Source organism: Lepidochelys kempii, chromosome 2 (genome assembly GCF_965140285.1).
Source record: "Lepidochelys kempii isolate rLepKem1 chromosome 2, rLepKem1.hap1, whole genome shotgun sequence".
NCBI classification, from domain to species: Eukaryota; Metazoa; Chordata; order Testudines; family Cheloniidae; genus Lepidochelys; species Lepidochelys kempii.
Genome location: NC_136381.1, coordinates 270793712 through 270864509, shown reverse-complemented (window position 1 = coordinate 270864509; position 70798 = coordinate 270793712). Strand labels below are relative to the sequence as shown.

The 70798-nt window shown below is 50.9% G+C and overlaps 2 protein-coding genes across 2 annotated transcripts; both read left to right on the top strand.

Annotated features, from left to right (window-relative positions):
* Window positions 1–23225: 23225 nt before the first annotated feature.
* On the top strand, window positions 23226–25252 carry LOC140907952 (uncharacterized). The gene has a single exon (XM_073335040.2). It carries the CDS (start codon window positions 23226–23228, stop codon window positions 24525–24527), a length of 1302 nt encoding a protein of 433 aa, XP_073191141.2. The 3' UTR covers window positions 24528–25252.
* Window positions 25253–37154: 11902 nt separating this feature from the next.
* LOC144930180 (stonustoxin subunit alpha-like) lies at window positions 37155–56905 on the top strand. Its single transcript, XM_078851349.1, has 4 exons — window positions 37155–37242; window positions 43111–43242; window positions 51760–53814; window positions 55807–56905. Exons 2-4 carry the CDS (start codon window positions 43146–43148, stop codon window positions 56334–56336), a joined length of 2682 nt encoding a protein of 893 aa, XP_078707475.1. The 5' UTR covers window positions 37155–37242; window positions 43111–43145; the 3' UTR covers window positions 56337–56905.
* The last annotated feature ends 13893 nt before the right edge of the window (window positions 56906–70798 follow it).

Here is a 70798-nt window from a genome sequence, read left to right as displayed (position 1 = left end):
TACCAGATAATATCAGCAAGGTTTATTGCTAGAAGTCAATAATAGAACACATGCTTCCCAGAGGAGACCCATGGGCCCCTCCCCAGGTCACAGGGGGAGGGCAAGGGCCCAGCATAGCACCCAGGGGTGAGTGTGGATGGAATGAGATGAGTATCTGTGCTGCTAACCACTCCCACCCTGGGAGTTTGTTTAGACACAGCGGGAAGCAGGGTGATTAAGATAACAGAAGGCTTGTCATTAAATTAAATTAAGGATCCTTAGATGATCCTGAAAGCATTGCCAGGCACTCCAGTTAAAAGATAGGAAACAAAGGGGAGGAATAAACGGCCAGTTTTCACAATGGAGAAAGGTAAATGTTGGTGTCCCTTAGGGGGTCTGCACTGGGACAACTGCTTGTTCAACATATTCATAAAAGATCTGGAAAAAGAGGTAATCAGTGAGGTGGCAAAATGTGCAGACGATACAAAATTACTCAGGATAGTTAAGTCCAAAGCAGACTGCGAAGAGCTACAAAAGGATCTCTCAAAACGTGCAGGACTTGGCAACAAAATGGCAGATGAAATTCAATGTTAAATGCAAAGTAATGCACGTGGAAAAATATAATCCCAACTATCCATACAAAATGATGGTGCCTAAATTCAGTGGTAGCCATGCTAGTCTGTATCAGCAAAATAAAACGAGGAGTCTTTGTGGCACCTTAGAGACTAACAAATTTATTTGGGCATAAGCTTTCGTGGGCTAAAACCCACTTCATCAGATGTATGAAGTAAAAAAAACAGGAGCAGATATAAATACATGAAAGGATGGGGGTTGCTTTACCAAGTGTGAGGTCAGTCTAACAAGATAAATCAATTAACAGCAGGACAGCAAGGGAGGAAAAATAACTTCTGAAGTGGTATGAGAGTGGCCCATTATAGACAGTTGACAAGAAGGTGTGAGTAACAGTAGGGAGAAATAAGTATTGGGGTGTGAAGAAGTGGGACTGTTCTTGATGTTTCCTCTGGGTAGTGTGGGGGTGCCTCAGTTTCCCCTAGGCAGTTCTTGGGTATCTAGGTGGTGGGGTAAGGGTGTACGATCGTTGCAGAGCCCTAGAGGGCATGTGTGTGCAGGGGTCTGGACACAGAGAATGGCCAACACCCTGTTTCCTGGCCACTAATGGCCTGGCCCTTCCTCCCTGCAAGGTGAGAGCTGAAGGGTTGGAGAACAAAGGAATCAGGTGACCTACTGGCCCGGGAAAGGGACAAAGCCCAGAGGAGGGGGGGCTGGAGAGAGTTTCAGTTTGGGGCTGGCTGGAGACATGGAGTGAAGTACAGACGGGGTTGTCTGGCTCACTGCCCCCCAGAATGGGCCCGGCTGAGGGGTCCTGTTCTCTGCACCTACAAGCTCTGTGTTAGACCATGTTCCTGTCGTCTAATAAACCTTCTGTTTTACTGGCTGGCTGAGAGTCCCGTCTGATGCGGAGTTGGGGGGCAGGACCCTCTGGCTTCCCCAGGACCCCGCCTGGGCAGACTCGCTGTTGGAAGCGCACGGAGGGGCAGAGGATGCTGAATGCTCCGAGGTCAGACCCAGGAAGGTGGAAGCTGGGTGAGCTGTGTGTCCTGCAGACAGGCTGCTCGCAGAAAGGAGACTTCCCCAGAGTCCCGACTGGCTTCGTAGGGAGCAGTTCCAGAGCATTGCCCGGGGACTCCGTGACATGGGGAAGTTAAATTTAGGTTTTGTAATGACCCAACCACTCCCAGTCTCAATTCAGGCCTAATCTGATGGTATCTAGTTTGCAAATTAATTCCAGTTCTGCAGCTTCATGTTGGAGTCTGTTTTTGAAGTTTTTTTGTACCCATCAAGAAAGAGATCTTGGAATCATTTGCATAAGAATCCTTCTCACTGTGTCTGGATCATCCCGAACTCACTCTCCAGCTTCAGAAGACCTAAAACTTATCTCCAGTCATCAATGGAGAAGACCCAACTGTGACGAAGTGGGACTGTTCTTAATGTTTCCTCTGAATAGTGTGGGGGTGCCTTACTTTCCCCTAGGCAGTTCTTAAGTATCTAGGTGGTGGGGTAAGGGTGTATGATCATTGCAGAGCCCTAGAGGGCATGTGTGTGCAGGAGTGTGGACATAGAGAATGCCCGACACCCTGTTTCCTGGCAACTGTTGGCCTGGGCCCTTCCCCGCTGCAAGGTGAGAGCTAAAGGGTTGGAGAACAAAGGAATCAGGTGACCTCCTGGCCCGGGGAAAGGGACAAAGCCCAGAGGAGGAGGGGCTGGAGGGAGTTTCAGGTTGGGTCTGGCTGGGACATGGAGTGAAGGGCAGATGTGGTTGTCTGGCTCACTGCCCCCCAAAATGGACCCAGCTGAGGGGTCCTGTTCTCTGCACCTGCAAGCTCTGTGTTAGACCATGTTCCTGTCGTCTAATAAACCTTCTGTTTTACTGGCCGGCTGAGAGTCCCGTCTGACTGCGGAGTTGGGGGGCAGGACCCTCTGGCTTCCCCAGGACCCCGCCTGGGTGGACTCGCTGTGGGAAGCACACGGAGGGGCAGAGGAGGCTGAAGGCTCCGAGGTCAGACCCAGGAAGGTGGGAGCCGGGTGAGCTGTGTGTCCTGCAGACAGGCTGCTCCCAGAGAGGAGACTTCCCCAGAGTCCTGACTGGCTTCATGGGGAGCAGTTCCAGAGCATCGACCAGGGACTCCGTGACACCAACTGAATAGTGTAGCTGTCCTTAACATGCAGGCCACGCGGGTCACATGCCCTGCCCCCCATTTAGCTGGTGCCCGCCTTCGTGTCCCTCCCAATAGTTGCCCGTCGCTTCTCCTTGGGCAGGCTAGCTCTCCCTCCCGCCTCTTCCACCCATGGTCTCGCCCACACTCCACCCCAGGCCCTGCCCTCTGAGCCCAATTCACCATGTCCCTCCTCCCTCTCTGCTCATGCTCCCCCATCCCTCCTCCCACCAGAGCTCCACAATTCTCCCCCTGCTCCTCGATTCCCCTGTATTGCCCCATCCCCCTGGCAGGGCACTCATTGTCCCCACTCCTCCATCTCATCCTGCCCCCTGCATCTCCCTTCCCCTTCCCCTTCCCCTTCCCCTGCCTTAACACACCCAATTCCCCTTGAATCCCCTCTCGCCCACACCCCCGACCAGCTGATGTGCGGATTGTCCCTGCAAGAGGCGCACGGGGCTGCCCTGCTCCAGAGGACACAGGCTCCAGAATACCACTTTCCAAAGCAGTAGCAACTTTCCCTTTAGATTCAGAGCAAGGGGGTTTGGTAGAAGAAATTAAAGGCTCGTCAGCAAAACTCTGATACCTCGGAAGTAATCTCTTCCGTAGAGTCTCTTTCACCTAAGCCAATAAAGCCAGTCTCTTAACATACAAAGGGGAGCAGTAAAACTGTGTTTGAAAGGAACATTCTCGGTTTCTTGTTTTAAATGACACACGAAGGGTAACTGTGCGCAAATGTTGCACTTTGCTGTCCAAGCTGTTAGTGCGTCTGATCAAGCCAATATTGGCTTGTTATAAGCAGAGTTGGCTTATAGTTTCTGAGGGTTGCTTGTTGGCTTGTTTTGGGTTTCTCTGTCTTGTCTGGGTTACAGATTGTTGTAATAAGCCATAAATCCAGTGTCTTTGTTCAGTCCATGATTTCTACTTTCTAGCAAAGTTCACTAGCGGATTTGGATAATTTTTGGTTGTGCCCAGAACGGGTCCAAGTTCCACACACACCCACACACACACACCCACACACACACACCTGCCTAAGGCTCTGGGAAGGAGTTTGGGTGCAGGAGGGGGTTCGGGGTCTGGGAGGAAGATTGGGTACAGAAAGGGGTTTGGGGTCTGGGATGGGGCAGGGGGTTAGAGTGCAGGAGGGGGGCCAGGGCTTGGCCAGTGCTGGCTCCCAGAAGTGACCCACATACCCCTCCGGCAGCAGCTTGGCTCTCGGGGCAGGGGCAGCACGCAGAGACACACGCACACACCCAGGGGCCGCAGCGACGTGCCAGCCACTTCCAGGAGCGTTGCAGAGTAGGCGGCAGGAAGCCACCTTAGCCCTGCCCTGCTGCCGGTGGCCCCTGGGCCCTTTTAAATTGCTCAGGGGTGGCGGGGGGGGGGGCGGAGACACTCTGGGGAAGGCACAAGTGGCTGGGAGAGAGGCCTGGCCCTGAACATTGATAGAGCTGGGCCCCTGGGCCCTAAATGTTCCTGGAGCAGGGGCACCATGGGCCCATATAACTCGCCAGCCTGGCAAAGTTATGAATTTAAGCTCCCGGGCTTGTCTTGTGAAGGTGTTGTGCAGGTTTCCTTTGAGGATGAGGGCAGAGAAGTCAGATACAGAGGGATCATTTTGTGAAAAGTGTCCTCCCACAGGTGATGTTGTTTTTTCTCTATTATCATTTTCCTGTGTGAGTTCATTCGAGAGGGTAGAGATTGTCTGGTTTCACCCACATCCTGACAGAAGTCTTTCCTCAGCCCCCTCTTCTGGCCTTCTAACAACCCCCCCAACCTCTCCAAGCTCGCCATCAGAAGCCAGCTCCCCACAGACCAGGATTCACCCACTCGAAGCAGCACCAGACCCTGCCAGAGCAACAGAGGGAAAGTCCGATATTTTGATTTCAGTTTTCATCCTGAATCAGGACAAAGTCAAAATATCAAAAATTTTCACAGAATCTAAAGTTCCAAAAGATTTTGACTTAGAACATTCCCAGCTCAAAACGTTCCTTTTAGGTTTGTTGGACCAAATTGTAACATTTTGTTTCAGCTCAGCTCAACACTGAACGGCGACCGCCCTCATTACTGTGGTGTCTCGTGTCCCCATTCTCCCCTACGGCCGGGCTTCCCAGCAAACTACATCTCCCTTGGTGCACCGTGGCTATTCAGCCAGAGGGGAGATCACAGTGTATCATGGGAGATGTAGTCCAGCCAGGGAGTTGAGCCCATAGGGTTACTGGGGGCAGGAAGCACCAAAACAACAACTTCCCTGAGGCACTGGAGTAGCTCAGGTGGACCCAGACTAATGTCAAATTGACGCAAAACAAAATGTTTTGTTTGGGTCCCACAGCCTGAAATGTTTCAATTCAGGACGAGCAAAGCCAAAAAATAAATATTTTTGTTTCATTTTCCTGATGGAAAAATAATAAAAATTCAGCAAAATCAGTTTTTCTCACAGGAAGTTTCAGTTTTGCAGAAACCACATTTTCTATCTGGGGTGGGGTGTCCACCCCACACAAGGCCTGAAAGGAGTAAATTAGGCCAATTAAACTTAGGTTGTGCCTGGAGAAAACCTTGGGAGTGCTAAGGCCTAACTGCAGGTGAAGTCCAGCTGGGAGAGGAGCTGAGCGGGATCTATAAAGGGAGGAAGTTGGCCGGCTGGGAGAGAAGGAGGAGGCCAGAGGTTGCACGCGCTGATACAAGAGAGAAGAGCAGGAAGCTGTACCGTGACACAAGGAAGCCGTCCAGGGAAGGAGCAGCGAGGGGTGGGAAAGAAGAAGCCCAGAGCTGCTGACTTGAGGGTCTCTGGACAGGAATCTGGTGCAGAGGGCAAGTCCAGGTTACCCCACCAGCCACTGAGGGAGTGGCGCAGACCAAGCAGTGGGGAGCAGACTGCCAGGGACAGTTTTCCTTAAAGGATTTGGAATACCCTGGAATTTTAATGTGACTTGGCCGGAGGGCTAAGCCTGGACGAGGAAAGGGCTGCTGCTCCCGGTGCCAGGGAGGCCATGCTGTCACTGAGGGGAACAACGGCCTGAGTAGCCGCAGGAAGGGGCGTCAGCCCAGGTGGCAGAGCTCATTCCTCAGAAGAGCCCCGAGGAGGCTCCACTGAGCCGTGAGCGGACCAACCCTGTCACACTGTCCAAGAACAAAACATTCAGACAGAAGGTTCCTGGCCAGCTCTAGAAATAGCTAGGAGCAGGACCAGCTGACACAGTGTTGAAAACACGTCTCCTTTTCTACACTAGTTTAAAAACGTAGTAACCACAACTGATCAAAACTTCCAGTTGAATGGTTTTCCAATAGAAAATGCTGATTGCAAGGATCAGCATCTTCCACGGGAACGTGTCAGTTCAGGGGAACGTTCTTCCTCCTCCTGCCGGGCTGCTGCGGGTATCTAGGGAATACATTGTGTTTCAGGGACACCAAAACAGCAGCCCGGGTAGCTGGAACATTTAGGTATTTCCAAAATAAAATGTATCAGACTTTTAGTCCCAGTAAAAATTTCCAGTTTTTGGCTTTCGGTCCTGACTGAGGATGAAACATTTTTCAAAAACTCAAAGTTTTTTATAGGATGGAAATTCTGTTTCCTGGCCAAATAACAAAACCATCCCAGCTTCCCCCGTGCTATTCACCTACTGGATACGGTGATCATTCTCTGTAGTGAGGGCAGGACTACAGGATTCATTGTGCGAAATGCACAGGCACAGAATTAAATGTATTAACAATATGACAAATCGTCACTAGTGATTTAAAAGCTCAGGGTCCAAATCACTCTTGTCCTGCACCCTGTGTAGTCACTTATACCAGTGCAAGGTGGGTGTGAAACACGACCATTCTGACCGGCAGCATTTCACACCCACTCTCAGCTCACTTCGCTCTGGTGTCTCCATAGCGTGCAGAGCTGCAGTGAATCAAGTCCCTTGTCCTCACCCTCCAGGCCCTGCTTGTTCTCTTCCCTGCCTACATCTCTCCTCACACTGTCTCCTAGTCCCCTCTTCTTACCGCTTCCTTCGTTCCTAACGGCTTAGATCCTGAGTCTCCCCTGCCTGGTGCCTGCGTCATTTTTGACACCTAGTGGGTTTAAAATGCTACTAGATCAGAGTGGAAGCGTTTCATACTCACTTTGTAGGGGCGTCAATGATAGCTGTAAAGCAGTGGAGAATCAGGCCATGGTCTCCTACCCCAGTCTGCCTTATGCTGTCCAACCATCTCCTTCTCTCCCCCTTCAACTTTCTCCTTTAAACCCACTTCTTCCAGCAATCCTGCCCTAGCTGATCTCACCAACGAGCTTTCCACATTCACATTTCCCTTCACTGTTGCCCAGTGCTCTGTGTTTACACTAGACAGTGAGATCACTGAAGTCCCCCAGTCATGTCAGTAGCATCAAAATGATGCACAGAAGAGCAAAACTAGCCCTTTTGCCAGGTTTCTACAAGGACTAGTTACTGTTGGGAATCAGTTTCAGGGGCCTCAGTATGATGCACCTGAGTGTGTGTCAGGAAATGACACAGAACCATGCTCACAAACTCACACTTCCAGTGTGATGAACCAAACTCACCTGGTCGGAGAGGTGTGAAGTCCGCAGCCAAGGAGAAGCGTTTGACTCTGCGCCCTGGAGGATTTCAGTGTAACGCGAGTTATTTCTTGCAGGTGAGACACAGAGGAAAGGGTTTGGACGTTAAACCATGGCCATGTCAGCTGAGACCATTGAGATGCCGGCTCTGGGCCGCCCTTTCCAGCTGGGGATGCTGTACGACTGCCGCAAAGATGCCCTTATCCCAGGTAATTCCCCAGCTGTAGCCCTGAACTCAGGAGTGAAAGGAGGAAAGGGTCACCGTCCGAACCCCTTCATACCTGAGAATGAGCCAAGTGTGCTTTGAGTGGCCCTGCTTATGGGTATTATGGAAAAGGCCCAGCACATTCCCCCAGGGTCAGGGTCTGAAGTAACTGGAGGTACGTGCCTTGGGCTGGTGACCTGCTGCCATTTGTTCTAGATCATGTAGAACTAAAACATCTTGTGTGCCTGATTAAATGAAACTACCCACTGCCCTCTTGGGAAGGTTTATTTTCTCCTGATCTTTTCTCAGGGTAACTGCCCGCTCATATACCCACCCACCAACCAAGAGACTCTAAATATCCCCTCACCCTCATAAGAACAGTCACACTGGGTCAGACCAAAGGTCCACCTAGACCAGTATCGTGTCTTCCAACAAAGGCTGATGCCAGGTGCCCCAGAGAGAATGAACAGAACAGGGCAATCATTGAGTGATCCATCCCCTGTTGTCCAGTCCCAGCTTTTGGCAGTCAGAGGTGTAGGGACACCCAGAGAATAGGGTTGGATCCCTGACCATCTTGCCTAATAGCCATTGATGGACCTGTCCTCCATGAACTTTTTAAATGCTTTTTTGAACCCAGTTATAGCCTGTCTTGGGACGGACTCTTAACTGGTCACCCCCTGTCTATCTTGAGGCCACCCCAGTTCCAGCCACCCAACAGCTGCTCTGTGCACAAGGAGGCTAATTTGGGGAGATCACAAGTATCTTGGTGGCTCAGTTGAAGGGAACAAGAGTCTGACTCTTCTCACAGATTCATGGATATTAAGGCCGGAAGGGACCATCAGATCAGCTAGTCTGAACCCCTGAATATCACAGGCCCTTAAATTTCACCCTGTTACCCGGTATTGAGCCCAGGAACTTGTGTTTGACTAAAGTCAGCTTGTGTTTGACTCGGATGCCAGGCAGCCACTTTCTCCCTGACTGTTCTCCAGTGCCCCCGTCCCCTGAGGAGCTCTCCCACCCGACGGTGCACCCTACGGGACCTCCAGCAGGGGCGCTGGCTCTGCCCTATGCATGGCCACGTGCCGGCCTCCTCCCCAGTTCCTCGCAGGCCGAGCCTTTAGCAGAGCTCCCTTTGCCACAACAGGAGTCACTAGTGCGGCTGAACAAAAAACATCCAGCATCCCCGCTCCCACGTGGAACTGCAGTCCCAGTCCCTGGGCGGCTCCCACTCCACGTGGACCCAAGAGTTGAACTTGACACTTAGGACCGTTCCCTAATTACTGAGTTTCAGCCAGTGTAGAGAACCAGCAGGGCAAGAGAGCAAACTCTTCTCTTCGTGCGCACACAGCATGTCCCTGCTGAAATCCATAACCCGCCTGTTGCTGAACTTGCAAGGTATTTGCACTAACAGAGCAGCGATGTAAAGTCCATGCAAAAGGAGGTTTCCCCTTTACCAAGAATTAATTTCTGCTCCTTGTGTCGTTTCTGGCTTTCTGGCTACGGTCCCGTGAAGTGCTGTGGAGAGACAGTCGTGTCAAACTCTGTTTTCTGGTTCATTGGTTTCAATCAGGAATAATTCCAGTGACTTCAGTACACGCTGGGGTGAGCAAGAGCGGAACATGGCCCCGTAGCATAGTCAGGGTGAAGCTAACGTTCCATGACAGGCCTGCTTTCTTACCCCCTCACCCTCACCCTCACCACCAACAGTTCAGCTAGAGAAAACACTGGCCACCTCCCACGGAAACTTGTCCCTGTGGGCTGTGGTCCCTGTGCAGTGGAACTGCATTGGTCCTTCTAACTTTCAGGCCTTGGATTTGGGCTTTAATGTGGTCGATGAAGCCACTGGAAACTCAGCAGAGGCCACAGGTGCGTACAGCACAGCTCCATGCCTTAGCAAGTCAGTAACAGCCTTGTGCGGCAAGCGGGTCTGGGTGAACTAAGGGTGGGCCTGGTAGCCAGGACCCCCGCGTTCTGTCCTACCCCTACTATATCATTTGCCCAGGGCTGGAGCACCCACTGACAGCCAGCTCCCCCCTTCCCGCCAGAACCTCCCGTCCACTGGCGGCTCCACCAATCAACTCATCTCCCTCCCTCCCGGCAGCTCCCGCCTGCTGCAGTCAGCTGTTCCGCAGCATGCTGGAGGTGCTGGGGGGGAGGGAGAGGAGTGAGGATTGGGCACGCTTGGGGGAGGGGACAGAACTGGGTGGGAGGGGGCAGAGCAGGGTCAGGAAGAGGCGGGGCACAGGTGAGGCCTTGGGAGAAGAGGTGGAGGGGGCAGAGCTGGGGCGGTGCGAGAGGGTTGAGCAGCCCCGGGGCCCGGAGGAAGCCGGAGCCTGTGTCATTTAAAAAATACTTTGCAGTATAGAAACATTATTAAGACAGGTCTCAAACAGCCCTGTGAAAGTGTAAATGTCAGCGTCACAGCCGGGCCAAGCGACTTTGAGAGGTTACGTGGTTTGTCCAAGGTCCCACTGAAAATCAGCATCAGAACAGTAATGAGAATGGAGCGGGGAGATGACAGAATGAGCCAGAAGCCAAGCGGGGCAGGCCAGCCAGAGACAGATTGATCCAGGTGGAGACTGAGGGTATGTCTACACTACGAAATTAGGTCGAATTTATAAAAGTCGTTTTTTTAGAAATCGGTTTTATATATTCGAGTGTGTGTGTCCCCACAGAAAATGCTCTAAGTGCATTAAGTGCAGTAACTCGGCGGAGCGCTTCCACAGGACCGAGGCTAGAGTCGACTGCCGGAGCGTTGCACTGTGGGTAGCTATCCCACAGTTCCCGCAGTCTCCGCTGCCCATTGGAATTCTGGGTTGAGATCCCAATGCCTGATGGGGCTAAAACATTGTCGCGGGTGGTTCTGGGTACATATCGTCAGGCCCCCGTTCCCTCCCTCCCTCCGTGAAAGCAAGGACAGACAATCGTTTCGCGCCTTTTTTCCTGAGTTACCTGTGCAGACGCCATACCACGGCAAGCATGGAGCCCGCTCAGGTAACCGTCACCCTATGACTCCTGGGTGCTGGCAGACGCTGTACTGCATTGCTACGCAGCAGCAACCCATTGCCTTGTGGCAGCAGACGGTGCAATTGGACTGGTAGCCGTCATCGTCATGTCCGAGGTGCTCCTGGTCTCCTGTGGGCGCAGGGACTAAATCTGGAGTGACATGGGTGCAGGGACTAAATCTGGAGTGACTTGATCAGGTCATTCTCTTTAGTCCTGCAGTCAGTCCTATTGAACCATCTTATGGTGAGCAGGCAGGCGATACGGATTGCTAGCAGTCGTACTGTACCATCTTCTGCCGGGCAGGCAGGAGATGAGGATGGCTAGCAGTCCTATTGTACCATCTTCTGCCGAGCAGCCATGAGATGTGGATGGCATGCAGTCCTTCTGCACCGTCTGCTGCCAGCCAAAGATGTAAAAGATAGATGGAGTGTATCAAAACAAGAAATAGACCAGACTTGTTTTGTACTCATTTGCAAAGCCCCCTCTGCCCCCCATCTAGGGGACTCATTCCTCTAGGTCACACTGCAGTCACTCACAGAGAAGGTGCAGCGAGGTAAATCTAGCCATGTATCAATCAGAGGCCAGACTAACCTCCTTGTTCCAATAAGAACGATAACTTAGGTGCACCATTTCTTGTTGGAACCCTCCGTGAAGTCCTGCCTGAAATACTCCTTGATGTAAAGCCACCCCCTTTGTTGATTTTAGCTCCCTGAAGCCAACCCTGTAAGCCGTGTCGTCAGTCGCCCCTCCCTGCATCAGAGCAACGGCAAACAATCGTGCATCTGAGTTGAGAGTGCTGTCCAGAGCAGTCACAATGGAGCACTCTGGGGTAGCTCCCGGAGGCCAATACCGTCGAATTGTGTCCACAGTACCCCAAATTCGACCCGGCAAGGCCGATTTAAGCTCTAATCCACTTGTCAGGGGTGGAGTAAGGAAATCGATTTTAAGAGCCCTTTAAGTCGAAATAAAGGGCTTCATCGTGTGGACGGGTGCAGGTTTACATCGATTTAACGCTGCTAAATTAGACCTAAAGTCCTCGTGTAGACCAGGGCTGAGACATGACCCAGAAGGGGAAAGGAAAGGAACCAGGAGCTGCGGGAGGGACACTGTCCCAGGGACAGACTGCAGACAGGGCACAAGACTGGGACCAGGGTAGCAGGGGTCAGCCTTGGTGGGGGGGGAGTGTTATGGCAGATTGCTTCCCACCAGGGCGTGCTACCGTGCGACAATGATGTATAGGAACTTGTTCAGGACGCGCCTGTGGGGAAAGCACAGTCAATACGGAGGAAGGACAATGCCAGAATGGTGCACTGGCTTGGCTCTCTCCCGCTTCGTGTTTGATCACTGGACATACGTGGCTCCTCACAGCTGCCCGGACGCTTGGCTCTCACCATGGCCGGGCTGCGGCTCCGAGGCCCCATCCCCCAGCCAGAGCCAAGTCAGTGTAAGAGCCACGTGGGCAGCTGTGAGAAGCCACGAACCCACCACCTGCCCTGGGTGGGGGGCCACATGGGTTGCGGACACAGGCTGGGGGCTGCTCTTGGCCCCCACACTCCAGGCAGGTGGAGGGTCTGCAGCTCCCGGCCTGCTCCGGCTTCCGGCTTGGCTGGCAGTGGGTCCTCAGGTGGAAGGGGCAGGGATCCCTGCCCCCCTACTTTTGGGGGGAAGACTCCACTGCCCCTGCACAGCAAATTGCTGCAAATCCCACTGGAAGACGTGTCTCTCTTTCCCCTCTAGTAGCTGGTCAGATCTGCAGAAGTGCTGAGTGCTCACGGCAACTCCCATCGACTCCAGGGGCAGCTCTCAAACATGTCAAGTTCTATAAACCTGCTAAAGGCTCTGGAAAAAATCAGGCCCTGGGCTTCTCAAATTGGGCACCCAAATTAGTGGATGTTTTCAACAATTTAGTCCTTACTCTCTTTGCCTCAGTTCCTCATCTGTAAAATAGGGATATTAACATCTCTCTGCCTCACAAGCGTGTTGTGAAGAGAGGTGTCTTAATGTTGTTGAAGGACTTAGATCTTACGGTGATGGGCACCCAGGAGGAAATGAACAATTCCGTATTTAGTGCAGGGTTTGAATGGTACACAGTACATAAGGCCTGGGGCCGCACATTGAATGAGAAGTATAAAAAGAAATATTAAATCAGAACCATTCCAGAGAGAACCATTCCAACTGTGCAGTGAACGAGGAGTTCTGTGGAATAGACACTATTTGATCATGTAATTAAAGACGGGTCAGAATGCATAAACACAAGGCGGCTGAATGAAGGCTGCATGGAAACCTTAATTATGGCATTTTCTAACTTTTGACTGCTTGGCTTTGCAACCTTCATTTTCTTAATGTAAAATGGTTTTGTAATTTAGGTGTATAGATATTGTACTGCAGAAGGAGGTAGTACAATCTTTCAGGTGCTTTGGGATCCACGTGGATGGTAAGTGCATATACACGTAACACTCTCATGATCAGCTGCTGAAACCGCCACAGGCGCAGCAGGCTAACGTAAAAATGTCATTGTAATCGTAGCTTTGCAGAGTTACAGTCTGTGGGTTTATGTTAAACTTTATATAAAGAAGAACAGGAGGCCTTGTGGCACCTTAGAGACTAACACATTTATTTGAGCATGAGCTTTCGTGAGCTACAGCTCACTTCATCGGATGCTCATGCTCAAATAAACTGGTTAGTCGCTAAGGTGCCACAAGGCCTCCTGTTCTTTTTGCGGATACAGACTAACACGGCTGCTACTCTGAAACCTTTTAAATGTATTGTGACAGGGTCGGGCCAGATGGCTATGGGAGAGTAATAGAAGGCAGATATATTAGCCCCAGGCTAAGTAGGTCCCTTTTCCCTGGGTAAGGCAACAGGGAAGGTTCCAGAACAATCAGGAACCTTCTGGAGACAATTAAGACAGGCTGATTAGAACACCTGCAGCCAATCAAGAAGCTGCTAGAATCAATTAAGGCAGGCTAATCGGGGCACATGGGTTTTAAAAGGGAGCTCACTTCAGTTTGTGGGGTGCGTGTGAGGAGCTGGGAGCAAGAGGCACTAGGAGCTGAGAGTGAGAACGTGGACTGTTGGAGGACTGAGGAGTACAAGTGTCATCAGACACCAGGAGGAAGGTCCTGTGGTGAGGATAAAGAAGGTGTTGGGAGGCCATGGGGAAGTAGCCCAGGGAGTTTAGCTGTCACACAGCTGTTCCAGGAGGCACTCTAGACAGCTGCATCCCACAGGGCCCTGGGCTGGAACCCGGAGTAGAGGGCGGGCCCGGGTTCCCCCCAAACCTCCCAACTCCTGGTCAGACACAGGAGGAGTCGACCTGGACTGTGGGTTCAGAAAAACGGCCAAGCTGAGGTCTGCCGTGAAGCTCCAAGGCGAGCAAATCCACCAGTAAGCGCAAGACCCACCAAGGTAGAGCAGGAACTTTGTCACAGTATGTTAATCTATTTTTATTCTCACACACAGACACAGTGAGTGAAGCATGTTATCAGATCAGACACTTTGTTCAGGAACATTCAGCTCTTATTTTTAGAAAATGTCTGGCAGTTACAGAACAGAAAGGTTTCTCACCCTCTCTGCCATTGACCATGTGTCTGTCTGTACTATTCTAGGCATCACTTTATGGGACCTGGAGACACTTCGAAATGATGTAGATGCAAAACCACAATCCAAGACTGATTTTCAGATTATTGCATCTGACACCACTGAAGACAAGGCCTCTGCCCTCAATGTCACAGCATCGCTGAAGGCCAGTTTCCTGCTTGGCCTGGTGAAAGTGGGTGGATCCGCAGAATATTTAAGTGATACCAAGACATCAAAACATCAAGCCCGTGTTTCTCTCCAGTACTCAACTACAACACAGTTCAAGCAGCTGACTATGAGTCATATTGGTCGCCAGAATGTTTCTTACCCTGATGTGTTTGACCAAGGCACGGCCACCCATGTGGTCACGGCTGTGCTGTATGGGGCACAGGCTTTCTTTGTCTTTGATCGGGAAGTTTCCTCATCTGAGAACATACAAGACATACAGGGAAACCTCCAGATTGCAATTAAAAAGATACCCCTGGTTTCCATAGAGGGGGAAGGAGCTCTCCGAATGGATGACAGGGAAAAAGCACAAGCTGAAAAATTTAGTTGTAAGTTTTATGGTGATTTTTCTCTTGAAAACAATCCAGTTACTTACCAAGATGCCATGAAAGTTTATTCCACCCTCCCCAAGCTGCTGGGTGCCCAGGGGGAGAAGGCCGTCCCAGTGAGAGTCTGGCTGTACCCGCTGACCAAGCTGGATTCCAAAGCTGCTCAGCTGGTTCATGAGATCAGCTTAACACTGATCTTTGATATTCAAACCGTCCTGGAGCAGCTGACAGAATTAGACATGCGATGCAATGATGCAGTGAAGAATCCGATCGCCACAACGTTCTCCGAAATCAAGAGGAAAATCCAGCAATTCAAAGATCTGAGTATGCAACACAGACAGACTTTCCAGAAACAGCTAGCAAGAATCCTACCCTCCATCCGTGGAGGTGGAAAAGAGGAAGGGGACCTGGTGGACATTTTAACCTACAAAAACCAATCCCCGTTCAACACCCAGCAACTCAATGAATTTCTGGATAAAAAGGAACGAGAAATGAATTTCATCAATTCCTATCTTTCTGTACTAAAGGATGTGGACGTGGTGTCCTCCCGGAATAAACTGGATGAAATAGTACTTGACCCCAGCAATAACTTTGTCGTCGCCTTTATGTTCACTTCATTACATGAAGAGGAGCCATATTTATCCGATTTAAAACTTTGGCTTCAGACCCAGTTTATGAAGAATACCCAAGATCCTGCATCAGCCAGTTCTGTCAGTGAGAAATCCAAACTGTGGTTTGAGGACAAAGAGAGAAACCAAAAAGCCCGAAAATCTGCGAAATCCATTTCACACTTTGCCCGGGTCAATAAATCTAATGGGAAAACTCGATTCATTGTGGCCTCGGTCCCAGATGAGGACAATCCTGGAGCTTCAATTTACCTCTATGAAAATGGAGACCTGGTCAACACTAACTATGAACTTCCATCGAAACCTCTTTCTCTTGTGACAGATGGAGTCAGACATGACCATGTGCAGCTCACGTTTAAACCAGCAGCCTTTGGGAGAAAGGAGATATCCTGCTATCGGGTGGAGTACAGAATTATAGGGCAGGAGAACTGGATGGCTGTGGATACAAATGATAAACAAGAGACCTTCACAGTAACGGGGCTCCGTCCAAACACCACATACCAGTTCCAATATGCTGCAGTGAGCAAACCAGGGTTCAGTGAGAGCAGTGATGTGAGTGATCCTGTGAAGATGCTTCCTACCAGCCCTCCTGGAAAACCAGAAAAAGCTACTGTAGTATCATCAGCCATAGACCTCACCTGGGAGAGTCCAAGCATCATTGGAGATGGAGTCAGTATAAGGGAGTATAAGGTGGAATACAAAGAGCAAGCTGAAGGTGAAAGACATGAGGGGAAAGACAAATGGCTGGAACGAAGAACAGGAAAGAGAGCAGAGTTCTGTACCATTGATGGATTGAGGCCTCAGACGTCCTACAGATTCCGGGTGTCAGCTGTGTGTGCAGACGGGACTGTGAGTCACCCAGGTGAGGAGGGATCAATTTCCACATCGGGATTAGAATTAAGGACACTAGCACAAGATTTCTTCGAGAAGAGCGCTCTGATAGAAAAAGGGCAGCCCTCAGTTTATGCACTTCCAATAGAGAAGGCGGAGTTTGATTCTAACGCAACACATCCAAAGTTTCGACTGGGAAAAGAGAACCTACAGATCCCTAACAAAGTCATTATGGTGCTGGGAGCAACTGGGTCAGGAAAAACTACACTCATCAATGGGATGATCAACTATGTCCTGGGTGTGCAATGGAAAGATGAATTCAGGTTCAAACTAATCCATGAGACTACAAACAGAAGCCAAGCTGAGAGCCAGACATCTGAAGTGACAGCCTATGAAGTTAATCACAAAAATGGTTTCAAAGTCCCCTACTCCCTGACTATAATAGACACGCCGGGATTTGGCGACACCAGAGGGATCGAGCAAGACAAAGAGATAACAAGGCAGATCCGAGAGTTTTTCTCCACCCAAGGAGCCACTGATCACATAGACGCCGTCTGCGTCGTAGTTCAGGCCTCACTAGCTCGTTTGACACATGCCCAGAAATACGTGTTTGACTCCGTGCTCTCCATTTTTGGGAAGGATATAAAAGACAATATACAAATCCTGATCACCTTCGCCGATGGACAGACGCCCCCTGTTCTAGAGGCTATTAAAACAGCTGACGTCCCTTGTGCTAGAGATGCTAAGGGCCACCCTATTCACTTCAAATTCAATAACTCCGCGCTCTTTGCCTGTCATGCTGGAGCTGACGAGGGCAGTTTTAATTTTGATGAAATGTTCTGGAAAATGGGAGCCATGAGCATGAAGACATTTTTTGAATCCTTAGTTAAAATAGAAACCAGAAGTTTAACATTAACGCAGGAAGTCCTCAGAGAGCGGAAGGAGCTGGAGACGGCCGTGGAAGGGCTGCAGCCGCAAATCAAAGCTGGTCTGGTGAAGCTAGAAGAACTGAGAAAGACACAGGAAGCTCTGGAACAGCATCAGGGGGATATGGAGGCCAATAAAGACTTTGAGTATGAGGTAGAGAAAACAGTGCCAGTGCAGGAGGACATCTCTGGTACAGGTCAGTATATAACAAACTGCCAGCAGTGTCACTATACCTGTCACTACCCCTGTGGAATCCCTAACGATGCTGGTAAGCACAACTGTGCGGCTATAGACGGGAATACAGGACGTTGCACAGTTTGCCCTGGTAAATGTGTCTGGAACGTTCATTTCAATCAAAAGTACAGGTGGGAATATAAACTAGTAAAAGAGAAACAGACCTATGCACAACTGAAAGAAAAGTATGAGAAGGCATCTGGTGAGGTGTTATCGACAAAGAGTGTGGTTGAGAAGCTGTCTCAGGAATACGCTGCAGTGGAAGAGATATTAATGAAGCTTATTGATAAATCATCTCACAGCCTCCAGCGTTTGCAAGCAATTGCTCTGAAACCCAACCCGCTGTCCACTCCGGAATACATTGACCTGCTGATCATGTCGGAACAACAGGAACTAAAGCCTGGGTACCAAGAAAGAATAAAATCACTGAGAGAGGTTAGGGAAGTAGCTGAGATCATAAGAAAGATTGCCAATAAGGAGGCCCTGCTGCCAGGAGAGAAGAATATGTACAAGAAGCTTGAAGAAAAACAGTCTACATTCAAAAAATTTGTGAAAGAAAAAGTGGATATGGTTAAAAGCTGGTTTAGATAAAACCTGACTGCAACTTATCCATGAAAATGAAAGCGCCGTTTAAACAAAGCATGTAGCTGAGCTGTGATTCACGATTGGTGTCTCTCGTTGTTTTATAACATTTACTTTTAAGATTCAAGAACCTGATTCTCCTCTGACTTACCCCACTTTTATTGCACTGACATCAGTTTACACCAGTGTAACTGACAGCAGAATCTGGCCCCTGGAATCTGGGGGGGGAAACCATTTTTCTAAAAACAACAAAAAATGCAGCTGGACTCCTTCAGAGGAAATTGCTTCGGTGTCAGATGTTCACAAGGAAGTGTCTCAGGTCAGGGTTAGAAACCCTTGTTCCGTCTGTACGAGCGCTCTCTGTGTTCCTGCTCAAACCGAAGCTGCACCCGTGTAAGGGCCACAGCGAGACGTTTCCTCCCAAATGCTGCTGCTGACAACGCTTTTCTTTTGTCTCTCCGTGCCGGTGGTTTGTGAGCTGAAAACAAGACAACAAGAAATAAGTAATCGCAGCCAAAAGAAATGTTACGCTCACCCCAAGTCTTCTCTCCCACTCATGTAAACTGGAGTGACTCAGCTGAAGTCAATTTAGTTTTACCCCTAAGCAAAACTATTGCAAGGGGAGAATGCGACCCAGTGTATATGTTAAGCAAAGCCTTAAAGAGGCCGAAGCTGGGACAGATTTGCCAGGTCTCAGAATGGTTAATCAGGGCGTGGGTGGGAGCTGTTCCATCAGCAGCAAGGGACAGTCAGCACCTCCAAGAGCAGCTGCATTTTCTCTCTTCTGTGTTCTTGTCTCTCCCCTTGTGCGTGTGTTTGTCCTGTTTTGTCTTAAAAGAAATAGAATTGGACTTCAGCAAGCACAGCAGCTGCTTCAGAGCATCCGAACAAACTTTATCTCTTTTTCCCCAAAAGGTACAGTTAAGCCCGTCTTTAATACCACCTAAGAGGCTGTCGGGCAAGAGTTTCCCACTCTGTGAGGCTCTCTACGGCGAAAGGGAATCAGGGGTATGGTCAGAATGGAAGTCTTAGGCCATGTCTACACTGGCACTTTCATCATTAAAACTTTTGTTGCTGAGGGGTATGAAAAAAAATACCCCCCCGAACAACAAAAGTTTTACTGATGAAAAGCACAGGTGTGGACAGCACCTCGGCAGCGGGAGCTGCACTCCCAGCGAAAAAGCTGCCGCCCCTCGTTGGGGATGGCTTTATTTTGTCACGGGGAGAGTGCTTGCCCCCCACCCTCAGATTGCTACGGCCGTCAATGGAATTTGGGGAGAGACAACAGAATATAGGATTAACCCTATAAACAAGTTTTCATAAACTTTACAGCACCTCGTGCACTACTGGGGCTATAGAACAAAACACCCCCTTTCCCCCCCATATCTGAGCATTGTCCTTGTAGGGCCGAGTCCCTCCTGGCTGCCTGCACACAAGGTTTGGACACAGCTAACTTGGGAAATCGCTCCCTGGTGGTGATGTGTATAGTTATTTAATCTGCACATTTTCACTGGTCCGGGGCAGAGAAATGGACAGAACTCGTGCCTTCTGTTTGGCACCATGCCCTGCCCTCACTCCAGTTAGTGCTTTGGCTCAAGACCTTTGCAGAAGGAGAATTTTGCCCTACAAGCGGGTAACTGTCTAGCTCTAACTGTCTAGCTCTGAATTAGCCAGGCTGGGGAGCTCAGCTGCTGGAAAGTCCCCACAGTGAGAGTGTTACACTGAGAAACAGGAGCTACAGAATTCAGGATGTGATAGCAAACGGCAGCAGCCCTGGCAACAAAGCTCAGCAGCGACCCCTTGAAGAGAAGGAAAGAGATGACAGCCCTGGAAATCCACCCTGCTCGCAGACCAGGTGTTAGCTCCTCACCTCTGCTGTGGGGTGCAAGACTAGATAAAAGGGGCTCTAAGAGGATGTCTACACTGAAATTTGAGTCTGTCTACACTGTAATTAGACACCTGCAGCTGGCCCGTGCCAGATAATTCAGGCTCATAGGGCTTAGACTAAGGGGCTGTTTAACCGCAGTGTAGACATTAGGGCTCCTGGGCTCTAGGACCCTCCCACCTTGCAGGGTCCTAGAGCCTGGGCTCCTGCCTGAGCCCAAACATCTACAGCACAATTAAACAGCCCCAACTCAGCTGGCACGGGCCAGCTGCAGGTGTCGAATTGCAGTGTACACATAGCCTAAGAGACCACTAGGATGAGGAGCAGCAGCTGGGAGGGGAACAGAAGTGGCTGGAAGGCTAGTAAGACTATTTACTAATGTTTTAACTATAACGAAGCTCGGGTCGGCCCTGAGAGGGGTTTAGAAGCATCCAGCTGCTACAGCTGTATCAGAGACTTTGTGGCAGGTGGAAAGTGCCCAGTCACGCTGGCAGCTGAAATCACCGTTCACGCTGAGGATATTTCACTCACACCTGCTTATTTGCTCGTGCTCATTAGCTGTGCTGGGTGATAAGACCCGTCCCTGCCGGGACTGATTTACCTGGTTCTGTTCAGAACTGCGCTGGAGGAGCTGGTGTGTCTTACGAGCAAATTCTACCTTCCCTCTATTACCTTGTTATTCCAGTATAGCCTATAATCAAGAACCAGTGTGTGTGTTTGTAACAATCTGCATTTAATAACCCGTGTAATTAGACAAGCTTTATTCGATGACGGGTGTATCCACACTCAGTATGTTCTAGTCCATTCCCTGTGTGTTCCTGTATTCCAAGTTTTTATTAAATCATGTAGCGGTAGTTTTATAGTTTAATAAAAACGGATTTGATCTGGATCAGGCATTTGTGTCTGTCTTTTCCAGACCTCATTCTAACACCAAACCACCAGGAAGGATGACCCCAGACCTCAATCAACCCTTCCCCCGTTCTGGAGTTTTTTGATTATTACCGTGTTGATTACCATGATTTCTTAACATCAGAAATGATTTCTTCTGAGGTGACAGAACCGTCAGGGCTGATAAAGGAATGAATCCCACATTGTGCCAAGCCTCTGTCCCAGCTAGCTACAGCTGCCTCTCCCCTCAGGTCACTACCTAAAGATCGGTGTCACATGTTTGAGCCTCAGAGAGACACAGTGGGTGAGGGAATATCGTTTCCTGTACCACCTTCTGGAGAAGGCATCGTGCACTGGCCTGCAGATTCCTCAGGCACAGCTCAGTCCCTTGGTGCATCTGGCTCAGGCCTGTCCCCACACACTCCTGTTTGCAGGCCCCTCCTAAGCAGCCCCCTGCCCTGGCAATCACTGCACCCCTGCCTGCAACAGGCTGTTTCCAGCTAGCAATCCTTCCCTCCCCGCTCCTAAGCCGCCCAGCCTGGCTCCACAGCCGGTTCCCAGACAGCTGCCTCTGGCCTGCAGCTCCTGATCTCACACAGCCTCTGGCCCCCCCGAGCCAGGGCCCTGCTGCCCTCCGGCAGACCTGGCCTCCCTTTGCCGTGGGTTACGGAGCCCCGGGCGGGCTGGAGGTTGTGCTGCTGGTTACCGGCGCCCAGTAAGGAGCCGGCAGGTTTCTAACAGGGGCCTTTCGGGGAAGCCGCTCTGCCCCCATTTGTTTGTGAGCATTTCAGGCCATAAATACAAAATGGAACAGGGGATCGCTTTATCCTCCCCTGAGCTTAGGGAACTGCCTTTCTGTTCCTCTCCATCTGCCCCCATCTCCTGGCCCCACCTGCCCCCCACCGCCATATTTACATCCCTATCCCATATTCCCCTGCACTCTGCTGTCTCCCTCTTGCCCCCATCTCCCACCAAACTCCCCATTTCCTGCCCAGTTTCCAGACATGGAGCACAGGGCCCTGAGGGCAGCCTGGCTTCAGTCCCACTGGGAACACGGGCAGAGAGAGGCCATCTTTATTCGGGCCAGCCTCCCGGGCACCTGCTGTAAAGAACCATCTTGACTGAGTCAGCCTGTGGCTCGCGCCCCGTGGGAATCATGGGAGACAGACATTCTGAGCAAGGCGAGACCTGTGCAAGGTTGATGCCAACGACCACGAGAGCCTTAAAAATCAAATAAACTGTTCAACAGCCGCATAGCAACACTGAGCAGCCATGTTGGAAGGAGAATCCTGAAACCAAGTGAAATTGCAGGGGAGAGGGGTGTGACAAAGTGGGAATTTTGGTAATATTTTTTATGATTCCTTTGTGTGCCTCAGTTTACCTCTGAGCTTTGCATTGCTGTGCATGGAGTGTAAAGTGTTAAATAGCTGCGCTTGAGGCAGAGCAGGGGACATGAGGTGTGTGTGTCACCCCAATGGCGAGCAGCCAAGAGGAAGGAGGTTTTCCCCACCTCTCTGCAAGGAAGCAGAGCCAAGGCCCCTGTCATAAATATAAAGGGAAGGGTAAACACCTTTAAAATCCCTTCTGGCCAGAGGATAAACCCTTTCATCTGTAGAGGCTTAAGAAGCTAGGATAACCTCGCTGGCACCTGACCACAATGACCAATGAGGAGACAAGATACTTTCAAAAGCTACTTTCAAAAGCGGGAGGGAGAAAACAAAGCTCTCTTTGTCTGTGTGATGCTTTTGCCAGGGACAGAACAGGAATGGAGTCTTAGAACTTAGTAAGTAATCTAGCTAGATATGCGTTAGGTTATGATTTCTTTAAATGGCTGAGAAAATAAGCTGTGCTGAATGGAATGGATATTGCTGTCTGTGTGTCTTTTTGTAACTCAAGGTTTTGCCTAGAGGGATTCTCTATGTTTTGAAACTAATTACCCTGTAAGGTATTCACCATCCTGATTTTACAGAGGTGATTCTTTTTTACTGTTTCTTCTATTAAAATTCTTCTTTTCAAGAACTGAATGCTTTTTTCATTGTTCTTAAGATCCAAGGGTTTGGGTCTGTGGTCACCTTTGCAAATTGGTGAGGATTTTTACCAAACCTGCCCCAGGAAGTGGGGTGCAAGGGTTGGGAGGATTTTAGGGGGAAAGACATTTCCAAACAACGCTTTCCTAATAAAATAAACCCGGATAAACATTTGGTGGCAGTGGAAGTCCAAGGGCAAAGGGTAAAATAGTTTTTACCTGGGGGAAGTTTTAACCTAAGCTGGTAAAAGTAAGCTTAGGAGGTTTTCATGTAGGTCCCCACATCTGTACCCTAGAGCTCAGAGTGGGGAAGGAACCTTGACAGCCCCAGATGGAGAACAAAGGGGAGATGGGTTCATAGCTGACCTTTGGGGAGATACATGCATACGTGGGACTAGGGACACAGGGGCAGAGACAGGGAAAGAGCCAAGATGGCTTCGACGGCAGCATGACTCAGGAGAGCTCTGGCCAGTCTGAATCCATCTTAACCCCTGTCTCTCTGCTACCTAAGAATTCCAGAATGGGTGGGGACAGTGACCAATAAATTCTTACCGTGTTTGAAAAGGCTGGGGAAGAGCCAGAGGATGTGAAATCGAACAGGGCTTTGCTGATGAGAGGCTTAGAGGCTGCTTCCCCAGGCTTGCTCAGGACAGAACCCAGCATTAATCACTGGAAAGTGAAACACGCCCAGGGAAACATCACAGCGCTCCAGAGACCCACAGTGACTGTGGAGGGGCCGCAGACAACCCCTGAGCCCAAGGGAAAGGTGCCAACGGCCCCGACAAGCAACCCCAGCCAGAAATCCCTTTCGGCCTCTGACCGCAGGGGGGCTGTGGCCGCCAGCACCGAGCCGGTGAAACGCCCGCGAGCCCACGCTGCCGAGCGGCTGTTCACGTGCACCGAGTGCGGAAAGAGCTTCCAGCACCGGGGAAACCTCATCACTCACCTGCGGGTGCACACGGGCGAGAAGCCCTTCACCTGCACCGAGTGCGGCAAGAGCTTCAGCCAGAAGGGCGACCTGATGCGGCACCAGCGCATCCACACGGGCGAGAAGCCCTTCGAATGCAACGTGTGTGGGAAGAGCTTCTGCTCCAAGCAGACCTTCATCCTGCACCAGCGCATCCACACCGGGGAGAAGCCCTTCTCCTGCACCGAGTGCGGCAAGTGCTTCAACCGCAAGGCCAACTTCATCACCCACCAGAAGATCCACCGCGGGGAGCGCCCCTTCGTCTGCGCCGAGTGCGGCAAGGGCTTCTGCGCCAAGAAGACCTTCATCCTGCACCAGAAGATCCACATCGGGGACCGGCCCTTTGGCTGCTCCGAGTGCGGCAAGAGCTTCAGCCGCAACGGGGATCTGACCCGGCACCAGCGCATCCACACCGGGGAGCGGCCCTTCGCCTGCGCCGACTGCGGCAAGTGCTTCAGCCACAACGGGGAGCTGATCAAGCACCAGCGCATCCACACCGGGGAGAAGCCCTTCACCTGCACCGAGTGCGGCAAGAGCTTCAACCGCAAGGGCACCCTTATCACCCACCAGCGCATCCACACCGGGGAGCGCCCCTTCGTCTGCGCCGAGTGCGGCAAGACCTTCAACCTGAAGACCACGCTGATGAAGCACAAGCGGATCCACACGGGGGAGCGGCCCTTCACCTGCGTGGAGTGTGGCAAGAGCTTCAAGTACAAGGGCAACCTGCGGACCCACCACCTCACCCACACGGTGGAGCGGGTCTACCCCTGCACCGAGTGCGGGAAGATCTTCAGCCACAAGAAGGAGCTGACGGTGCACCAGGCCGTCCACACGGAGGAGAGACTCTTGTCCTGCTACGGAGACGGGGAGTCGTTCAACCCCTTCCTCCAGATGCACCCGCTTCTGCTGTCTGTGCCCCAAGCCAAATGCCTCTGGAAGCCTTAACGCAGTGTACATAAGGAGGGAGTTAGAGACATGCTACGTCCCCTGAGCAGGAGCAGAGGAGGAGCAATGCTGTAATTTAGGATTTGGACATGCCGTGGTGCTGATGAAATAACAGGCTCCCTGGCACAAGGAGCTCCCAGGCTGAAGGCCTGCGCTGACGAACCAACCGTGCATCCCTAAGGAAAACACAACTGCACATTCCCTGCACAACGCAGCTCGAATTCCAATGAAAACAAGGGCCCGAGTCTTGCCCTGAAGGATGCCAACACTGTAGTACTAATCCCATTTGCTGGGTTGGACGTAACCCCCAGAGGTGCTAGAGAACGTCTGGCAGGAGGGACGGGAGATTTCTGGGAAGGGATCTGGCTTATGGAGCAGCGCTTGGAGGGCGTTGGGAATGACATGGCCCGGGTTGACCGATGTGGGGTCTTCATCTTACTACTGAAAGGAGCGGAGGGTGCTAGCAGGACTCTCCTGCCCGTTCCTGTGTGGAGCAAACACGGGAGCGTCGTGCTCATTGGGATAGTTCTGGCGAAGACCAGTGGTTTCTCAGGGCGGGGGGTGCTGTGCTGTGTGGTGTTGTTAGGTCAGGCCCAGTGGGTACTGGGGGGCGGGCGAGACTTTGCTACTGCGCTGTAGTTATGGCTTATGCCAGCAGCTCCTCAGTGGAGCTACTGGACAGACCTGACGGACAGCGCCTGTTCCAGCCGGGCCGGTGACAGTCTGGGAAATGAAAGAAAACCTCAGTCGAGTGTGGACTTGAGGCCTCCAGGTGCAATGCCCTGGAGCAATAATTACTGTAGTGCTCTTTCCTCTCTGTTCTCTTACTGACTATTTACCCACCAGGAGTGTGCGCCGGGCTTCACAACTGCGTACGGCCTGATCCCTGACCTGAGAAGTGACCATCTCACTGAGACCACCTAGAGGTCTGACAGAGATTCACAGAGTCCTAGGGCTGGGAGGGACCTCAGGAGGTCGTCTAGTCCCGTCCCCTGCACTCCCAGCAGGACTAAGTATTATCTAGACCATCCCTGGCAGGTGTTTGTCCAACCTGCTCTTAAAACCCTCCAGTGACAGAGACTGGTTAGAGCTGGAAAAGACCGATTGGTCATTTTGCCCATTCCTAGCCAATGCAGGGTCGGGCTCTACTCTGTATTTTCTAGGAATATGTCCAGCCTGTTAACCCTCTCCAGCGATGGGTCGCCCCTCGCTCCCTTGTGAGGTCCGTGCACAGTCTAATAGACACTGACTACTTCTCATCTTGTGTGAAAGGGACTTGGGTTTAGTTGCTAGTTTGTAGTTAGGCAAAGGGTCATTTTAACGTTAAAATTTGTCGTTCTCCGTGTGGATAGCCTAGAATCCTAGTTGTTAGATTTGGAAAAGAACTAATAAGTCTTCTAATAAACTCTAGTACTTCTCCCTGGCACTGCACGCCTGTTCCCTCCAGTGCTTGGTCCGTCTAACTGTACGTGTCCCAAACTCTGGGGTGTCACCTCTCTGGGGGGGTGGTTCCACAGCCTGAAACGTCTCCCCCTTAGGAAGTTTTTTTCTGACATTCAGCTTTAATCCTTGATTTCGTCCAGTCATCCCCACCTTGAATTACTGTAAAATTCTCTCTCCCGTGCCCGCCCCCCCGTGTTTCCCACGGATTGTTATCGGGTCCCGTCAGGTCACTGCTCAGTGAAGCTGGACCTACTTGTCTCTTTTGCTCATTCCTCACCAGTCAATCCCTTGTGCCCCCAGATCACATTGTGGCTGTTCTCTGAACGGGCCATCGGTATTTTTCCAGCTCTCCTGAGGAGCCCTGAACAGCATGCCGTCTCCAGTGGGGTTATCCCAAGGCAGAGAGATGGGGGCTGTCACCCCTTTGCTCCGTTACACAAAGCCTCTGTGTATTGGCCTTTTCAGGTGCCAGGATGGACTGGAAGCTCCTGTCTAATCTGCTGCTGTCCACTGTCTTCCCCGAGGTCCCGATCAGTGTTTCCTGCTTCCTGGATTCTTTCCTTCCCACTGACTCTCTGCAGGGCAGATGCTGCTTCCCTAATAACATGCTCTTACTGCCTCTGCTAGGTGATTCGTGAAGAAATGGCATAAATCAGGAGCTCCCAGTAACACAGCCGTGGCACCCGCTGAGCACCTGCTCCCAGCTCCGTCCCGTGGCCTGTTGTTATTACTCTTGGCTAACACGTCTGCAGCCAGCGTTCAGTCCGTGGGATGGTCTCTGCTGACGCTGGGTCAGCCGGGACAGTACGTTTTGATGAGATGCTCTGTCAAGTGCTTTACTCACAACCAAGTGCGTCTTATCTCGCGCTTTCCCTCCACCCGCTAACTGTCCGAACAAGCAATCCGGGCACTGCCTTCTGCTGCTCCCTGCCCCAGGCACCTTCTGGGGGCGGGAACGAAGACACCCTGGCTCTCCCTGCTCCGGCCTGTGCTGTGCTGTGCTTTTCCCACCGTGGCCGAGAGGGGCTCGGGGCTGGAGTGCTTGAGAAAACGGAGCGTCCGTGGGGTTGGTCTGCCAGGTTCCGGATGAAGAACTGACCGAGAACCACAGCGAGTAGGAGGGGATGGGATGTGGAGACAGAGTCCCCTGTTGGGTCCACTCTTCCCCCACCCCCAAACCCAAATCCCTCTGTTGTTAAAGGAGCCCGGGGGGCAGGCGCTATGCGAACATTTCACGATCCAGCCATTTCACATCAACTTGTGATTTACAGACACCGCGTGAAGGGCGTTGGTTTGGGCCAAGTGAGTGACTGGGGGAAAATGGCAGCCAAAGGGACTGGCCGGAGTCAGGGTGGAATGATTGGTGCGTTGGTCCAGGAGACCAAAATCCCCCATGGGGGAAAGGAGAACAAGGGGGATTTCTATAGGGCTGAAGTGGTGTCTAGGCCTGGTCTGGCTCTGTATCGGGTTGTGCTCACCACCCACGGTGCCTCCTACCGGTTGCTATGGGAATTCGCTCTGTCCAGCAGGGCACCCTCCTCTTGTAGTGTCTCACTCCCGTCACTGCTTCTCCACCGTCTCCGCTGTCTGGGACTCCCGAACTGTGGCGTCCTCTTCAGGGCACGGCCCTCCGGCTGTGCCCCAACTCCGTTGTCTCCCCGCTTCCAGGGAGCCCGCAGTCCTTTGCCCAGCTTCTCGCCGCAATGGACTAGAGCGCCTAGTCCAGCCCCTTGCTCAGGGGCAAACTGCAGTCCTTTGGCTGGCCACTTCCCTCAGCGGCCAGTGGGGCAAAAGGGGGCGCCCAGGCCTGCCCACTACTCTGGGCCCCAACCCACGGACCCTCTCGCTGGCAGCTGCTCATGGCCTCTCCTTCCCCTCTGCCGCTACCTGCTTTCCCTGGGCCACTTCTCCATAGCCCCAGCACCTACTCAGCCCCTGTGTCAAGGACGCGGTCTGGGAGCCAGCCGGGCTGGAGCTCCACTTGCTCCCCCGACCCTGCCCAGCACGGCTCTGTCGCACGCACTTCTCTCTACGGGCAGCCAGGCCCTCTCCCTCAAGCTCCAGGAGAGACTGAGCTCCTCGCTGCCCTGCAGCCCTTCTTATAGGACCCAGCCTGGCCCTGATTGGCTGCTTCTAAGCCTTCCTCTGGTTGGCTGGGTTCTGCACAGCCACTCCAAGGGCTGCTATTAACCCTTTGCCAGCCAGTGAGGGGCTGCTGCCCCGTCACAGGCTCCTCTGCACAGGGTGAATTTCACCCCTCACTAAATCATATTTTCAGGACCCTTCTTTTCTAGCGGGTGCTGAGAGCCGGGGTCCAATAGTTAAAGTCTCTGAAATAATTTGCTAGGAAGCAGCTTGTTCCCATCTCCCTTGTGAAAGGAATTTCCTCTGGTCCCAGCTCAGGGTACCCCACAAATGCCTTCAAAGTTATTCACCCAGCTAAACTGAGGACGAGTTAGCAAGGGGTGAAACTCCTCTTTGCAGATGCTGCCATCGCTAAAGGAGTTTTGGCTGCTAGAATCTCATCTGTGACTCAGAGTCTGAAGAGAGGTTGGATGACGATAAACCAGGCAGGAGCTGTGGGTCTGGACCTGCCAGATTTATAAAGGGAGTGGCTAGTTCTTTACTAATATGGTTATTTTGTTGCCTATTGACTCATTTATTTGTAACTTCCTTTTGGGCTGTTTGGACAGAATTCTTCACTGACGTCTTCTGCATGACCTTGCTAGCGATAGATAGCAAATTAATCGGTGTGTGTGGTGTATATTCTGCAAATGTATTTGTATGTAAAATTACTCTTATGCCATTGGTTATTGGGCTCCAATCCTGGGCTTTCTGGTGTCAAATGGGAAAATTCCCCTTGGGGTCAGGACAGGGCCCACTGATGGTATTTATAATTCTTATGCAAAAATCTTCCCCTCTGACGATTCTTATTGTGACAATAGGGTCACTGTGCTGAGAGGTTGTGTAGCCTAGAACAGTGGTTCTCAAACTTATTTGATTGGGCAGATCATTTATGAAGATATGGAACAAAACCGGCCCCAGGACTGACCCTTGGGGCACTCCACTTGATACCGGCTGCCAACTAGACATGGAGCCATTGATCACTACCCGTTGAGCCCGACAATCTAGCCAGCTTTCTATCCACCTTATAGTCCATTCCTCCAGCCCATACTTCTTTAACTTGCTGGCAAGAATACTGTGGGAGACCGCGTCAAAAGCTTTGCTAAAGTCAAGGAATAACACGTCCACTGCTTTCCCTTCATCCACAGAACCAGTTATCTCGTCATAGAAGGCAATTAGATTAGTCAGGCATGACTTGCCCTTGGTGAATCCATGCTGACTGTTCCTGATCACTTTCCTCTCCTTTAAGTGCTTCAGAATTGATTCCTTGAGGACCTGCTCCATGATTTTTCCGGAGACTGAGGTGAGGCTGACTGGCCTGTAGTTCCCAGGATCATCCTTCTTCCCTTTTTTAAAGATGGGCACTACATTAGCCTTTTTCCAGTCATCCGGGACGTCCCCCGTTCGCCACGAGTTTTCAAAGATAATGGCCAATGGCTCTGCAATCACAGCCGCCAATTCCTTCAGCACTCTCGGATGCAACGCATCCCCCCCCATGGACTTGTGCACGTCCAGCTTTTCTAAATAGTCCCTAACCACCTCTTTCTCCACAGAGGGCTGGCCATCTCTTCCCCATGCTGTGATGCCCAGCGCAGCAGTCTGGGAGCTGACCTTGTTCGTGAAGACAGAGGTTATCGTCAGTCTCTCACAATGCTGTCTTTCCTCTCTAGCTCACTAGGAAACTTTTTTCCCTCCCTTCCTCTCCGGTGTGGGGCGGCTACAGTGACCCTGCTGCCGCGCCCTGCAGGCTGGCTTGCTGGGCTCCTGCTCCAGCTGGGCAGGATGTGGCGCCCACCAGCTCTGCTCTCGGCCCCCAGGAGCGTAGAAGGCTCACACGCAAGTCCCTCCACCGGTGCCCGGTGAGCTCCCAAGAGCAGTCTAAGGTTTTGAGCCTAATCAAGGCTCCCCCATGAGAGCTGCGCTCCCCGGGGACAAGGCAGATGGCAAGGCCTGTGAGCGCTGGGGATAAAGCGTCTCAGCGGCGGGGACCCGGCTGTGGCACACGCTCAGAGAGGAGCCCCGGAGAATCCCGAGTCTGACCAGCTTCAGCTAACGCTGTAAAATCTTCTCCTTCAGAAAGCCCCTTGCACTGTAAGACCAGCACTCACAGCACTGGCCCCGCATGCTGCCCCCAGCCCCCAGCCAGAAAAGGAAATTAATAAAATCTAACATCCCCGCCCAGAGGTTTTACCCCAAAAAGGGAGAAATGTCGGAGACGCCATGAAACCCACCAGGGACTTTGCTATTGATCGTGTGTGGAAGGTGCTCAGATACAGCGGGGATGGGCAGCAGCATAGAACCATGACATCAATACACAGAGTAATGCTCGCAACCTCCGGCCCTGTTTTATGCTCCTGTGGCTTTAAAAATTAAAAATATTTTAAAAGGCGGCTTGTGAATGTTCCAATTTCAGGCACATGATGGCGCTGCCCCTCCCAGCTGCCTTCTCGCAGCACAGCACTCATAAGGGAGGGGACTACAGAGGTCCTGGTTTGGGCCCCGCTCAGACAGGAGGTCTGTGAGCGTCAGTCCCTGTAAAAAGAAAAGGAGGACTTGTGGCACCTTAGAGACTAACCAATTTATTAGAGCATAAGCTTTCGTGAGCTACAGCTCACTTCCTCAGATGCATATATATATATATGCTCACGAAAGCTTATGCTCTAATAAATTGGTTAGTCTCTAAGGTGCCACAAGTCCTCCTTTTCTTTTTGCGAATACAGACTAACACGGCTGTTACTCTGAAACCAGTCCCTGTAAAGACAGCATGTGACGGAGCAGGAGACAGCATCAGCCCAGAAGCAAGACCGGTGGAGGGAGAAGGAAAAGCAGGGAAGAGGGAGATCTCTCTCTAAGATACACGCCGAATCCACTGGAGTTGCACTGACAAGGCTTCCCCTGGCTGGCAACGCCCCTTGCAAGGGGTGTTTCTCACTGCAGAGGGGTCCCCAGGCGAAACCTAGTGCAGGCTCAACCTGCGTTAATTTGGGGTGGATTTCCCACGGTGAGCCCAGTGGCCAATGTGGATCCTGAAGGCTCCGCACATGCGCTAGGCCAGCCTCTTGCCTCGGTAAGAGCATTAGATCATCTAGTCTGACCTTCTGCATGGCACAGGCCAGTTACCCCTGTGCTGAGCCCAATAACTTGCTTTGGCTGAAGCGTTTTCCAGAAAGGCTCCAGTCTGGATGTGAAGACATCAGGAGATGGAGAATTCACTCCCTAGGAGTTTGTTCCAATGGCTAATCACCCTCACTGTTAAATTTCTCATTTGAATTTGTCTGGCTTCAGCTTCCAGCCATTGGTTCTTGCTGGGACTTTCTCCATTAGATTAAAGAGCTCTTTACTACCGGTATTTGCTCTCTAGGAAGGAATTTACACACTATAATCAAGTCACCTCTCAATCTCCTTTCTGATAAACTAAACAGATTGCATTCTTTACATCTCTCCCTGAAAGCCATTTTCTCCAGCCCTCGGGTCCTTTTGGTGGCTTTTTGCTGCACCCTCTCCAACGAATGTCAGTGTTAAATATCAATCAATTAATCAATACCAGGATTGAAAACATGAACCTGTCCTACGACAGCTCATGGACTAGCTCCTCGAGCCCAGAGGCTGCTGCAGACTCATTAACCGCCACTGGCCTGTGGACTGCGCGCTGACCATCGGGGGAGAAGGGGGGAGAGACTTCTCTTTCGGTTGACAGACTCTGAGGAAGGCAGAAAGTAGGGGAGACATTTCAGGGATGCGGGGCCTGTGCAGTGACTGGGAATGCACTGAACAGTGGCTGCTGAGCAGCCTTCGAGCAGGCTAGGCTAGGGACGGGCCAAGAACATCTTGTTCATAAATCTGCAGCCTGTCATCCCAGTCAAAGGGAGGTGGAAACAGTGTCAGAGGCTCCATGCAGACCTCCCTGGGGCTCCAGGGGAACTGGTGCTGTGTTGGGGATGGGTTTCCTCCCCTCTTCCCCCATCCCTAGAATTCACCCTGGTAGGACACCTCACAGAAAGGGGTTTCCAGGCTGGTCCCATGCTGGTTTGTTGGCAGTGTCTGTACTGGTCAGCAGATCTCTGGGTGGTGCTGCAGCACTGTTGTGTCTGGGGCTGCCCTCCAGTGGTTCCAGTCACACCGAGAGGCTAGGAGTCCCCTGGGGGTGATGGGTCATCGTGTGCCATCACCAAGGATTGCCAGCGTCCTACGAGGTTCTGTCCCATCCCCCCTGCTGCTCCGTGTGCAGGCGAGACCTCCTGGCAAGATCATTTCCAAGCATGGGGCAGAGCATCACTCCCCTGCTGATCCATAATTGTCTCTTTCTTGTCCCGTGGACCCTGCGTGTTTGGTCTGTTTGTTGGAAGAGGCTGGATGCTGCTGCTGGAGCCACCTCTTGCTCAGCCCTAGGAGGTCAGAAGTCTCACTCCGCGGCTGGGTAGAGTCCATTGCTGGAAGGCTGCTCGCTTCCCTCCTGTCCCTGGTTATTAAGGGGATTCACCGGGGGCAGCGAGCCTGGTGACGAACAGCGATGTCTCTTCCAGCCTTGCCCACACAAAACAGGAGGGGGAGGTGGTGCCGTGCCTTTTTTTGCCTTTGAGCCCAGTGGTTCGAGCACTCCCTGGGATGTGGGAGATGCGTGTTTAATTCCCCACTCTGACTGAGCGGGAGAAGTCCTACAGAGCCCCCCGGTGAGAGACCGTGCACACACTGACCAGCCAAGAGTTGTGGGTAGACTGTGGGCGGGCACCTGTTCGATTCTGTCATCTGTCTGTGGGATTCCAATTATACTTCAATAGACGGGATAGGATTATGCGTGGAAGGGAGTGTTCAATTACTGTGGCGAGGTTAATGACCTACATGACTATTTCCTTGACTTTACGTCTTCATTCCAGTCTTTTGCTGAAAAACTGTGTTAATTTCTTTTTGCAACAAATTGGTCTTTGACTCCTTTAAAGCATAAGAATTTGTAATGCCCTAAAGGTCATAGAGCTGGATATTCGTTCAGGGCCTGATTCAAAGCCCAGCTGAGTCCACTGAAATCTTCTCGCTGACTTCAACAGGCTTTGCCTCCGGCTCCTATTCACCTGACCACTCAGTGGAGAAATAGCACCTGGAGTATCCAGTGCAGTTCTGTAGGCCAACGTCTTTCTGCAGGAAGAAGCAGCAGCCGTGAGCTAAGAAGCAGGGAGTCACGTCCCATCTAAACTGCACCAAAACAATATGATATCGGGTTGTTAAGACACATTTCTGCCCTAATCGCACCAACAGCGACCACACAGACAAATCTTAAGATGTGCAAAGGGAACTTCGCAAGGTAACCCTCTGTCTGGCAACACCGCTTACCAGCACTTTCGGTTGAAAAGATGCCATCGATTACTTTTGTCTGTGCTTCCATTTGCTTCCCTATCGTTATCACTGTCTGGTCTTTCATCTGTTTGTGTCAAAATTTAAATCAACTCCGGTGGTGGGGTCTGATTGGCTAAAAAATTGTTTCATAGTGGGCTAGGTTGGGTGAAAAATACAGTTTTGTAATGCATTAGTTTAAAATGACTGGTTACTGTAGAGCTAAGTTTTAACTATATAAACTGGGGTCCAAAAGGAAGTTCTTTGGGAACCAACTCCAGGACCCAGCCCCGAGATCAGAGCTGCCAGACCTCAAAACCCTGCCAACCACACCGTGCGGAAGCTGGAGTCCCCCAGATGACCTGATCCCGACTGGCCAGCAGGAAGATTCTGTCTTCTTGGGAGTGGGGAGCACTGTAGGCTTAGCGTGTGCTGTCTGGTTTTGGTGATTGTTAATAGAGGCTCAGGATATTACTGTATAAGGCTCTTTCACTGGGGAAAGGCCCTGCAGATCCTCAAAAGATGATGCCCTGAGCCCTAGGAAAATTAAATTATGTAAATTAACCAGGTGACATCCTGAGCCCAGGGCTGGCCTTAGGGAAAATGGCACCCTGGGAGAACTTGTATTTTGGCAACCCCCACAACAGCCCTGGCCCCCCAGGCTTCTCACCCCCATCACCTCCGGGCCCCACTGCCTCCTCCCATTGCTAAATTTGCATTGAAAGATGCGCCAGAGCTCAGCCCTGGCACAAATGAAGCACTGGCTGGGCGGCCGGATCCCGGAGGGTGCTGGCCGGGTGCCCCGCTCCGAGGGCAATGTCACCGCCCGCGGCAGCGCAGAAGTCAGGGTGGCCTGGTGTCTGGTGTGTTGCCTTCCTTACTGCTGCGACTGTGGCTTGTGTAAGGTGACCAGACAGCAAATATGAAAAATCGGGACAGGGGTGGGGGGTAATAGGAGCCTATATGAGAAAAAGCCCCGAATATTGGGACTGTCCCTATGAAATCGGTCACCCTGGTCTTGTGGTGCCTGGCACTAGGCCTGCGGTTCAAGGCAGACTTGGTGTTGTCATACGGGGGCTGCATGTTGCCACAGGAGTGAGTGTGTGTGTCTGTGTGTGTGCTGGGGGGAGTGTGCATTAGAGGCCGTGCACTGTCTCTTTAAGCAGAGCACTCACTAGTCTCACTAGCCGCCAGCAGCTCCCACTCCTGCCCCAGAGGCAGCCGCACAAACCCTTCAGCGGAGGCAGGGAACCCGGGCAGGGGGATGGGGCACCCTGACATCAGGAGGCTCCCGGGAGCAGCTTGGCCGGGGGGGCTCCAGGGGGAGAGGGGGCAAGGAAAGGGCAGGGGCAGCGGGTTGCAGATGGCTGCCAAGTGGGTGGAGGGAGGGACAGGACACCCCTGCTCCGGAAACCCCCACTCAGCAAGGTGCGCCCCGGGTGGTCGCCCAGCCCGCCGACCCCTAGGGCCAACCCTGCCTCAGCCCGAGGAGCTGGGTGAGGGCAGGTGCCTTTGGCCCCGAGCCCGAGCAATCGGGTCAGGACGGGGGGTTAAGTGAAGCGGGTGAGGCCCGGAGGCCAGGGAAGGGGAAAGGCGGGTGCCTGGGGTGTGCGGGGAACAGTCCCAGGAGACCCGCACGCTAAGGCCGGAGATTTACCATCCGCCCAAGGGGCAGGAAGGATCCAGGGACCTATGGTGGGTCCCACTCGGGCAGGGGGAAGAATCCGGCTTCGCACCCTTGGGGTTGGAGGCTCCTGGAGAGGCCTGAAGTACTGAGGCCTCACACAGCGCCGCTGCGGGGAGTCTAAGGGTTTTAATTTCCCTGCTGTTTGATATCGACGTTCAAATCCTCAGGCTCAGCATAAAGGCCGTTTATTAAGCAATGAAGCTTTTTTAACCAACTTCCTCACTTCTCCTCACCCCCCACCCCCAATTCCCCTTTCTAACGTTTAGTTACAGGGTTTGGTAGGATTCTTTCAGTGAGGAGGTTGAAGTTAATTATATAGGGATAAGTTTCATTACAACTCATTGACAGTGGCACCCATTGCGGGGCTGGGTGCCTCCAATCACTCAAGAATTAGTGGGAGGCAACATGGCCTAGTGGGTAAAGCACTAGACTGGGACTCAGGAGGCCTAGATTCCGTTCCCCGGTTTGCTGGTGGATGACCCTGGGCAAGCCACCTCACCCCTCCAGGCCTCAGGGATACTCCTCTCCTTGGTAGGGCGCTTCAAGATCTCCTAATAGAAGCACTGGATCAGAGGTAGGATGTGCTGTGACGGGGATGGTCCTTGTTCCAAGGTGCTCCCAGTCTAAGGACAGACAAGCAGAGTGAGGCCGGGAGAAGAGGAACAACAGTGGGCGACTTACATGCAATCCCCTCAATTCACTGTAAGTAGCACAGCAGGAATGGAGTTTTTAAAAGTCCTTAAATGTTGACAAGCTCGGGTCTTTGCAGATGAGCTCCGGGAGGTTGTATCATGCATTCGGTAGCTGACTTGGAGGTGACTGCGAGAAGCTGACAGATGGGTGTCCATTCAACAGGCCCAGCCCCTGTACTTGTCTCATACACCCAAAAAGAGAACAAAGGAGGCAAGGTGGCCCATGAAGAAGAGAATAAGCTTCAAATGCAACATCACTGTGGGTCTCCATAACCTCAGACACTCTCACGTCACTGTGTACCGAGCACACCTCTCCACCATGTACAGCAGACGTAAGAGTCAGGCTCTGACAAGGCAATGCCCAGAGGGTCACCTTGAGGGATAGGTGAAGCTGGGTACTCAGAGGGCCCATAGGAGCGGCCGGTTTGTATAATTTTTGGTGGTGCCCAGAATGGATCCAAGTCCCGCCCCCCAAACCAGCTTAAAGCTCTGGGAGGGAGCTTGGGTGCTGGTTGCAGGCTCTGGGCTGGGGCAGGGGGTTGGGGTGCAGGAGCGGGTGTGGGGTGCAGGCTCTGGGAGGGAGTTTGGGTGCAGGAGGGGGTTTGGGGTGCAGACTCTGGGAGGGAGTTTGGGTGCTGGGTGCTGGCTCTGGGCTGGGACAGGGGGTTGGGGTGCAGGTGGGGCACAGGGGTGCACAGGGACGGCAGGTGGGGGTGGGGGAGGCACTGGGGCAGTAGACAGGGCTGGGGGATGCTCTGGGGAGGGGGTGCAGGGGCTGCAGGCCGAGCCAGGGAAGAGGCGTGGTCCCAAACATTGGTGGAGCCGGACTCCCGGGCCCTGAATTTGCTGGAGCTCAGGCACCAGGGGCCCCTACAACTCGCCACCCTGAGTAACCATGAACAGAGCTGCGCTTGCCAGGTTGTCTCCTGGGTTCTTGTTTTCTGAGAACTGATCTGAGAAGACAACTCTGGTAAACCAGCTCCAAGCTAAAACAACGAGGAGTCCTTGTGGCACCTTAGAGACTACCAAATTTATTTGGGCATAAGCTTTCGTGAGCTAAAAAGCTTATGCCTAAATAAATTTGTTAGTCTCGAAGGTGCCACAAGGACTCCTCGTTGTTTTTGCTGATAGAGACTAACACGGTTACCACTCTGAAACCTGTCACCATGCAAAGCTCCAAGCTGTTTTCCTGTAAATGGAGTTCACTGACCAAGCAATTCCTAAAGGCCCTGGGCTTGACCCCATATAGAAAGTGCAATGGAAAACAGTTTAATTGTGTAAGATAGAATCCGAAACTGGATTATAAATAGAGGAAACCATGTAAAAGTTCCACTTTTCTGTGAAAGCCCCACAGCTCCGGTGGACGGCGTGCAGGCCGCAGGGACCAGCAGCCCGTGAAGGAAGAATACACGTCGGGTCTCCGAGCTGAATTAACAGCAGCAAGGTACCGTGTTGTGTGTGAGTTTGAAAGAGGGGCTTGTAACAGTTGTGAAAGCATTGAAAATTCTCATCCGTGGTTTGTTAAGAGCAGTGGGCGTTTTTACAGCCCCAGTGTTCTGGGCACTTCACACTATGGCCAAGGTTGTCAAAAGTGACTCGTGGAGTCGGGGGCCCGGCTTGACACAGCTCAGAGGCGCCTGACTCTCAGAATGTGCTGAGCACCCACCCCTGGAAATCAGGCCCCTTGAAGGGTCTCCAGTTGGGCACCTGAAAACTGAGGCACCCACAGTCACTAGCCACTTTTGAAAATCTTGGGCTAGAAATAAAACAACATGGTCCCACCTCAGATAGATCCAGGCTGAGCTGAGAATGACGTGAGGAATACGGGTACCCAACTGTGGGGAGGGAGGGGGAAGGTTACAGCCACACAGACACCTGCACATCCTGGGGACTTACTCTGAACTTTTTATTATTTATCTTTTATCAGAATCGAGGCCTCACTGTTTTAGGTGCTGCACAAACACATAAGACATCTGTGTATGTACGCACACACACAGAGTCCCTGCCACAAGCAGCTTAGTTTTATTTTTTTTTTTAATTAAATAATAATAATCAATGTTGTTCACTGGCTCCTGGTGGGAATCCTGGAGGGAAACGTGGGGACTGGGTGAGGACTCGGTGAGCTCGCTGGACAGGGCATTCCCAGAGTGGAGGGTATCACGGGAGCAGGCATGGAGCTGGTTTGGCAGAAGCAGATGAATGGGCACCGAGCCTGGCATTCCTGGTGCTGCAGAGGGGATGGCAGGTGACGTGATGAGGGACGAAGTCAGGGGTGCAGAGAGGGCTGGCATTATGCAGGGCTGTGGAGGTGAGGACAAGAAGTTTGAACCACGTGCAGTGAAGTAGGGAAGAGCCAGTGGGGAGATCGAAAGAGGGAGTCGTCTGGTCAGAATGACAGGCTGGGAAGATGATTTTCGCAGCAGCATCTTGCACTGGGGAGCTGTGATGTGGGTATCCGGGAGGCCAGAGACGGGGAGGTTGCAGTAATTCACGTTGGAGATGATCCAGGAGGACAAGAGGTTTAGCGGTCAGGCTGGAGAGGAAAGGTTGGCTCTTACAGACATTGTGGAGGCAGGAGCAGCAGGATTTGTCCATGGTCTGGGGGTGAGATCCAGAGGAGCTGTCTGGGGAGAGGCTGAAACGTAGGACTGGGCAGTGAGAGGACGCAGAGAGCCAGAGCCAGAGAGAGAGCGAGAGATGAAACCAAGGAAGCAGGATACAGGGAGATGACGCACGTAACAGGCTGGACTCTGCTCAGTGACTCTGATTTCCTGTCACCCGGCCCCTTGTGAAGTGAATTACACCAGTGTACTTTGGGGTGTGAAGCACTTTCGTTCCTGCTGGGCAACGCTTTCCATCCACTTTGCACTGGCGTAGGTGACAAGGTGCAGGGCAATGGGGCTCAGGCCCACAGAATTTGGATTGAACGTGGTAACAGGCCAGAAGTCAGTGAGGGGAAGTGAGGAGGACAGAATGCGCTTGGAGAGGGAGTGACTTTAGCAGCAGCATTTGTGATAGACAGGAGGGGAATGAGGTGAAAGCAGGGAAGCTGGAGATTTTGATACAGTAGAAGATATTGATACAGCCCCTTGGATAATACCCCTGTCAAGCTTCCTCCCCCACTCTGAACTATAGGGTACAGATGTGGGGACCTGCATGAAAACCTCCTAAGCTTACTTTTACCAGCTTAGGTTAAAACTTCCCCAAGGTACAAATTAATTTTATCCTTTGTCCTTGGAATATCCACTGCTAGCACCAAACTCTAACTGGGTTTACTGGGAAACGTAGTTTGGACACGTCTTTCCCCCCAAAATCCTCCCAACCCTTGCACCCCACTTCCTGGGAAAGGTTTGGTAAAAATCCTCACCAATTTGCTTAGGTGACCACAGACCCAAACCCTTGGATCTGAGAACAATGAAAAAGCATTCAGTTTTCTTACAAGAAGACTTTTAATAGAAATAGAAGGAAATAGAAGTAAAGGAATCACCTCTGTAAAATCAGGATGATAGATACCTTACAGGGTAATTAGATTCAAAACATAGAGAATCCCTCTAGGCAAAACCTTAAGTTACAAAAAAGATACACAGACAGAAATAGTTATTCTATTCAGCACAGTTCTTTTCTCAGCCCTTTAAAGAAATCATAATCTAACACGTACCTAGCTAGATTACTTACTAAAAGTTCTAAGACTCCATTCCTGGTCTATCCCCGGCCAAAGCAGCCTACCCACAGACACACACCCTTTGTTTCTCTCCCTCCTCCCAGCTTTTGAAAGTATCTTGTCCCTCATTGGTCATTTTGGTCAGGTGCCAGCGAGGTTACCTTTACCTTCTTAACCCTTTACAGGTGAGAGGATTTTTCCTCTGGCCAGGAGGGATTTTAAAGGGGTTTACCCTTCCCTTTATATTTATGACAACCCCCACCTCGGAGAGCCCCTAGGCCCCCTCTCCAAGACCCCAGCACAGAGGGGTATCGGGGTGTTCTGGGGTGCGCCAGGGGCTGGAGGAGACATGGCAGGGGCATTCTTACATCTCTGCAATGGCCCAGAGGAAGCACTGAGGCAGGGCACAAGTTAAGGCACCCCTGAGCATACGAGCCACCCCCCTGCACCAGCCGCCGTGCCAGTGTGGGATGAGTCTGGCCACGGGCTGCAGCTGAGAGGGTGGCAAAGAGAGGGTTAATCTGTATTGATGTTATACAGGGAATAGTGACAAGACACAGCACGAGCCTGGATGTGAAGCATTCTGATATCGCGGTGTGACATTCTGGGGATCCCCCAGAGCAGTCAGGCGGTCTGTCACCATCTGCCTGTGACCGTGGGTCCCTTAATCCTGTGTGGCTCTGGCTCGGAGCCCTGGCACCAGCATCCAGCCCACAGGCAGAAAGGTCTCACCCTGGCTTCCAGCAGCCTCGTTATCCCTGCAGGGTGACCCCACCAGCCCTTCCAGTCCCAAGCATCCCCAAATCCGCCTACCCCGAGTTCTTCACTGCCAGACCTTTTCCCCTCTAGTTCCTCACCCCAAAGGCTTGAAACCAGCCCCCCAGTTCTCAGTTCACTTTGGGACACACTCCACACCGTTTGCACACTAGAGACCCATCATTTGTCTCTCCTGGGTTGTACAATGCGAGGTGCTGGGGGTTAGTCTTGTCTGGCTGGGGAGGCAGCTCCTCCCTGCCTGGCTGGCCACCACCCTGCTGGGAGCGGGAGATGAAGCTTTAGGAACCAGCTCCAGACTCTACATACACGATACATAAATCCCTAAGCACAGCCTGGATCCATCTCGCACAGTGATCAGTAAGTTGAGAACATCACAGGCTTTCAGAAAAGAGCTCACTCAACATAATTATACACAATAGCATTGTACACAATCCTTTGAGTCCATTGCCTGTTCTTAGGGGTTCAGACCCCCTGTTCTGCCCTTGGGGTGTCTGGACCCCGTGACACATGGCAAAGGGGGCAGCATTTGAACCTAGATTTTAGTGGGGCAGTAGCTCCACGACAGTTAAGGTTGAAACTCTCCTCCTGTGTAGCAGTCTAAAATCCCCCTGCACACTCAACTGCCTTGAAAATTGCTGTGATACCAACAATTTTTTGCACATAGGTGGGGAGGGGGGGGTGCTTAACTTCATCAGTCTCAGCTGATGACACCTGTCAGGATAGACCTCAACCAGAGGAGCATCCCTGAGGGAACCAGGACGCAAACTAAAACAGAGATTTATTTGTCAAAATCAGCGCTATGAACGGCCCCCGAAACGAAGTGGAAGTGAGGTTGAGGCTGTGGAACAGACGTCCAATAGGAATAGTGGGGGCAGACGGACTAGTTTTAAGAAGGAGCTTGGTAAGTTTAGGAACGGGACGATATGACGGGGCTGCCTACGGTATCAGAGGACTGGACTCAACCCAGGAGGTTCCTTCCAGCCCTATGTCTTATTGTTCCCGAATCAAACCACAGCTTAATAATACCAACTAATTATACTTCCCTGAATGCTCATATATAAGGCTATGATTTCATCATGGTAAAGGCCACGGACCAGTCAAGGGCAATAAAAAAAAGTCACAGCCTGTGATCTGTCCGTGACTTTACTAAAAATGCCCCTCACTAAATCTTAGGTGCTGGGGGAGGAGGGGTGCTCCAGGGGAGGCTGCTGCTGGGGGGGGTGCTCCGACAGTCACTGCTGCTCCTGGGGGGGTGGCGGCCAGTAGCCCCACCACCGCTGCTGCTCCTCCAGGCGGGGGGGGAACTCGGGGCCCCACCGCTGCTGCTCCTGGACTGCTGCTCCGTGGCAGGGCCCGGGATCAGTTGTCTGGGGCCGCCGAAGCAGTGGCCAGAGTGGCTGGCCCCGGGGTCACCCAGGTGCTGGGGCAGCCCTAGGGTCAGCTACACCAGCCGCTGCAGCTGCAGAAGTCATGGAGGTCCTGGAAAGTCATGGACTCTGTGACTTCCAGGACCTCCATGAAAGACTCACAGACTTACTCAAATATAAGCTAACAATCACATTTTCATCCTGCTCAATAAATATCAGTTGACAATTCCTAATACTAGACAAATAATTTCCTAAATCATTTGAAATCTCTCAGCTACAATTGTGGGGTACGGCATTTTGGAAAGAGGGCACAGCTGTCCCGTGCGCATGCTAGGAGTATGGCTTACGTAGTGCGCAGCTACTAGTGTGCGTCAACTCAGTGCCAACGTACCCCCATGTGGACAAGGCCTGAGTTCATACATTCGCTGAGATTAAACTTTAAAACAACCCTCTGTAGGGCACATATCAAGAGGAGGCTGGTGTGATGGATTCTGGGGTAAACGTGTAACAGGAAGACAGTTGGTGGGTGGCTTGCGGTTCTGTAAGTGTAGGTAAGAGACATGAAATGGAGCCGTTCCCTTTAACTCTCCTCTGGGAATGGTCTCGGAGAGGGAGATTTCCTTATGCTATATCTATTGGCAGATGTTCCTGCTCTATTCCAAGGTGCAAGGCCTGAAAGGTGTACGATTTTATTTAGACTTTAAAGTAGGGGTGGGCAAACTTTTTGGCCTGAGGGCCACATCGGGGAATACAAATTGTATGGCGAGCCATGAATGCACACAAAATTGGGGTTGGGGTGCGGGAGGGGGGTGTCCCTTCTCTGGCTCATATGCGTGGAGCGGCCCCCGACTGTCGGAGCGGGGCCATGTGGCTGCTTCCGGGAGCTCAAGCAGCCCCCAACCCGGCACCCCGGCTGGAGCGCCAGAGCAGAGCAAGCCCCAGACCCTGCTCCCCAGCAGGAGCTCATGGGCCAGCTTACAACGGCTCGACCCGCGGGCCATAGTTTGCCCACCCCTGCTTCAGAGGCATGCTCTGGCTTGCGTTAAGTAAGGGCTGTTGCCTCTCTTCTTAACCATTGGGCAGCAGGTATTTATGGCTCCCTGGCTGCAATTTAGCCCCCTATCAGGACATCCAGCTTGCTGGCATGTCACAGCGTTCTTTCAATACGTCTGGGATCTTACATGAGAGCAGCAAAATACAACAGTTGTTTTGCTTTGTGGCTTACATCTCTCTAAATTGCATCAAATTATAACTATTTCCCATTCTTCCTAATAGGAACAATTCCTTTGAAATATAAAATTTAGAATTCATAATCTGAGGCAAGAAAAGGGAGAGGTAAATCTCTGAGTGACTTTCTTCCTCTCCTGTCCCCTGTGGAGACTAGAAGATCCATCATTCTTTTAAAACCAAGGCAATGTTCGGAAAAAGCTCTGAAGACTGAAGCCAGTGACTCGATTCTAAATCTGCTCCCCAGAAACTTAAGTGTAACCCCAGTTCTTTCTTGCAGGTCAGACAGAGGAGAGAGCATCTGGGTGTGGAACAATGGCCGGATCAGATGACACCATTGCGATGCCGGCTCTGGGCCGCCCTTTCCAGCTGGGGATGCTGTACGACTGCCGCAGTGACTCCCTCATCCCAGGTAATTGTCACCCGGGGGGAGCCCGGGGCCCAACTTAGCGTTTCAGGAAAAAGAAGCATTTGGCACCTGTTTCTTTTAGGAACATTTGGGTTTGGGATTTGAGTTGGGGAAAAAACAAAGGGCATCCAAACCTGCCCGGGTACTGTCCTGCTGACCCTCCTTACAGCACTGGCTGCACTAGGAGAAAGGAGAAACTTTCCATCCACTCCCCTGCCACTGCGATATCTCTGCAGCCCCACCCGCATGGCAGTCGGCCTAGGAAAGGGGGACAGTGCCCCCGAGCTGGCTCATCCCCCCATTTCCACATGGGAGGGGTGAGGTCCCGGTGAGAAGGGTCCTCTCTACACACAGATCTTCGGGGCATGAGGGGACCCATTAGAAGGAAACACTTCAGCTATTCACACACATCACTGTGACCCATATGAACTGTCCCCACCCCGGAAAAGGCCTGGCATCGCTGTGGACAGCTCAGTGAAAACACCCACTCTGTGTCCAGTGGCAGGCCAAGCCGTGAACAGGGTGCTCGGGTGCCCGAGGAACAGCATGGAAAATGCCACCAGACCTATTCCAATGGCATTATATAAATCAACGGGTCACACTCCCCTGGAATGTGTGCTCCGTGCTGGCCGTCCCATCACAAAGAGGGTATCACAGAAATCGAGGCAGTTCGGACAATGATGATAAAAATTACTAGAAACCTGGGGAGAATTTCACAGGAAAAGACAAAACAAAATATTTCATATAGAGACAAGAATAAGCTGGAGGTGAAACAGGGATACAGAAGAATGAAAGGGCTAGAGAAGGTAAATAGGAAAGGGCTAGAGAAGGTAAATAGGAAAGGGCTAGAGAAGGTAAAGAAGAAGTACCTATTTACTCTCTCATAGAAAAATAACAAGGGGACACTCAAAATTAAAATACAACTAGTTTAAACTCGATAAAGGAAATACATTTTAAAGCAACATAATTAGCATGAGGAACTCACCCCACCAGACATCACTGAATCATAGAAATTTAGGGCTGGAAGGGCCCTTAAGGGGACACCTAGTCCAGCTACCTGCATTGAGGCAGGAATAAGTGCACCAGGGCCATCTCTGAGAGGTATTTGTCTAACCTGTTCTTTAAAACCTACAATGATGGTATCAAGAACATAAGACCGGCCCTACTGGGTCAGACCAAAGGTCCATCAAGCCCAGTATCCTGTCCTCTGACAGTGGCCAACGGCAGGTCCCCCAAAGGGAATGAACAGACAGGTTATCATCAAGTGATCCATCCCCTGTCACCCAATCGCAACTTCTGGCAAACAGAGGCTAGGGACACTATTTTCTGCACATCCTGGCTAATAGTCACTGATGGACCTATCTTCCATGAATCTATCTAGCTCCCTTTTGAACCCCATCATAGGATTGGCCTTCACAACACCCTCTGGCAAGGAGTTCCAGAGGTTGACAATGCATTGCGTGAAAAAATTCTTTCTTGTGTTTGTTTTAAACCTGCTACCTATTAATTTCATTTGATGACCCCTTGTTCTTGTATTATGAGAAGGAGTAAATAACACTTCTTTATTTACTTTATCTATACCTCTCATGATTTTATAGACTTCTGTCATATTCCCCCTTAGTTGCCTCTTTTCCAAGCTGAAAAGTCCCAGTCTTATTAATCTCTCTTATACAGAAGCCATTTTATACCCCTAATCATTTTTGTTGCCCTTTTCTGAACCTTTTCCAATTCCAATATATCTTTTTGAGATAGGGTGACCACATCTGCACGCAGTATTCAAGGTGTGGGCGAACCATAGATTTATATAGAGGCAATAGGATATTTTCTGTCTTATTATCTATCCCTTTCTTAATTCTTCCCAGCATTCTGTTAGCTTTTTTGACTGCCGCTGCACATTAAGTGGATGTTTTCAGAGAACTATCCATACTGACTCCAAGATCTCTTTCTTGAGTGGTAACAGCTAATTTAGACCCCTTCATTTCATACGTAGAGTTGGGATTATGTTTTCCAATGTGCATTATTTTGCATTTATCAACTTTAAATTTCATCTGCCATTTTGTTGCCCAGTCACCCTGTTTTGAGAGATCCTTTTGTAGCTCTTCGCAGTCTGCCTGGGACTTAACTATCTTGAGTAGTTTTGTATCATCTGCAAATTTTGCCACCACACTGTTTACCCCTTTTTTCAGATTGTTTATGAATATGTTAAATAGGACTGGGCCCAGTACATATCCCTGGGGGACACCACTATTTACCTCTCTCCATTCGGAAAACTGACCATTTATTCCTACCCTTTGTTTCCTATCTTTTAACCAGTTACCAATCCATGGGAAAACCTTCCCTCTTATCCCATAACTGCTTATTTTGCTTAAGAGCCTTTGGTGAGGGACCTTGTCAAAGGCTTTCTGAAAATCTAAGTACACTATATCCACTCGATCCCCCTGTCCACATGCTTGTTGACCCCCTCAGAGAATTCTAGTAGATTGGTGAGGCATGATTTCTCTTTACAAAAACCATGTTAGCTATTTCCCAACAAATTATGTTCATCTATGCGTCTGACAATTTTGTTCTTTACGATAGTTTCAACCAATTTGCCCAGTACTGAAGTGACATTTATTGGCCTGTAGTTACCAGGGTCACCTCTGGAGCCCTTTTTAAAAACTGGCATCACATTAGCTCTCCTCCAGTCATTTGGTACAGAAGCTGATTTAAATGATAGGTTACAGACTACAGTTAGTAGTCCTGCAATTTCACATTTGAGTTCCTTCAGAACTCTTGGGTGAATACCATCAGGTCCTGGAGATTTATTACTGTTTAGTTTATCAATTTGTTCCAAAACCTCCTCTAATGACACCTCAATTTGGGACAGTTCTTCAGATCTCAGAGTAACAGCCGTGTTAGTCTGTATTCGCAAAAAGAAAAGGAGGACTTGTGGCACCTTAGAGACTAACCAATTTATTTGAGCGTGAGCTTCTGTAGCTCACGAAAGCTCATGCTCAAATAAATTGGTTAGTCTCTAAGGTGCCACAAGTCCTCCTTTTCTTTCTTCAGATCTGTCACCTAAAAAGAATGGCTGAGGTTTGGGAATCTCCCTCACATCCTCAACAGTGCAGACCGATGCAAAGAATTCATTTAGTTTCTCAAGGCTGAATCCCAACTCTGTCACTCCGAGTGCAGAGTGGGGCACGCAAGGATTTTAAAAATTAATACTGGCCACTCCAGGCTTGTTTTAAACTCCCAAGGTTACAGCTTCTCTCTGACCTTGGCTTGGTAAATGCTGCCACCAACCAAATGCAAAAAACACCCAACCCCTTTCAAGCTAGGAAGGAACACTTGGGAATTCCTCCCTATGGGGTGCCCTCAAGCCCTTTCACCCCAGCTGAGAAACAGTCTGGGAACAGCTGAGAAAGAAAAAGGAAATTAGCTGTGGCTACCAGCTAATCAAACAACATGCATAAACCTCTTAGCACACCAAAACTCCAATTCTGTTCTTAAAAAAGGAAATTTTATTAAAAATAAAAAGAAAGAAAATGCATCTGGAATTTAGGCTTCTGATAGATTTTAAAAGAGCAATTCCAAAAATCAAGCACCCAAAATAGCTTTCTTGTGGGTTTAGCTTAAAGGTTACAAGCAAACAAAAGCATCTGGGGTTATGACAGAGGAGTCCACAAGCCAATAAGAAATAAAATAAATAACCCTATCATAGAATCATAGAATATCAGGGTTGGAAGGGACCCCAGAAGGTCATCTAGTCCAACCCCCTGCTCGAAGCAGGACCAATTCCCAGTTAAATCATCCCAGCCAGGGCTTTGTCAAGCCTGACCTTAAAAACCTCTAAGGAAGGAGATTCTACCACCTCCCTAGGTAACGCATTCCAGTGTTTCACCACCCTCTTAGTGAAAAAGTTTTTCCTAATATCCAATCTAAACCTCCCCCACTAATCTAACTAATCCCACTGCAACTTGAGACCATTACTCCTCGTTCTGTCATCTGCTACCATTGAGAACAGTCTAGAGCCATCCTCTTTGGAACCCCCTTTCAGGTAGTTGAAAGCAGCTATCAAATCCCCCCTCATTCTTCTCTTCTGCAGGCTAAACAATCCCAGCTCCCTCAGCCTCTCCTCATAAGTCATGTGTTCCAGACCCCTAATCATTTTTGTTGCCCTTCGCTGGACTCTCTCCAATTTATCCACATCCTTCTTCTAGTGTGGGGCCCAAAACTGGACACAGTACTCCAGATGAGGCCTCACCAATGTCGAATAGAGGGGAACGATCACGTCCCTCGATCTGCTCGCTATGCCCCTACTTATACATCCCAAAATGCCATTGGCCTTCTTGGCAACAAGGGCACACTGCTGACTCATATCCAGCTTCTCGTCCACTGTCACCCCTAGGTCCTTTTCCGCAGAACTGCTGCCTAGCCATTCGGTCCCTAATCTGTAGCGGTGCATTGGGTTCTTCCGTCCTAAGTGCAGGACCCTGCACTTATCCTTATTGAACCTCATCAGATTTCTTTTGGCCCAATCCTCCAATTTGTCTAGGTCCCTCTGTATCCTATCCCTCCCCTCCAGCGTATCTACCACTCCTCCCAGTTTAGTATTATCCGCAAATTTGCTGAGAGTGCAATCCACACCATCCTCCAGATCATTTATAAAGATATTGAACAAAACCGGCCCCAGGACCGACCCTTGGGGCACTCCACTTGATACCGGCTGCCAACTAGACATGGACCCATTGATCACTACCCGTTGAGCCCGACAATCTAGCCAGCTTTCTACCCACCTTGTAGTGCATTCATCCAGCCCATACTTCCTTAACTTGCTGACAAGAATACTGTGGGAGACCGTGTCAAAAGCTTTGCTAAAGTCAAGAAACAATACATCCACTGCTTTCCCTTCATCCACAGAACCAATAATCTCATCATAAAAGGCAATTAGATTAGTCAGGCATGACCTTCCCTTGGTGAATCCATGCTGGCTGTTCCTGATCACTTTCCTCTCATGCAAGTGCTTCAGGATTGATTCTTTGAGGACCTGCTCCATGATTTTTCCGGGGACTGAAGTGAGGCTGACTGGCCTGTAGTTCCCAGGATCCTCCTTCTTCCCTTTTTTAAAGATTGGCACTACATTAGCCTTTTTCCAGTGATCCGGGACTTCCCTGGTTCGCCACAAGTTTTCAAAGATAATGGCCAATGGCTCTGCAATCACAGCCGCCAATTCCTTCAGCACTCTCGGATGCAACCTAATCGCATCTGGCTAAACACTCTGATCTGTTTACACATTGGAGTTCAGATAAGTCATTCTAGGAATGATCCGATGACTTATAATCTGGGGTGAGCTGAATTCGCGCCGGTTCGCGCGAACCGGGTGTTAAATTTTGAACCTGTTTTAGAACCGGCTGTTAACCCGCTTCCCTGCAGGGGGCGCTGAGGCTTTGCTGGGCTCCGGCCGGGAAGTGATGTGATTCCTCCTCTGGCCACTGGGGGCGCTGCGCTGCGGGAGCGACGTGGGCTGCCCCCCCATCCCTGGGACTCCCTCTGCTCGGCCGGGGCTGCGTCCTGCTGCTCGGGCTGCTCCCCGTGAGCCCCCACCACCCTGCCCGCAGCCGGCCCCGCCGCACGCACCCCCTGCCCTGCCCGCAGCCAGCCCGTCTCCAGCCACCCCTGCACCCTCTGCCCTGCCCGCAGCCAGCCCCTGTCTCCAGTCAGTCCCTGCACCCCCCTACCCTGCCTGCAGCCAGCCCCTACCTCCAGTCAGTCCCTGCCGTACCCCCTGCCTGCAGCCAGCCCCTGTCTCCAGCCACCCCCACACCCCTTGCCCTGCCCGCAGCCAGCCCCTGCCGCACCCTCTGCCCTGTTTCCAGCCAACCTCTGCCGCACGCACCCCCTGCCCTGCCTGCAGCCAGCCCCTGTCCCCAGCCAGTCCCTGCCGCACCCCCTGCCCACAGCCAGCCCGTCTCCAGCCACCCCCACATCCCCTGCCCTGCCTGCAGCCAGCCCCTGCCGCACCCTCTGCCCTGTATCCAGCCAACCTCTGCCGCACGTACCCGCTCCCCTGCCTGCAGCCAGCCCCTGTCTCCAGCCACCCTCACACCCCCTGCCCTGCCCGCAGCCAGCCCCTTTCTGCAGCCAGCCCTGCCGTACCCCCTGCCTGCAGCCAGCCCCTGTCTCCAGCCACCCTCACACCCCCTGCCCTGCCCGCAGCCAGGCCCTGCCACCTGCACCCCCTGTCCTGCCCGCAGCCTGTCCCTGTCTCCAGCCAGCCCCACACCCCCTTGCCTCCAGCCAACCCTGCACCCTCCTGTCTCCAGCCAGCTCCGCACCGCCTGCCCTGCCCACAGCCAGCCCCGCACCCCCTTGCCTCCAGACAACCCTGCACCCTCCTGTCTCCAGCCAGCTCCGCACCGCCTGCCCTGCCCACAGCCAGCCCCGCACCCTCCTGTCTCCAGCCAGCTCTGCTGCCCCCTGCCCCTGCCCTGCCCGCAGCCAGCCTGGCCCCCCTGCCTCCAGCTAGCCCTGCCCCATGCCCCTGTCTGCAGCTGTCCCCATGTCCACTGGTGCCCTGCAGTTCCCAGGGCAGTAACCCTGCACACCTGCTTCAATGAGTGGGGAAGGGAGCAGCTGGGACCCACACTTGTGCACACCCTAGGGTGACCAGACAGCAAGTGTGAAAAATCAGGACAGGGGTTGGGGGGTAATAGGAGCCTATATAAAAAAAAGACCCCAAAACCAGGACTGTCCCTATAAAATTGGGACATCTGGTCACCCTAGCACATGCCCAGGGCATGGTGGGGACCCACACCTGTGAAACGGAGGTAATTGCTAGGTCAGGCCCATCTTTTTAAAAAAGAACTTTCGGCAGGGTTAACATACATCCCTATTTTCCCAGACAGGTCAGGCCTTTTTGTTCTTAAATCGCCATCCGGGAGGAATTCCTCCCAGGAAAATACAGACCTATGGTAACCCTGTTGGTACAAAAAATACATACTGAGGCACATCCCTCAGGGAACAGGTTGTTAAGATTTTGGCAGCTCATCACTGCTTATAATCATACCTGGCTTAGCTGCTTACAACATGGCTGCTCTGTCCCTCCAGCCCAGAGAACAACAGACAAAGGCAAACTTTCTTTTCCAATTTTAAAAAGTTCTAGCCTTCCCATTGGCTCTTTTGGTCAGGTGCCCACTTTTTTTTTCTTTACCTGGGGGACTTTTAACCCTTTACAGGTAAAGCAAGTAAAGAACAGCTATCAAGAGGGATTTTACAGCTAACTGATTGGCTGGGTGTCCATCAAAGGGAGCTACCCCCACTTTATTTATCACAGATGGGGATTCCACAACCTCCCTTGGAAGTCTATTCCAGTGCTTAATTATCCTTACAATTAGAAAGTTTTCCTAATATCTAACTTAAACCTCCCTTGCTGCAGATAAAGCCAATTACTTTTTGGCCTCCCTTCAGCGGACATGGAGAACAACTGATCACTGTCCTCACTGTCAACAGCCCTTAACAGATTTGAAAACCGTTATCAGCTCTGCTCTCAGTCTTCTTCTCTTAAGACTAAACATACCCACTGTTTCTAATCTATCTTCTATAGGGCAGGTTTTCTAAACCCTTTATCAGTTTTGTTGCTCTTCCCTCACCCTTCTAGTTTGTCCAGATTTTTCTTGCAGTGTGGCGCCCCAAACTGGACACAATACTCCAGCTCAGGCCTTTCCAGTGCTGAGAAGAGCAGGACAACTACCTCCCACCCCAGAATTATATTAGCCTTTTGCACAACTGCATCCCATGGTTGTCTCATATTCAATTTGTGATCCGCTATAATCCCCAGGTCCTTTTCCGCAGTACTACTGCCTAGCCAGTTATTCCCCATTTTGTAACGGTGCATTTGATTTTTCCTTCCTAAGTGTAGTACTTTGCACTTGTCTTTATTGAATTTCATCTTGTTGATTTCAGACCAATTATCCAATTGATCAGATCATTTCTAATAGAAGTCAGAGTAGCAGCCGTGTTAGTCTGTATCCGCAAAAAGAAAAGGAGGACTTGTGGCACCTTAGAGACTAACCAATTTATTTGAGCATGAGCTTTCGTGAGCTACAGCTCACTTCATCGGATGCATCCCTGTAGCTCATGAAAGCTCATGCTCAAATAAATTGGTTAGTCTCTAAGGTGCCACAAGTCCTCCTTTTCTAATAGAAGTGACATTTCAATCATAAATATAGCACTTGCTTCCTGGGACAGTGTACTCCTGAGGGGGGAGTGAACTCAGTCATTCTGGAGAGGGATATATGAAAAAAAACAGAAAAGATCACATCTTCCAAAGTCCTGTAAGAAGCCGGGGGCAAGGGAAGGTTGTTAGGGTGTAGTTCAGCCTTGACTTGGCACATTTGTATGTTACCAGGTCAGTTTACTTGATGTCCTTCACTCGTTATTTTTCAATCTCAGAAATGAGACACAATTAAAGGATGGATAGATTCTGTGTCCTGTGCATCTATCAGTTACGTTACCATGTGTCTGTCTCTACTATTCCAGGGATCACGCTGTGGGGCCTGGAACAGCTTCGCAAGGATGTAAACACAAAACCACAACCCAAGACTGAATTTGAGATCATCGCATCCGACACCATTGAAGAGAAGGCCAATGCCCTCAATGTCACAGCCTCGCTGAAGGCCAGTTTCCTGGGGGGGCTGGTTGAAGTAAGTGGATCTGCCAAATACTTAAATGACACCAAAAAATCCAAACAACAGGCCCGAATTACTCTCCAGTACTCTGCCACAACAAACTTTGAACAACTAACTATGAACCATTTAGGACCAGAGAATGTTTCTTATCCTGCTGTATTTGACCAAGGCACCGCCACCCATGTGGTCACGGCTGTGCTGTACGGGGCTCAGGCTTTCTTCGTGTTTGATCGGGAAGTTTCTTCTTCTGAGAATGTACGTGAGATAGAGGGAAAGCTCCAGATTGCAATTAAAAAGATACCCATGTTTTCCATAGAAGGGGAAGGAGCTGTCAAAATGGATGAAAGTGAAAAATTAAATGCTGCAAAATTTAACTGCAGGTTCCATGGTGATTTTGCTCTTGAGAGAAATCCAACTAATTTCGAAGATGCCATGCAAATATACTCCACCCTCCCCAAGCTGCTGGGTGACAGCGGGGAAAAGGCCGTACCAGTGAGAGTCTGGCTGTACCCGCTGACCAAGCTGGATTCCAGAGCTGCTCGGCTGGTGCGTGAGATCAGCTTTTCACTGATTTCTGATGCTCAGACTGCTCTGGAGGAACTGGCAGAAGTAAACATGCGATGCAATGACATGGTGAAGAGTCCGATTGCCACAAGCTTCCCCGAAATCAAGCTGAAAATCCAGCAGTTCAGAGATCTGTGTAAGCAACACAGACAGACTTTCCAGAAACAGCTAGCAGGACTCTTACCGTTAATCCGTGGAGGTGGAAAAGAGGAAGGGGGCCTGGTGGATATTTTATCATGTAAAAACCAGTCACCATTCAATACTCAGAGCCTCAGTGAATTTCTGGATACAAAGGAAAAAGAGATGAATTATGTGAATTCCTACCTTAGGATCCTAAGCAATGTAAAAGTGGTGTCCTCTCAGAGTGAACTAGATGAAATAGTACTCGACCCTGAGCTTGACTTTATCGTCTCCTTTACATTCACCTCACTGCATGAAGAGGAGCCATATTTATCAGATTTAAAACAGTGGCTTCAGACCCAGTATATAAAGGAAACTTATGATTCTGCAGCAGCCAGTTCTGTTGCTGAGAAACCAAAATCCAAAATGTGGTTTGAGGAACAAGAAATTAATAGAAAAGCTCGAAAATCTGCAAAGTCCCTTTCACGTTTTGTCAGTGTCAACAAATCTAACGGGAAGATTCGGTTCATTGTGTCCTCTGTTCCAGACAAGGACAATCCAGGCACTTCCATTTACCTGTATGAGGAGGGAGAGCTGATCAGCACCAACTTTGAGCCTCCATCAAAGCCTCTTCCTCCCCTGATTGATGGAATCAAACATGACCGTGTGCAGCTCAAGTTTAACCCAGCAGCCTATGGAAGGGCTGAGATATCCGGCTATCGGGCAGAGTACAGAATTGTAGGACAGGAGAACTGGACGGCTGTGAATGTAAATAACACGCAAGAGACATTCACAGTAACAGGGCTACGTGCAAACACCGAGTACCAGTTCCGATACGCTGCAGTGAGCAAACCAGGGCTCAGCGAGAGCAGCGATGTGAGTAATCCTGTGAAGACTCTCCCTCCTACCAGCCCGCCTGGGAAGTCTGTAACAGTTATTGTAGATTCATCTGCCATCGCCCTCACCTGGGAGAGTCCAAGTGTCATTGGAGATGGAGTCAGAATAAGGGAGTATAAGGTGCAATATAAAGAGGAGGCAGGAGATACAAGTCAGGAGGGGAAAGACAAATGGCTGGAACGAAGGACAGAAAAGAGAACCGAGTTCTATAGCATTGATGGACTGAGTCCTGAGACACCCTACAGAGTCCGGGTTTCGGCTGTGTGTGCGGATGGGGCTGTGAGTGACCCAAGCGAAGAGACTTGCATCTCAACCCTAAAGAAAGGTAACATTTAAATATATTTGCATATTTCTTCCCACCCGAAACACAGGACTCTGGAGTAGTTCATTCAGGTAAAACTATATTTATCTTTGGAAGAAAAATTGAGATGTCCCAAGTGTATAATGTAGGCGTGACTTCAGAATCAAACTATTTCTTGCAATTTAATATCTGAACTGGAGTAATGCATACAGGGCCCAACCCAACCACCGGGATCTGCTGGGGACTGTACAAATGATACTGAGCTGTCAGGTCTGGTCAAGTTAAGGTACCAACTAGCTTTCTGTGAAAAGCTTCATTCTTCTAAGTGCTCTAAAATTGTCATGGTTACATGGATTGCCTTGAAATTTGATGTGCCTCAGGGGGCACTGGCTAGGGTCAGTGATCCAAATCTGAGATCATTTGACCAAGGGGTTCCTGGGATACAATCTCCTCTCCCTCCCGCCCCCCCAACTCCCTAAAAAAACCATAGTTTTTAAAGGTTGACATATTCTACCACCGTGGTTTTGCCCAGACCTGGGGATCAAGCCCTGGCTCTGATCCTGCCACAAGGGTCTCACTGACTGGAGGATAACACGCAGAGAGTGAACGGCACCCACTAGGCCTCTGGGGGGAGCAACATTCAGAACATTATTGGACAGATAGTACTGCTCATGAACTAAGGGGATCATACTGAGCACAGAGGAGCCAAGAGACTCTGGAGGTGGAGAGTTTCCACTGTAGCTGGATAGGGCTCTGTAGATAGGGCAATTTCCTGCAATATCACTGAAAGATCTTATTGTACTAACTGTATGTACTGCTGTGGGCCAGGATTGTGTATAACCTCTCTAGTTAGGAGATGTGATGGATGTAAGACGTGGCGGTTCAAAAGGCTGTATTGAAAATGTGCCAGACAAGTATGGACTTTTGGGACAATAAATATTAAGTGGATTTCCTGGGGAGTCCCTAGGGCGAGGTTAATGCAAATTACTTACCTCTGGTCAATGCAAAAACCCAGCTTTTTGAAGTTAAGCTCTGAGGGGAGGGTTTTTTCTGTTGATTACCTGTTACAGAAGGCAAAGATCAAAGGCCAGAGTTGGATAAAGATATGGCTGATCTGCCCAGCCATTGCTCTGGTTCTGGATCTAAACTTCTAACCCCGGAGAATACCCAGATGTGGGGTTTGAAGGACTAAAAGCTTCTAGAGCTGTAGATTGGATTTGGGGGGACGGGGAAATCTCAGGTCAGCTTTCGAGTTTTATTGTTTTAATATTTATTCTCTGTCATGCTTTTACCTAAAAGAAGAAACGTGGTTGCTTAGAAGGAGCTGTGTGGAAACATATAGCTGTGGGCAATGCACTGCTCGTTGTCTTCAGAGAGAAAGCAAAGCGCAGGCCCTGGCCTGTTTAGACAGTCTGGCTTGCTGGGGATATCCCGGGGTGAGGCAGGGAGCTGTGCAGCCTTAAAAGCCCACACAGGGGCCGGGGAGAGAGGGGGACACACACACACACACACACGCAGAGGGCACAGCCGCCCAGATCTCCTCCTATCCCAATCACAGATCTTCCAAGATGGTTCAATTTATTCCTCCACCCTTCAGTACAGCAACACCTACCACAGGGATTACAGCTGCAGTGCATGCAGATAATTCCCAGAGGCCATTGCCAGCTCCAGAGGGCAGAGTTAAGGTTGCGAAGGTGTTTACCTGAACTCGCTATCTCCCAGCATTCACAAGATTCAGTTTTGCTGAACTGACTTTCTTGAGGGGTGCAAGGTCTCACCAGGCATCTTAACGCTGCGTTAGTGAAGTATTTTTGCCATGTTATCTCTCTCTCTGTGTCGATAGTTAGCTGTATAAAGAGCAGCACCGACTGGCATACATATATGTTACACAGTATTGTTCCGAAGTGGGTGAGTGCAGGGGGGAAGATTCTGAGGCTCAGGTCTGGCCCAGCCGATCCTTTCGCTCTGTCATTGACCCATGTGTGCCGATAACGCTCTGATTCTGTCTCTCCCCAGCGAATGTGACTCTGGATCCAGACACGGCACATCCTGAGCTCGTCCTGTCTGATGATCGAAGAACCATGAGCCGGGGCCCCGAGAGCCAGATGTTGCCTTACAAACCGGAGAGATTTGATTATTTGCTGAGTGTGCTGGGCTCTGAGGGCTTCACCTCGGGGAAACATTCCTGGCAGGTGAAGGTGAAGGGAGGAGTAGCCGGAGACTGGGCTGTGGGGGTAGCTAGACAGTCTGTGCTGAGGAAGGAAGAGGTTGGCTTTACCCCCGAGAATGGGGTCTGGGTGGTGCAGAAATGGGGCAATGCCAGAGACTATCGGGCTCAAACCTCGCCTGTCACCCGCCTGTCCTTGAGTAGAGAACCCAGCAGGATCCGGGTCTCTCTGGACTATGAAGGGGGGTTGGTGGCATTTAATTATGCTGATGATCTGGCCCCGATCTTCACTTTCCCACAGGCTTCTTTCAATGGGGAGAAAATCTTCCCTTTCTTCTGGGTCTGGGGTGGAGGATTCCAGCTGAGCATCCATCCCTGAGACTCAGGGTAGCCCGGGGCCCTGTCAGTACCATACAGAGCAGGCTAGACCCATCTCACGGTCCTGCAGTGACTGCCCAGTCTGCTTGTTCTCATGCTGTATGGTTCTGTAGGATTATATCCGTGAACAGGGTCAGAATGGGCACCAGGAGCTCCTCCCTTTGAGCCCTGTGCCGGTCTTGGCCAGAATCCCCCGTGGTGCTCACTGTTTGAAAGGGGCAAAGTAAAACCAGGGCTCTCGCCCGGCATCTCCACCCCCTCTTCCTGTCAGGGCACAAGGCTGGCAGCTCACTGCACTGTCTCCAGGTCCTCATCAGGGGGCTTCCAGCTGAGCCACGGACAATTGCTCCACTCGCAGCATGGGCCCTTTGCACAGTCTGAGGGGGCAAAGGCAGAACCCTGCCCCAGGATCAGCCCCTACCATTGTGCTAAAATGATTACTCACATCTTCTCTCTGAGTTGCTCAGAGGTGTTTCTATCCTACTGTAAACATGTCATTCTCTTGCAGTAAGGAATGCAAAGTCTTTTAGCAGCAGAAATTATGAAATAAAATCCTACTTTATGCTTTCAGACCATTGTCAGATTGTGTGTTAGGTATATCTTACAATGAAATGTGTTGCTTTATGCCAGAGCTAATCAAAATTTGACATTTCAGAAAACAAACAAATTCCTTCACCAGGAGTAGCAGGCAGATCGTTCCCATGGCTATTGCCAGCACCAAGGGGCAGAGTTATGGTTGCATGGGATTTATCTGTATTTACTGGTTTTCAGAGGTCTGAGGTTTGCTGAACCTGATGTCCTGGAAGGACACGAGAGACCACCGCATATGTTGTATTTTGTACTACATTGAATATTCGTTAAACGATAAGTGTTTTCTTTTTTCGTTGACTCCATCACGATAGTTTTCAGGGTGCCCACCCAGGTAACTGATAGAAGTTCTGATTATTGCAGATTCAATATGGATCTCATAGTTTTGGGGTTCAGAGTGTGAATCCTTGTGGGATTTATTGTAGCACTGTTCAAACTACAATGACGTTACATCTCTCTCTCCTGCTGATCCCACATCGTTGTGGAGGATCTTCAGCGGCTAGCGTTAGAAGAGCTATCGGAATAATCCACTCAGTCCATTATTCCTATAGTAGGCACCCTTTACTAGACGGGCCTCTGAACTGTCTCTCTGTAGTGTCCAGTCCTCTCCCGGAACACACACAAGTTATTAAGTTCATTGCTCTTTTAAAGAGTCAATACACGCAGCTCATTAATTTCACTGGGGTTTGACAAACACTCACTTTAATCACAGCACTGACCTGGTTTATAATAAAGGTAAAACAAGTTTCGTAAACAAAAGTCATAGATTTAAGTGATATCAAGTGTAAGGTGTAAAGATAGGAAGGGTGATGAACAAACAGAAGTAATAATACGCTTTCTAATAGCTAAGACCTAACTTAACAAGCTACAGACATTGTTCGAGGCACTTTCCTCTCCAGTATTCCTTTCCCAGCAACGGCTGACTAGCTTTTTGTCAGGATGCTCACAGAATCCAAGGTGCTGGTTTTCCTTGTCTCCTCTGGTGAAGGATCACTTAGTTGTTTGCTCCACTTCTCTTTATAGTCCACTCTACCTTGGCAATATATTGTTCTGAAACGTAGCTCCAGATACAGGTCCTTCTCCCTGCTGGGTGTGGATGCTGTGCTGCCAGGAGTGGACTCCATACTGTCTTCTCCCGCACTGGAGATTTTTCCAGTGCAAAGGATCTTGTCATGCAACCTCTGATACAACTGAATAGCCCATTGAATTTGCCCACATCTGGGAATTTTTAGGCCTAACACATTTTCCAAGCTAAAGCTGGTTGCAACATTACTGTATCATCTTGGATGGTGCATGGCTTCTGCTGCTGCAGGCAGCCACAATCTGCCCGCTGCTCAAGAGATACCACTCCTGAACCCAGCATTCCCATAGGCTGGGGAAACCCCATTATCTGGCCCACTCCCCGTGCCCATTTTCTTCATCTGTTGCTGGGGCCAGAAACCATTCTTGGTCCTCACAGCTCCCCACTCTGGATCTGAACGGGCTCCCAGCTCCTTCTCCCCTCAGCACCTCAGCTCAGATCAGTGATATAAAAGAGAGGTGAACCCACAGTGCAGGACTCCTCTGTCTATTACCTCTCTGGTGCTTTGACACAAGGAGCTTCGGGACGCCTCCTCCGCCAGCCCCGTGGCAAGGGGACAGCAGCTACCTCTGCGGGGGGCAATCTGCTCTACGGAGGGACACCGCCAAATAAAAATTGCATCTGCTCACTCCAGCTCTGCTGACTATACGACACGTTCTGTGGTGTGAACAGGGGAACAGCATCACCCAGGCAGAGCTTCTGCCAGACACTCGTACAGCATCGCCCTCTGCAGAAAGGAGCAAAGATCGTTTTCCCTGACCCCTGATCAAGAAACCAAAAGTCCTGGCTCCAGACCTGAGCCAGAAACCCACCCCAAACAAAGCACACGTTTTCTCCGCTCTTTCCACATCAGAGACCTGCAAACAGCTTGCCTTTCGCAGGACATAGAGTCCTGGGACTGCAGCCAGGAGTTTTCAAGCAAGTAAGATGGATAGATGAGATGAGGCCAGGCTGTCATCCATAAGCAGCACCCCATCTCCTCCTTTGCACATACAATGCTCAGTGCAGAGACACGCCCCTGGGGTTTCTGGTTTGTGACGTATCCCACAGCATGGCAGCAACTTTGTCTGACACCTCACAAAGCTAGAGAAATAGAAACCAAAAGGGTCTCAACCAATCATGCCGGAACCCGGGGGGCCATGTTGCCCCCCAAACTGCAAGCCTTGGGCAGGTGCGAAGTGGCACCGGTAGGGCCTGCACTCCACAGCGGAGGTGCTGCTCTGCTCCTGCCCAAGGCTTGCAGTTTGGGGGGGGCAACATTCTCCCCTATCCCCCAAATTACACCCTTTCTAAAAAGTGGGGGGCATGACCCCCAGCCTCCCCGGCTGGCACTGGTGGGCCCCCCACCCCCACCACTTCTACAAAGGTTCCAGAATCCTTGGTTTTAGGAGGCTTATTCCTTCACCCTCTCACTTCCCTGGTCCTTCTCGCATGAATGGAGAGCAGCAATCCCTGAAGTCCAAAGGTGCAAACAATCCAATGTTTATTGGGGTGAATTTCCAGCAAGCATGAGTCCAGTTTCCTTCCTTAGTGTCCCCGTTCCCAGCTCTGACCCCACAGAGCCTTACCTGTGTCCCTGTTCCCATTTCCCGCTTTAGCCAAACATGATTCCCATTCCCCCCCCCCCACTTCCTGATTGACTGCGGACTATATAGTAAAACTTGAGTTCTGCTTTGCTATACCTTAACCAATCATTTCCCTGAAATTTAACTAACCAATTGTAACATGATTATTTAACCAATTAGATCCCACACCTTAATTAGTTTACACCCAGCAAAATTAATTACACAGCAGACAGAAACAATCCCAGAAATAGACAGAGATTATACAGACAAACAATAGCAAAGTGGGAACTATAATGACAAAACAATACAGAAGTGACGATTTCCCATCCCAGCTATTGATAGGTGAGTTCTTGCCAGACAGGAGGCTACCAAACTAAGTTTCCTTTTACATCTTCTAGGCACTTCCCTTTCTCTGGAGGCGATAGGCACTATCAGGACAGGATTGTATCCTAAGAGCCCAATAGCACCTGATTTCAATGGGACTAGTTTGGGATGTGAGGAGGGGACCGGTCGCTTCCCAGCTTATGGCTGCCTCTGCTGCTTAGCCAGAGGCCTGAGCCTAAGCACAGGGCCTCCGACTGTCACAGTGAGAGAAGGCCCTTGCACCGGCCGACAGTGATTTTGATTCTTTCTTTTATACCTCTAGAACTAGCCAAGTGATAAGAAGACACCTAAATGCTTACAGTACAGGCCTTTGCAGACAGGCCTGAATATCTAGATCCTAATACTTGGTCTCAACTCAAGCCTTTGCTCGGCATCGGTTACTAGCGGCTGTCAAACAGTCCGTAGCTAATAGTGGGGGGGGGGATTACTAGAGGTACGTTCAGATTTTGACAAACAGCCAATATTGAGGACGCTGAAGCCAGAGAAGGGAATTTGCACTGACCACTGGATCAGCTTTCTCCTGCCCCACAAAGACTCTCCAGCAATGCAGCCTGTAATGGGGGTCTGGCCCTTTAAGGCTAGAGGACGGAGTTACTCATTCCATGTGTCCAGGGAAAAGCGGAAGGAGGCCTGGAAGCAGCCCCTGGGAGAGAGGCCGCTGGTCCTGGGGAAAAGTCTGTGTCTGGGAGATCAAGGTACAGAAAAACCCAGAGCACAGTTCCTGCAAAGGCCTGGGACCACGAACCCTGTAGAGTGGGTGGGGCAAAGCTCCCCCTCTCCCAGCTGCCCCAGGCAGGTGTTTGGGGTAATTGGACACAACTGGGAAGGGTCAAGGAGTGGTCAGGTGATTGGGGCGGGTGACTCAAAAGGAAGCTCCAAGTGGGGGGGCCTCTCACATTCTGGGAATACCCGACATTCCAGTAGTTCTGGGAACGGTGTGTGCCCACCCCCGCCTGGGTGACCCTGCCCCCGCTGGCATGACCTCGCACTCACCATCACACCGCATGGGGGCACCATTTTGAAGAGCTCGCTGCCCCACCCCAGCCGGTGTGACCTCGCCCGCACTGTGCAGGTAAGGTCATGGCAGCAGGGGTGGGGCGGTGTGATCTTCACAATGGCATCCCCTGTCTGGTCCCAGACAAAACCACCTCTGGCTTTGTCTCTGTACCGCACAGGGGACAAACCTCAGAAAAGCAGAACTGGCCAGTTTATAACCAGAGCAATGGCCTGCTTAGCTCCAAGCGCAGTCAGAGAGAGCTGCCGAGCCAGCTGCTGGGGGAGAGAAGTCACCCAGCACAGAGCCTCGGCAAGGAGGACTGGGCAACCCCTATACTTGAGGAGCGAGTTATGGGCCGGGGAGGCAAGAACTTAAAGCCACAGTCCCAGGGAGGGCTGAGATCCTCGACGTGAGGGGTGAGCAAAGGCTGGGGAGGCCAGGACTGAATGCAGAACACACAGCCCCAGCAAGGAGAGCTGTGAAACACCTGAGCCGGAGGGGAGAGTCTAGAAGCTGGGGGGGCCTGGACTGGGAACACACGTGCCCCACGTTGGGGTGGGAGCAGGGGCTGTGCAATCTCTGAAATGAAAAGGGGAGCTCAGTGGTATTGTTTTAAAGACTCTGGGTGTACGTGAATTATTTTGGGACACAGAGGGAAATTGAGGCAGGGTGCCTGGGGGGCCACCCCTGGCCATGTGGGGAGCACCCTGGGATTGCACTTGGCTACACACCCCTTAGTGGAGAAATACAAAGTCAGCAGCTCTCCACCCACAGGACAAAGAGTCGAGGATCTGTTGTATCATTAACAGTGTATGTTAGGCTCTGCAGTTGAGACACTGGCCCTCTGCAACAAGCACCCTGTCACTCTCCGGTTATTGTCCGAGAATCTCTTATTCTTTCATAGTTTCACACGTGGTTGTTTGTACACAGTCTGGCCCAGTGTTAGCAGTGTGCTCTGGCTGCTCTGCACCCTTCTAGTGATGCCACAAACAGCCAAAACATGAGCTCAACCTGCCCGGTAACCTAGGTTCACAGCTGCTGGGCATTGGCAGAACCGTGCCGGGAACATACTGGTGAATATGACCCAATATAGATATCTACTCTTTTCTGTGTGGATGGCGGAGGGATGGGGGGGCATGGATGCAGGATGTTTGGATACCAGGTTATAGAATCATAGAATCATAGACTATCAGGGTTGGAAGGGACCACAGGAGGTCATCTAGTCCAACCCCCTGCTCAGAGCAGGACCAATCCCCAATTAAATCATCCCAGCCAGGGCTTTGTCAAGCCTGACCTTAAAAACCTCTAAGGAAGGAGGTTCCACCGCCTCCCTAGGTAACGCATTCCAGTGTTTCACCACCCTCTTAGTGAAAAAGTTTTTCCTAATATCCAATCTAAACCTCTCCCACTGCAACTTGAGACCATTACTCCTTGTCCTGTCCTCTTCTACCACTGAGAATAGTCGAGAACCATCCTCTCTGGAACCACCTCTCAGGTAGTTGAAAGCAGCTATCAAATCCCCCCTCATTCTTCTCTTCCACAGACTAAACAATCCCAGTTCCCTCAGACTCTCCTCATAAGTCATGTGTTCCAGACCCCTAATCATTTTTGTTGCCCTCCGCTGGACTCTCTCCAATTTATCCACATCCTTCTTGTAGTGTGGGGCCCAAAACTGGACACAGTACTCCAGATGAGGCCTCACCAATGTCGAATAGAGGGGGATGATCACATCCCTCGGTCTGCTGGCTATGCCCCTACTTATACATCCCAAAATGCCATTGGCCTTCTTGGCAACAAGGGCACACTGCTGGCTCATATCCAGCTTCTCGTCCACTGTCACCCCTAGGTCCTTTTCCGCAGAACTGCTGCCGAGCCATTCGGTCCCTAGTCTGTAGCTGTGCATTGGGTTCTTCTGTCCTAAGTGCAGGACCCTGCACTTACCCTTATTGAACCTCATCAGATTTCTTTTGGCCCAATCCTCCAATTTGTCTAGGTCCCTCTGTATCCTATCCCTGCCCTCCAGGGTATCTACCACTCCTCCCAGTTTAGTATCATCTGCAAATTTGCTGAGAGTGCAATCCACACCATCCTCCAGATCATTTATGAAGATATTGAACAAAAGCGGCCCCAGGACCGACCCTTGGGGTACTCCACTTGATACCGGCTGCCAACTAGACATGGAGCCATTGATCACTACCCGTTGAGCCCGACAATCTAGCCAGCTTTCTACCCACCTTATAGTGCATTCATCCAGCCCATACTTCCTTAACTTGCTGACAAGAATACTGTGGGAGACTGTGTCAAAAGCTTTGCTCAAGTCAAGATACAATACATCCACTGCTTTTCCTTCATCCACAGAACCAGTAATCTCATCATAGAAGGCGATTAGATTAATCAGGCATGACCTTCCCTTGGTGAATCCATGCTGACTGTTCCTGATCACTTTCCTCTCCTCTAAGTGCTTCAGGATTGAGTCCTTGAGGACCTGCTCCATGATTTTTCCGGGGACTGAGGTGAGGCTGACTGGCCTGTAGTTCCCAGGATCCTCCTTCTTCCCTTTTTTAAAGATGGGCACTACATTAGCCTTTTTCCAGTCATCTGGGACTTCCCCCGTTCGCCACGAGTTTTCAAAGATAATGGCCAATGGCTCTGCAATCACAGCCGCCAATTCCTTTAGCACTCTCGGATGCAACTCGTCCGGCCCCATGGACTTGTGCATGTCCAGCTTTTCTAAATAGTCCCTAACCACCTCTGTCTCCACAGAGGGCTGGCCACCTACTCCCCATGCTGTGCTGCCCAGCGCAGCAGTCTGGGAGCTGACCTTGTTCGTGAAGACAGAGGTTATCGTCAGTCTCTCACAATGCCGTCTTTCCTCTCTAGCTCACTAGGAAACTTTTTTCCCTCCCTTCCTCTCCGGTGTGGGGCGGCTACAGTGACCCTGCTGCCGCGCCCTGCGAGTGTCAGTCCCTGTAAAGACAGCATGTGACGGAGCAGGAGACAGCATCAGCCCAGGAGCAAGGTGGGCGGAGGGCATGTTCAGCCCCCATCCCTGGCTGAGAGTGGGGCGGAGCCGCTTCTCGTTCGGCTGAAGCCGGACGCTCCATGTCGCTGCTCTGTGCAGCGCGGCAGCTGCCGAGAGAGCCCGGCGGGAGAGGCTGCTGCGGCGGCCCACTCCCTGCCCAGGCGTGGCTGCCAGGGATGGGCTGAGCATGCCCGGGGGGAGCCCAGCTCGCTCAGCCCCTGTCCCAGGCAGCCAGACCCGGTTGGGGGGGCTGCCGTCGCAGCCTCTCCCGCCGGGCTCTCTCAGGCAGCTGCCGCGCTGCACAGAGCAGCGACATGGAGCGTCCTGCGTGAGCAGGGTGACCAGATGTCCCGATTTTACAGGGACAGTGCCAATATTTGGGGCTCTCTCTTATATAGGCTCCTATCACCCCCCACCCCCATCCTGATTTTTCTCACTTGCTGTCTGGTCACCCTGGGCATGAGAAGTGGCTGGTCCCACCCCTTCTGCTCCCTGCCCTGGCTGGCTGCTAGGGACAGGGGCAGAGCATGCTGGGGCCAGGCACGGCCGGAGAAGGAGAGAGCCCCTCTCCCTCTCCCTCTCCCTCGACAGGCTGAGCAGTAAGCTGGAGGGGCACTTGAGCCCACATGCCCCCCGTACGGGTCACTTCTGGGTGGTCATGGCTACTGGTCAGTCAGATACCAGGGCCTAGGGTCAGGACTAGGCTGCCCCCAGTGAAGTAAGGCAGGATAAGTCTGGGAACGAGCAGGAACCGCTCCCACACTGCTGCTGGGCTGAAGAGCCAGTCTGCTGCCTCTTCCAGCCAACCAGGTGGGGTAGCCCATCAGGCAGCCTACTACAGCCCAGCTGTGCTCCTTAGGTTGCCAGGAGACTAGCTTTCCTGCAGGCCCTGATTTCTGCCAGTGTGAACACCTCTGCAGCGGGGGTAGCACGGCCCTGTGAGGACATGGGGGAGCTGTGACTTGCTGGGTGTGTGACAGCAGTCGCAAAGCCTAAACTCTTGAATGCAGACAGGACCGGCTCTAGGCACCAGCAAACCAAGCACATGATTGGGGCAGCACATGTCCAGGGGCAGCCTTCCAGGAGGTTTGGTTTGGTTTGGTTTTTTGCTTGGGGCTGCAAAAATCCTGGAGCCGGCTCTGAATGCAGATAAAGCAAAAGAGAAGAGGAGTGAGCGGCTGGGGAATCTATTTGTTTGTTTTCATATTTAAACAATAATCCTCTCTCCCCACTGCAACCAAAGTCACAGGCTGCACTCTAGACAAGAATTCTGTTAAGCTGCACTTTGTTGGAGACGGTTATCGCTTGTTCCTAAAAAACACGCTGATTATGTTGCTAGCACAGCACAGTGTTCACATGCAGCTCTGTGAAAGGGGGAGCAGGGGACACCTTCCCCCAGGAAGGGGCTTGAAAATACCTGTTAGCTGGAGCAAACGAGTCATTCCAAAAGGCCAAAAAGGTGGGGGGGGGGGGGGGGGCTATAGCAGGGTGGCTACCCCACTCCTAAAATAGCCCTGGAGAGGGCTGTGGCTGGGGAGGGCTGATTGGGGAAGCAGCCGCAGCTGGGCCACGTCTCAATCAGGCCCCAGCTGGCCTGTATAAAAAGGCTGGGAGAGAGTAGGGCCTGCCTGCCTGCCAGACAGACAGGGTACTGAGGGTGGTGCCGTGCTGGGGAAGGAGCAGGTTGAGCGGGGGCGCTCTAGGCTGGCAACTCCCCAGGCTGTAGGGTCTGGTCCAAGGCCCATAGAGGTACTAGGAGGCAGAGGAAGGCAACAGGTCCGAACCCCCTTGCTTATGATGAGTGGCCTTTACACGGCAGTCTGCCCCAGGGCGTGGGGGCTTGGTGATGACTGGCAGTAGCCCAGACTGAGGCAAGGTGGGGATAGTGGGTTGGGGGTTCCCCAGGAAGGGGAGACCCAGAGGCAGAGTGTGGGAGTACTGCCAGGGGGCAGCACCCCAGAGAAAGGGGCACCGGGGTCGGTGAGGGACACGGGGGCCAGAGCTGTGGCGGATCACTGGTCTGCAGAGAGTGGTCCATGCTGGAAAAGAGCTAATTCCCAATGACCAGCAGGAGGCGCTGCAGGGGTGAGGCGCCGCACGCTTGCAGGGGCTCTTTACAAGCATTTTATAAGCCCTAGTGACAAGTCAGATGTGGGAGAGAGGATTTAGTAAGAGAGGAGATGGTTCTATCTGAGCCAGGGAAATAATTCCCGCACACGCACCCTTCAATAGGGTGCCCCCACAAGAGACGCTTCAAGCCTAAAGGAACAGAGAGAAGATAGAAAAAGGGAACGGTGGGTGGGTGAGAAAGGTGCTCCTTGCCTGATGCAGTGGTAAGTGAGCAAGTGTTGATTATTGTCAGATTCAGGTTAGAATTATGGCTCTTTCCTCCAGCAGGCAGTTCTTGGCCTATCTGAGATCTGGCTAGAAAAGTGGATCAGAGACAAAGTCCAGATGTCAGATGAAGTTTCCTCTTCTCTCCAGCAGAGACAGTGTCTCTAGAACAGACTATGATACTTTGTTAAATTCTAAGGAACACCCTGGCTTGAGGTTCTTCAGACTTAGATTGGGTGGAGATTAAGAAAAGAGAATTGACAACAAAGCACAGGTGACAAAAATCCCACCTCCCTCCATCTGGATTTTATATATGTACAGTTATAGAAATTATCCAGTCTGTCCATAGGGAGTGTGAATGGTCTTGGAACATGCCAGAAGTTAATTTCTTAAAATAAAATCATAGAATCATAGAATATCGGGGTTGGAAGGAACCCCAGAAGGTCATCTAGTCCAACCCCCTGCTCGAAGCAGGACCAATTCCCAGTTAAATCATCCCAGCCAGGGCTTTGTCAAGCCTGACCTTAAAAACCTCTAAGGAAGGAGATTCTACCACCTCCCTAGGTAACGCATTCCAGTGTTTCACCACCCTCTTAGTGAAAAAGTTTTTCCTAATATCCAATCTAAACCTCCCCCACTGCAACTTGAGACCATTACTCCTCATTCTGTCATCTGCTACCATTGAGAACAGTCTAGAGCCATCCTCTCTGGAACCCCCTTTCAGGTAGCTGAAAGCAGCTATCAAATCCCCCCTCATTCTTCTCTTCTGCAGGCTAAACAATCCCAGCTCCCTCAGCCTCTCCTCATAACTCATGTGTCCCAGACCCCTAATCATTTTTGTTGCCCTTCGCTGGACTCTCTCCAATTTATCCACATCCTTCTTGAAGTGTGGGGCCCAAAACTGGACACAGTACTCCAGATGAGGCCTCACCAATGTCGAATACAGGGGAACGATCACGTCCCTCGATCTGCTCGCCAAGCCCCTACTTATACATCCCAAAATGCCATTGGCCTTCTTGGCAACAAGGGCACACTGCTGGCTCATATCCAGCTTCTCGTCCACTGTCACCCCTAGGTCCTTTTCCACAGAACTGCTGCCTAGCCATTCGGTCCCTAGTCTGTAGCTGTGCATTGGGTTCTTCCATCCTAAGTGCAGGACCCTGCACTTATCCTTATTGAACCTCATCAGATTTCTTTTGGCCCAATCCTCCAATTTGTCTAGGTCCTTCTGTATCCTATCCCTCCCCTCAAGCGTATCTACCACTCCTCCCAGTTTAGTATCATCTGCAAATTTGCTGAGAGTGCAATCCACACCATCCTCCAGATCATTTATGAAGATATTGAACAAAACCGGCCCCAGGACCGACCCTTGGGGCACTCCACTTGATACTGGCTGCCAACTAGACATGGAGCCATTGATCACTACCCGTTGAGCCCGACAATCTAGCCAGCTTTCTACCCACCTTATAGTGCAAAGTTCAGACAAGTTGTGACCAGGTGCCTAGAATGGATCACCACTGACAATGCCACCTCCAGGCAGACTGCAAGAAATAGGGCAGACGCCCCCCCAAAACTGGTGGTTTATTACAATTAGATTCTCCAGACCGGTAACAAAAGAGCTTCTGCAGTACCACACTGGTTAACAGGAAGCCAAACGCAGTCCCCCTTAGGCATTCCAGCCCTTGATTCCCATCCAGACAAATTGGTCTTCTACAGTGAGAGTTTACTGAAAACCTAGTTCATCATACATAAGGTTCTACTAATCCCAAAGGATCAGACACTTATCCCGAGATTAATATATCTTTCAGTTCTTACCCAAATACCACACTGCCAGCCAATTGTTAGTAAACTAACTAAGAATTTATTAATAAAAGAAAACAATGGAGTTCCAAATAGTTAAAAGTCATATACGTACAAATGCAAAAGTGGATGGGAACCTGGGAGGCAGTGACCATGAGATGGTCGAGTTCAGGATCCTGACACAAGGAAGAAAGGAAAGCAGCAGAATACGGACCCTGGACTTCAGAAAAGCAGACTTCGACTCCCTCAGGGAACTGATGGGCAAGATCCCCTGGGAGAATAACATGAGGGGGAAAGGAGTCCAGGAGAGCTGGCTGTATTTTAAAGAATCCTTCTTGAGGTTACAGGGACAAACCATCCCGATGTGTAGAAAGAATAGTAAATATGGCAGGCGACCAGCTTGGCTTCACAGTGAAATCCTTGCTGATCTTAAACACAAAAAAGAGGCTTACAAGAAGTGGAAGATTGGACAAATGACCAGAGATGAGTATATAAATATTTTTCAGGCATGTAAGAATGAAATCAGGAAAGCTAAATCACACCTGGAGTTGCAGCTAGCGAGGGATGTTAAGAGTAACAAGAAAGGTTTCTTCAGGTATGTTGGCAATAAGAAGAAAGCCAAGGAAAGTGTGGGCCCCTTACTGAATGAGGGAGGCAACCTAGTGACAGAGGATGTGGAAAAAACTAATGTACTCAAATGCTTTTTTTTGCCTCTGTCTTCACGATCAAGGTCAGCTCTCAGACTACTGTACTGGGCAGCACAGCATGGGGAGGAGGTGGCCAGCCCTCTGTGGAGAAAGAAGTGGTTCGGGACTATTTAGAAAAGCTGGACAAGCACTAGTCCATGGGGCCGGATGCGCTGCATCTGAGAGTGCTAAAGGAATTGGCGGATGTGATTGCAGAGCCAATGGCCATTATCTTTGAAAACTCGTGGCGATCGGGGGAAGTCCCGGAAGACTGGAAAAAGGCTAATGTAGTGCCAATCTTTAAAAAAGGGAAGAAGGAGGATCCTGGGAACAACAGGCCAGTCAGCCTCACCTCAGTCCCCGGAAAAATCATGGAGCAGGTCCTCAAGGAATCAATTCTGAAGCACTTAGACGAGAGGAAAGTGATCAGGAACAGTCAGCATGGATTCACCAAGGGAAAGTCATGCCGGACTAATCTAATCTTCTATGATGAGATAACTGGCTCTGTGGATGAAGGGAAAGCAGTGGATGTATTGTTTCTTGACTTGAGCAAAGCTTTTGACACGGTCTCCCACAGTATTCTTGTCAGCAAGTTAAAGAAGTATGGGCTGGATGAATGGACGATAAGGTGGATAGAAAGTTGGCTAGATTGTCGGGCTCAACGGGGAGTGATCAATGGCTCCATGTCTAGTTGGCAGCCGGTATCTAGCGGAGTGCCCCACGGGTTGGTCCTGGGGCCGATTTTGTTCAATATCTTCATTAACGATCTGGAGGATGGTGTGGATTGCACCCTCAGCAAGTTTGCGGATGACACTAAACTGGGAGGAGTGGTAGATACGCTGGAGGGTAGGGATAGGATACAGAGGGACCTAGACAAATTGGAGGATTGGGCCAAAAGAAATCTGATGAGGTTCAACAAGGACAAGTGCAGAGTCCTGCAGTTAGGACGGAAGAATCCAATGCACGGCTACAGACTAGGGACCGAATGGCTCGGCAGCAGTTCTGCAGAGAAGGACCTATGGGTGACAGTGGACGAGAAGCTGGATATGAGTCAACAATGTGCCCTTGTTGCCAAGAAGGCCAATGGCATTTTGGGGTGTATAAGTAGGGGCATTGCCAGCAGATCGAGGGACGTGATTGTTCCCCTCTATTCGACACTGGTGAGGCCTCATCTGGAGTACTGTGTCCAGTTTTGGGCCCCACACTACAAGAAGGATGTGGAGAAATTGGAGAGAGTCCAGCGAAGGGGAACAAAAATGATTGGGGTCTGGAACAAATGACTTATGAGGAGAGGCTGAGGGAACTGGGATTGTTTAGTCTGCAGAAGAGAAGAATGAGGGGCGATTTGATAGCTGCTTTTAACTACCTGAAAGGTGGATCCAAAGAGGATGGATCTAGACTATTCTCAGTGATAGCAGATGACAGGACAAGGAGTAATGGTCTCAAGTTGCAGTGGAGGAGATTTAGGTTGGATATTAGGAAAAACTTTTTCACTAGGAGGTTAGTGAAACACTGGAATGCGTTACCTAGGGAGGTGGTGGAATCCCCTTCCTTAGAAGTTTTTAATGTCAGGCTTGACAAAGCCCTGGCTGGGATTATTTACTTGGGATTGGTCCTGCTCTGGGAAGGGGGTTTGACTAGATGGCCTCCAGAGGTCCCTTCCAACTGTGTTATTCTATGATTCTATGATTCTATGAAATGGTTGCAAAGTCCTTATATCAGGTTTGTAGCAGTGATGGAATAAACTGCTGGTTGGAAAATGTCTTTCTGGGAACTTCCAAAAGATTGGAAGGTCCTCAGTCCATTGTTCAAAGTACTCCTTTTAGATGTAAATCCACAGTCCAGAGAAGTGGAGCAGGGAAGAGGCAAAGTGGAGATGTCTCAGGTTCTTTTATATCCTTTGCCATGTGCATGGAAATGTACTGTCCCAAACAAAGCCCATGGCCCCTGTGCGTGGAAAGTTACTGACAAAGATGGAGTCTGAGGTCACATGTCCACATCACATT

Bases quoted from the DNA above. Each gene is read 5' to 3' on its own strand.
- LOC140907952 (XM_073335040.2), top strand. From the start codon at position 23,226: ATGAGAGGCTTAGAGGCTGCTTCCCCAGGCTTGCTCAGGACAGAACCC.
- LOC144930180 (XM_078851349.1), top strand. From the start codon at position 43,146: ATGGCCGGATCAGATGACACCATTGCGATGCCGGCTCTGGGCCGCCCT. The intron at 43,243-51,759 runs GTAATTGTCACC...CTACTATTCCAG, and splicing joins CAGTGACTCCCTCATCCCAG to GGATCACGCTGTGGGGCCTG. The intron at 53,815-55,806 runs GTAACATTTAAA...GTCTCTCCCCAG, and splicing joins CATCTCAACCCTAAAGAAAG to CGAATGTGACTCTGGATCCA.